The sequence below is a fragment of the Lissotriton helveticus genome, chromosome 3_1 (genome assembly GCF_964261635.1).
Source record: "Lissotriton helveticus chromosome 3_1, aLisHel1.1, whole genome shotgun sequence".
NCBI classification, from domain to species: domain Eukaryota; kingdom Metazoa; phylum Chordata; class Amphibia; order Caudata; family Salamandridae; genus Lissotriton; species Lissotriton helveticus.
The window spans coordinates 2,127,877,999-2,127,950,087 of record NC_136061.1 but is presented as its reverse complement, the minus strand read 5'-3'; the positions used below and the strand labels follow the sequence as shown (position 1 = coordinate 2,127,950,087).

General features: G+C 43.7%; 1 pseudogene; it reads left to right on the top strand.

The window, feature by feature from the left end:
• Positions 1-19,738: 19,738 nt before the first annotated feature.
• LOC144824363 (dead end protein homolog 1-like) lies at positions 19,739-62,342 on the top strand (annotated as a pseudogene).
• The last annotated feature ends 9,747 nt before the right edge of the window (positions 62,343-72,089 follow it).

Below are 72,089 nucleotides of genomic sequence, written 5' to 3'. Positions count from 1 at the left end.
CCTGAAAAAACTTCACAAAAATTACTACGATTAACTGTCCTCTTCCATCTACTATTTGTTTTTAAATCATAAATTACCTTGTTTAGTTTCCTAATTCTATTGATTATCAAAATAAATAACTTTCGCTTAATTTCAAAAGCCTGATCAATAATTTTCTCAACTTTTTTTTTCTCTTATAAAAAAACACTTTCTGTTGACTTTCTTAATATTTTTTAACAAATTACCAATTATCCTGTTGCGGAACATTCGTCTACGAATGTCCCTAAACTGATTTTTCCTTCTACTACCATGCACAGAGTTATCTCCTGCTCTACCAGTAACATTTTTGTTTGGCCTTTCCTTTCCGTTTAAATTGTCTCTCTTTTTCTGGACTAAAACTTGTTCTGTAGGTATACTTTTGTTTCTACAAATGTTTCTAAGGAATGATTTTGTTCTCTTACCCGGAGCTTTCTTGGTGACTTGACGAGATTTTATTGTAGAGGACTGCTGCAAGCATTTACTAATCTGCTGTCTTTGACGTTTTGTAACCTTTCGGATTCTATCCTTAGACGGCATTGTCTAATTTCGAAATGATCTGCAGTTGAATCTGTAGTAAAATATAATAAAAAATGTTATTAACCACTATTACCAAACAGTAAATCAATAACAGTCGTCAAAAAATTAACTTACTAGTTATAAATTCTACATACAATAATTTTTAGTGCATTATGAACATTAAAACTCACAAATAGTTGCAAAGAAATGGAATGCTTCTACATTTGACCTGTGATCTTTTATATGTGAATCTGACCTAATTTTATTAGTATATTTTACTATTTCATTAAAGACACTTCACACAATTTGTTTTTGAAGTTGTATTTAATTTTTAATAAAACGGTTTACATGGTTACTTTTCATTTCGAGTAACTTACATTTATTTTTAAAAGTCTTTATAGGTTAATAGGCTCAAGCAGGTCAGATGCCCACCCTATGTCATACAATTCTGACAAATCAGCATCCTCATCAACTACTTCATCATCCACAGGATATAAATCATCCAAGGGATCTACTTCCACTGACGTTTCAATGACAAGTTCAATGATAAGATCGAGATCAACAGATTGCTCATTATCACTCATGCTTGATGTTGTCGTTATCTTTAAAGAAAGAGAACAACAATAAGATGTTGCAGAGTAAGAGACAAATATCAGACACTATAATAGTAAAATTGTTTACCAAGAGTAACATTTTGCAGATATTATTTAACCATACCCAGCGATGCTGAGGAGGTGAGGCCTATGTCCAAGTTTTCAGTGAACAAGACTCATCTCTTCTTAACCTTGGATAACCTCACCAACACTGTGTCCCCTGCTAATACTTAAATTTAAAGGAGCAGATTTATGTTAAATGGCGCATCCCCAGGGATGCACCAGTTAACGTGCACCACTGCTCTGCCACCCATGATGTACCGCATTTACAACGCAGAGCACCATTGAGCAAAAACAGCACAGATGCATCACGCATCTGTTCCACAAAAACGGCGCATTGCAGGAATCACGTCATAAACGCGACATATCTACTGCAATTCACAGGGGCAAGCCACACATTGCATGGTGCATCTCTCCTTATGCCTGTTTCAAACAGGCGTAAAGATTTGATTCAGCAATGCCATAAAGGTGACTCAGTGAAATCTTCTTAATTTTACTGTGTTAGTTTTACAGGGCTTTCATGCAAATGACTGCCCACCCTGCAACAAAACGCCCACATGAAACCTAACGCACGTTTCATGTGGGGCAGGACTTTACAGCATGACACATCTTCCTTGATGCTTCAAGTTGTAAATATGTCACAACATAGCGCATCTTTTGCTCCGCCGCTGCGTCACAAAAGTTTGAGGTGAGGCCTACTCAGGGTTGCTGATGAAATTTAGGCTTGTTGAAGAATATAGAGGAGATAATACATGTGCAGGCCTACCAATGAAGTGAGGCCTATCTTGCAACATGGTACATCTTGTAAATCACTGCTGCATTATAAAAGTGACGGAACAGCAGCACAAAAGAGGCGCACGGCCATCATAAATCTGCACCTAACACTTTAAATGATTGATTCAAGATGACGATAAGGTGTGGACTATCTAGAGGTTTGTTTGAGGTGAGGCCTACTCAGGGTTGCAGATGAAATTTAGCTTCAGTTTAATACTTCTCAGTTCAATATTTATTTGAAGAAGCAGACACCAATATGACCTTCTCATAAATGTGATTTTCTGGTCTAAATTTGAATACACAACACAGGTCCTATGTAGAAGCACACCCTATCAGTACTTAAATTAGCCAAGCACACATGGGGGCGTATTTACAAGGACCTTGCACCACGGAGAAATGTCTAAAATTAAAATGGGAAAAATAACATCAAAGGGACTCAAAGACCTTGTAAATATGCCCCAAGCAACCTATGAAACTCTAGCAGTACATATCAAGAAACCTAATTGATTTTAAAAAACATTTTTAAATCTATCATGTAAAACAATTATATACCTACATTCATGGGGAAGTGACTTAAAATGCCCTAACACACAAGAAAGCGTTTTTTTTAGGCCCTTGCACCTTTTTTTCCATCACTTTTAACATGGCTATGTAACTCAAACAATCAAAATCTAAATTTGCCAAGCACACATGGGGGCGTATTTACAAGGACCTTGCACCACGGGGAAATGTCTTAAATTAAAATGGGAAAAATAACATCAAAGGGACTCGAGGGCCCGATGTAGGTAGGACTTATTTACCGATTTTTAATTACCGAATTTTACCGATTCGGTAATTAAGAATCGCTAAATAAGAAGGGGGGGTATGTAGGAACATTCAGATGTTCCATTTACCGAATCGGTAAATATCTGTATTTACCGATTCGGTAAATACCGACCGGTAATGCTCCATTCATTCCTATGGGCTTTGAAGCCCATAGGAATGAATGGGGCATTACCGGTCGGTATTTACCGAATCGGTAAATACAGATTTTGACAAGGGTGCAGGGGGTGTCACTTTGACACCCTCTAGCACCCCCAAAAAAGGTTTGGGTGCCATGTGGCAGGCATACCTGCCCTAAGGGCAGGTCTGCCTGTCATATGGCACAGGTGTGCATGCACACATGTGCATGCACACCTGGGGCCCGATGTAGGTAGGACTTATTTACCAATTTTTAATTACCGAATTTTACCGATTCGGTAATTAAGAATCGCTAAATAAGAAGGGGGGGTATGTAGGAACATCCAGATGTTCCATTTACCGAATCGGTAAATATCTGTATTTACCGATTCGGTAAATACCGACCGGTAATGCTCCATTCATTCCTATGGGCTTTGAAGCCTTATGGTCTTAAGTCATATGGCACAGGTGTGCATGCACACGTGTGCATGCACACCTGAATCGGTATTTTAACATCAAATTCAATTTGATGCTAAAATACCGAATCAATAAGGCTTGTGGGACTCAGAAGAGTCCCACCTACATACCAAATTTACCTAATCGGTAGAAATTCCGATTCGGTATTTTACAGAATCGGTAAATTTACCAATCGGTAAATAAACCGATTCTGTGAAATATGTGACCCTACATACCAAAGCTCAAATACCGGTCGGTAACGGCCGAAAATACCGATTTTCGGCCGTTACCGACCGACCTACATCGGGCCCTCATTTGCTTGTTAATATATCCCAAGCAACCTATGAAACTCTAGCAGTACATATTAAGAAACCTAATTGATTTCAAAAAACGTTTTTACACCCATCATTTAAAACAATTATTCAACCATATTCATGGAAAGTGACTTAAAATGCCCTAAGACACATGAAAGCATTTTTTTAAGGCCCTTGCACCATTTTTGCGTCACTTTTAACATGGCTATGTAACTCAAAGAATCAAAATCTATTTGTAAAACACTTGACACAAAGCAACATTTTAAATACACAACTTTCTTCTTAATTTTCTCCCTAAAGCATACTATTCTCTATTTAAATTAAATGAATCCTTACTCACCTTAGCAAATACTTTTTGAGTTTGAAAACATCTCAGACACACACCAATTTGTCTTCAGAAGAGCAAAGGGTATGCACTCCAGAGATTGCAACCAAAAATGGCACACAAATGCTGTAATTCATCACACATATCTCTAATGTCACCCAATCAAAACTCTTCCCTCACTTTTTTCAAATCAACACCCTTCCCCCTTCTGCCCTTTCTGCCTTTTTTCCATAGCAACCACCTCCTGAAAGACCTCTGGTGTTTGAAAGTTCACACAACAATGTTTCAATTGAACTCTGAACTCTCAGTGCACCTGCGTATCCAGTGCAATCTTTCATAAAATGATTTTTTCTTGACCATTCAAATTACATCTTTCAAAGAACTCATCCATGCTCCCTAACTTTCTGTTTTCAGCAATCAAAATCCACCAATCACTGCTACTGAATCATTAGCACAGAAACTCCACAGTTTTTTTCATTATAAACTCTTATTTTTTCAACTGCCATTTCATTCCCACACTTCATCTAACTGCAGCAGAACCTTCTCTCACCATGTTTTCTGTCTGGATTGTTGGACATAGTTACATCTACTGGGCTCAAAGGTTTGCTGATAACAGAAATTTACCTAACCTCAATTTACAAAATGTGGAAATCAAGTGGATTGGCCACAGAGGATTAAAATGTCACCATTTGATACCATTGGTGAAAACCTTTTTGCATTTGCCAAAACCTGACCTGTTAATTGTGCACTGTGGAGGAAATGACTTGGGCACTTTGACTGGGGTAGGTCTGGAAATGCTTTTAAAGGACACCTTTGACCAATTGATGGCACTTTTTCCTCAAACTGCCTTGGCATATTCAAATATATGCCAAAGACAGAAATGGAGGTGGTCGAACCAATTTTGTCCACAAATTGAGAAATCGAGGAAGCATGTAAATAAGTCTGTTTCAGCTTACATTAGAGACCATGGAATGGGCTGCATCTACAACAATAACTTGCGTTACTACATGCAAGATATCTACATAGGAGATGGAGTTCACTTCTCAGATGAGGGGAACAGAGTTTTCATCCTGAATTTAATACTATGTATTGGTACCTACTTATAAGTACCTAAATGTACCACAGACCCAAAAGCTCTTCTCAGAGCTACCCTAACTATGATCACTATAAACAAATTTTAAATGTAACTTTTTTTCACTAATTTTCACAATATACGCTTTCCGGATCACTACCCGGTACGCGCACCGGACGCAAACCGTGCGAAAATTTGAAAAAAATTGGGTTTTTTCACACATATGGGCCTCCTCAGCCACCCTCAGAAAACCTAGGGGGTCAGGATACGTCTACCATGCCCCCTTCTACCCATTCTGTACATTATTTGCCCTCCATCTTGTATCTCAATTCTACCGAAACACAAAATGCAGGACTCCCGTAACACTGCCGGTTCGCGTACCGGGGCGCGCAGTGAGAAGCAATCGCATAAAAAAGGTGGGAAAGTAATTTACAGAAAAACCACTGGAGACACTTTCACCAAATATAGATTAGCTCATACTACATACCAATCCCTACCATTTCACAAATTTGGTTGGAATTCCATTTAACCATTTAGCCTGCAGACCTCTCTAAATTCCCTGAGGTAAATTACTTCACAAAACACATCTGAAGTGTTGGAATTGACAACCAATTAAAATGTTACTTTCATTTTCTACTTTTTTTACCTGACATTTGAATGGTTATGTACCTGAATATATATAAAGAAAGAGAGAGAAACACAGCCATTTTGACTACTACTTCCTGAAGTACATTTCAATAGCATTTTTACCTCTCTGTAAAGTAAGTTGATAATTTGTAAGGAGCACTTTAAGTTAATTTGTAAAAACGTTTTTTGATAATTATTTACTGTCCCCCTGCTATAGTTATAGATACAGATCCGCCTCTTTTATATTTATAGATTGACTTAGGCTTCTCTGCTATAATTATGAATTTACTTACACTTCTTCACAGGCTTTTTTTTATATTTCTACCTCCTGCCTGTTACCATACACTACCCAAAGTTAACTTCACTGTTAAAAAATTAGAATTACTTGTCTGAACTTAAACCCAACAGTGCCCTAACTCTTCTGATATAGTTATTTTTTATGCTATTTACAGCAAAAAAATGGAAGGGGAGCGCGAAAATATCAATGTTTCCTTCGACATTACATCTAAGGAGATTTTAAATGAAGAATTTTTAGATGAAGATTTTATGGATCAGTCTTTGGATGAACAATTTATTGAATGCTTACAAGACATAGAAACATGCATGTTGGAGGAGATTCCAGATGATGTAATACTGGAAGTTTTATTGAACTATGAAAATTCTGACCAATAAATTTTTATTTAATAATTAAAAATTGTTTGAGACATTATTCATTTTTATATCTAATTCATTAAGTACAACCAAAATAAATAAACAAATTAAAAAAAACAAAAAAACCAACAAAACGAACAATCAATAAAAAAAACCGGGCGCACCCCACGCAAAAAAAACGTTTTTTTTTTTTTTTTTTTTGCCCCGCGGGGCCCTTTTAAAGTCTCCACATCAAACCTAGGGGGTCAGGGAGGATCTACTATGCCCCCTTATAGTCATTTCCCCCTTTGTTTTGGCCTCCTCTTGACTCTCGATCCTACCGAGAGACAAGATGGTGTCCGGAATTTTTATTTTTTATTTTTTTTCCCCGCGGGGCCCTTTTAAAGCCTCCACATCAAACCTAGGGGGTCAGGGAGGATCTACTATGCCCCCTTATGGTCATTTCGCCCTTTGTTTTGGCCTCCTCTTGTCTCTCAATCCTACCGAAAGACAAGATGGCGTCCGGAAATTATTATTATTTTTCTTTTTTTTTTTTTGCCCCGTGGGGCCCTTTTAAAGCCTCCACATCAAACCTAGGGGGTCAGGGAGGATCTACTATGCCCCCTTATGGTCATTTCCCCCTTCGTTTTGGCCTCCTCTTGTCTCTCGATCCTACCGAGAGACAAGATGGCGGCCGCTCCGGACTATTTAGAATGTTGACAGACACCGGAGAGCCAATCAGCTTCGGTTCGCGAAGTTCCGTTACGCGTCAAGTACGCGAACCGGAGCGCTACCCGGAGCGCTGTTACAGATATATATATTTTTTTGAACGTTAATTTATCAAAATCCACTGGAGCACATATATTGAGACCTAGCAAAGGCACATCGGGCTACCAGTCCCTACAATTTTGCCAAGTTTCGTGCAAATCCATTCAGTCGTTCGAGCTAAAAGTGAGGACAACCGCCCTATGGAAATTAACATGGGAAAAACGTGTTTTGGGACCCCCCTTTTTTCTCGGCCCCCCCTTGACGAAACACCGCCAAAATTTCAGGGGCTGCTCAATTCCGTCCACAAACGCCAAAGTTATTAGACATAGAATTTTCAAAAATCCCATAGAGAAAAAATCCTAACTATATATACCTACTGGCAACCGCCAGTAGGTAATATATATATATATATATATGTATATATATATATATATATTCACTGAAAAAACCATAGGTTATAGACCATATATAGTTAGGAATTAGCATTTAAAAAACCTTATTTTACTCACACAAAACCATTGAAATTCCATATATAGTTAGTTGCAGTAACTATATATCGCGCACCCGCAATCCACTGCTGATCATGTCACATATTACATCATTCATGACATGGTCAGTGACATCACTGATGACATCATCTAGTGTCTGTGTGTTTTTGTAAAGTTTAAATATGTTTTACATATTGAAGAATGAGTGGATGTATGGAAGACTGAGTGTGTGTGTGGCTGGCTGGGAGGTGTGTGACTGTGCATATCAATGTGTACTTGTATCAGTGATTGTATAAGAGAGTAAGTATGTGTTAGTTTATGTGTGAAAAGTATGGTGTTCTGTGTTTAACTGTATAGATGAGGAAATCGAAGTGTGATTGATTCTTCACAGGACTGACTAGGTGTATGAGTGCATATGATAGTGTTGTAATAATGAGTGACTGTATTTATGAGTGATTGTATGGGTGAATGAGTGAATGTGTGTGTAGACGTAGGAATCAGTGAGTGCGTATGTAGTAACTGGTATTGGTGTGTCATGATGTCATCACTGATGTCATTTGAGATGTCATCAGTGATGTCATCAGTGATGTCATTTGAGATGTCATCAGTGATGTCATCAGTGATGTCACTGACCATGTCATGAATGATGTAATATGTGACATGATCAGCAGTGGATTGCGGGTGCGCGATATATAGTTACTGCAACTAACTATATATGGAATTTCAATGGTTTTGTGTGAGTAAAATAAGGTTTTTTAAATGCTAATTCCTAACTATATATGGTCTATAACCTATGGTTTTTTCAGTGAATTTCATAGGTTTTTTAATAGCAAATCTTTATAAAAATAATACATTTTAAATCTAATTTTATATTTTATAATTTTTTTATTTTTTTTTAATATTATTTTTAGTGCGCTCCCGGGGCGCGGACAGGTGAACGCACGGGTAAGCGCAATCTGGCGGCGCGCCCCGAGGCGCGTACTAATGCGCGTCCCGGAAGCGCTATTGTCGAGAACGAAAACAACATCGTGACGTATCGCGTAGCCGCCACGCCTTGCGTCATAAGACACGTATCGCGTAGCCGCGAGATGCGTCTTATGACGCACCGCGTAAGCGCACCCGGAAGCGCATACGATCGCGCAACGTAAGCGCCCCGATGCGCTTACGATACACGCCCGGGACGCGCCCCGGGCGCGTAGCGTAAGCGCGTCAAACCATGTGACTTTAAAATAACACTTTTCATTGGTTCAGAACTTTTTTTTTCCAAATTGTGTGAAACCCACCCATTTCTCTCACTATTGCTTTGTACTTGGAGAGAGCAAGAGCTGTTGTGTCTACTCTATCTCCTACTTTTCTGATCTCCAGCAATGGCTGCAAGAGAGTCATCCAGCAGTGATTCAGAGGGATTTTTGGATGAGGACCCTCCTCAGCAAAAGAAAAAAACCCATTTCATTTGGAAATTTTACGACATCCCAGAAGGACAGAAAAAAGTGAACGCTCCCAAAGTAACATGCAAAATATGTGGGAGTAGTTTATCCAGAGGCAATCCTCTGAAAAAATATAGTTTTGGCAATGCCAATTTGATCCGGCATGTCAAAAGAAGACACCCTAACAACTTTGCCAGGGAGAGTGTCAGAGAGCTGGCACGGAATGTACCAACAGATGGCGGCAGCACCTCCACTGGTGGAGCAACACCTTCGGGACCACCCCGTGGAAGAATGATCCCTAACATTCAGCCGGTGTTTGCGGGCATCAAATTTTTGTGCGCAGAGTGTGACGAACTGCTCTGCTATGGGGAGCAGAGTGTTGAACTGATTGCTCTAAAGAAACAGCAACACCGCTGCTCTTCCAGTCCCTAAATTTTCAAATTTTTTTGCTCCTGTTGAGCAGTTTTGCAATCCTTGTTTTTGTTTTTCCCTTGAAAAAAATACAAAAAAAATATAAAATTGTTTTAAAAAGTCTAAAAAAATATAAAACAAAAAAAACAAAAAAAAAATATATATAAAACAACAAAATGAAAAAAAAAGTTCTTTTCAGAACTACCTCCAATTTTTAAAAAGAAGCTTTATTTTTTTTAAAGTCTGTCATTTTTAATCTCCATGGTACGCTCCCCCGTACGCTCCCCGGTGCGCGTACCGGGCGCTCACCCCCGCGAAAATCGATTTTTTTTTTATTTATTTTTTTCACCCGCGGGAGCCTTTTATGGCCCCCACATGAAACCTAGGGGGTCAGGGGGTGTGTACCCTGCTCCCTCTTGCTCATTTCCCCCTTTGATTTTTGCCACCTCTTGTGTCTCAATCCTACCGAGACACAAGATGGCGGCCGCTGCGGACTGTTTCGAATGTTTATAGACACCCGAGAACCAATCAGCTTGCCGTGCGCAAGTCGCGTGGCGCGCCTGGAGCGCTCTCCCGTACGCGTATCCGGGAGCGCTCCAGGCGCGGATCTAGATATATATCTTTTTTTGAACGTTAATTTCTCAAAATCCACTGGAGCACATACATTGAGACCTACAAAAGGCACATCGGGCTACCAGTCCCTACAAATTTGCCAAGTTTCGTGCAAATCCATTCAGCCGTTCGGGCTAAAAATGAGGCTAACCGCCCTATGGAAAACTCAATGTTAAAAACACGTTTTGGGACCCCCCTTTTTTCTCGGCCCCCCCTGGACCAACTCCCCCCAAATTTCCAGTGGCTGCTCAGAAACAAAATGTTCCATTTTGCTGAAAATTTCAGCCAATTCCGTCCACAAACGCCAAAGTTATTAGACATAGAATTTTCAAAAATCCCATAGGGAAAAAATCCTAACTATATATACCTACTGGCGACCGCCAGTAGGTAATATATATATATATATATATATATATATATATATATATATATATATATATATATATATATATATATATATATATATATATATCCTTCCCTGAAAGTTTCTGGGGGATTCGTGAAGCGGGGGCCGAGAAAAAAGGTGGGTCCCAAAACGTGTTTCCCCATGTTATTTTCCATAGGACCTTTAGACACAGCTACAGCCCGAACGGTTGAACGGAATTACACCAAAGTTGGCAAAATGGTAGAGTCTGGTACGCAGATCACGCTTTTGGTTAAATAATGTAAATCCCTCCAGTAGTGCCTGAGAAAATTAAAGATAAAATCAATTATATATCTATAAGCGCGCACCGTGCGCGCACAGATGCATGCACCCATGCGCGCACCTTCCCGTGCGCGAGCGGAATTCTGATTTTTTGTTTCACGTTTGTCAACATTCGATCGGCATGCAACGATTAATCGATGGGATTTTTAGGTATTCACAGGAAAATGGCATGCAAATAAATGAAGCTAAGACCAAAGTAATGGTCATCTCAAAAAATGTTCATTTCAAATCCAAACATAAGTGGTTATTAAATGGAAAAAAATTGGAGCAAGTAGCAGATTATAAATACTTGGGAGTTACTTTTAATGACAAAGGCAACTTTCAGACACAAAAAACGGACATTATAAGAAAGGCAAACACACTAGTAGGGGCATTTAAAATCATTCAGAAATCAACGGGAGATTTGTCTTATCACCCTTTATTAAAAATAATTGCCGCAAAATTATTTCCTGCTCTAACCTATGGTAGTGAGGCACTCAATGGTCAAGATGCTAAGATTATTAATATAGCTGTAGCTAAAACGTACAGATCCTTATTCTCTCTCCCGAAGAATGCCTCACAAGATCAGGTGAGACTTGAGTTTGGGCTAAACAATCAATGCTACGCAAGGAAAGGGCACATACTAAAAGTATGGAACAGAATAAAAAACGACAAGGATAATGAAATGTCCCGCTTATTGTGGCAGGAAGTGAACAACAAAACAAACACAAATGTCAGCTCCTGCTTAAACAGCGCTATTGCAGAATTTGGTATAACACCAATCTGGGAAACCACAATTACGTCGGAGAGCTTCAAAAAACAATAAACAAACTCACTAACTACCTCTCCATGATTATGGATAAAGATACTCTGGTCAAACGTAGCCACGCATGGTCAATTGTCTCTGGGTATAAGAAAATAAAGGTTCAAACCTATCTAGAAACTGCATGGTCTAAGAAAAATAAACACATTTTTATTAATGCCAGATTTGGCTTCTATCCAGGCACATGCCACTTACCATCATGGAAGAGATCACAAGGAAATAACATATGCAGGCTTTGTAACCTACGAGAAGAAAACATCTTACACCTATTGTGTCTTTCCCCGGATCTGGAAATTGAAAGAAAAACTACAATTAAAAGAATGTTTAACATGCGTAGTGTAAGGACATGTAGACAGGCACTGATCGCAAGTCTTAACCCAGAAGATTTGCCGATGAGTTCTGCGCTTGTTAAATTCCTTTGTGCGGTACAGAAGAAATTGGATGTTTTTGATTGACCAAACAACAGTCTACGTGAATATGCAGCTCTTTTTCCTTTTAATGTGTATAATATATATCTAACTTTTGAAAACTGATTGAAAATCCAATTGTTTTATCATTTTAAATTTGGTAAAGTTTTATCTGCCTTTTTGTAAGATTTTAATTAATCAAACAAATAAATAAATATGAATATGATTTGGAGGAAATCAGGAAGTATTGACCGCCATTTTGTCAGTGCGAGTCCACATATTGTAGATTACAAAGGGGCACAAAATGGAAAAGGGGCAGGGTGGAGACTCCCTGACCCCCTAGGTATTGTCAGGGGGTCCATCAAGGACCCCCAAGGCTCAAAAAAATCTTTTTTTTTTTTTAAAGTTGCGGGGTGCGCGCACCCGATCACGCACCCCGTCTCAAAATGGCGTTTCACTCGATTTAAATAAAAGTTTCAAAACATGAGAAGGAGGCTTGGTAGATTGTCCCTGACCCCCTAGGTATTGTCAGGGGGTCCATTAAAGACCCCTAAGGTCCAATTATTTTTTAATTTTTTTCTAAAAAGTTGCGAGGTGCGTGCACCCGGGCACGCACCTCGATTTACAAGACTATTAAAAACTATAGCGGAGATCATGGAAAGGGGGCAGGGTGGAGACTCCCTGACCCCCTAGGTTTCTCAGGGGGTCCATTAAAGACCCCAAAGCCAAAAAGAAACATTTTTTTTGTTTTTTTCTCGCCAAAAAGTTACGAGTGCGCGCACGATGCGCGCACGGCGACAAAAAAAATAAAAAAATGGAGTTAAATTATAAGTTTGAGTGTTTAGATGTTAGATGGCTCTAAAAAGAGCCATTGTGTTTATTGGGTGTTTTTGGTACTTACAAGTAAGTACCGATGCAGAGTCTTATGTTACAGAGGAAGACTCTATTCCCCTCATCGGTGAAATGTACACCATCTCTCCTATAGATGCCTTGCATGTTGTAACGCAAGTTGTTGTGGTATATACTACCCATTCCATAGTCTCTCATGTAAGCAGAAACAGATTTATTTACATGTTTCCTTGCTTTCTCAATATTTGTCCCTTACTGTCCGTCCATATAGACATCTTCACTTCCCTTCTGTGAGTCCTGCACCTTTACTTTCTTTTCCATACTGTTCTTCCCATAATTTTTTCTTTCCTTTAACTCACTAACCTTCCTTTAAACATCTTGGGGCACATTTACAAGCCCTTTACGCATCTTTTGCGCCACTGTTGCGTCACTTTTGTGACACAGCAGCGGTGCAAAAGATGCACCATGGTGCATGTTATTTACAACGTGACGCATCTGGGAGATGCGTCACGTTGTAAAGCCCTGTGCCTTAAGGAGGCGTTATGGTGCAGGGGGGGCGTTCCTGCGCAGGAACGCCTGTTAAAAGTGGCTAAGTGAAATCTACAAGATTTCACTCAATCACTTTTAGGCCAATGCTATGTCAAAACCCTGCGTCTGATTGAAGCATGCGTAAGGCTTGAAGCAGCATTGGTTGAATGGGCCCCCCAGGAGCATTGCTGGAGCTGCATCGCGCATGCGACGCAACTCTAGCAATGCGACATCTTTACGGTTCAGATGTGTCACGCATCTGTGCCGTTTTTGTCCCATGGTGTGCCACATTATAAATGTGGAACATCAGTGGTGGCGCTTGGGTGGTTTTGCTTGTTGTAGGTTACTTGGCACATCGCTGCTGATTTGCAGAGATGCACCATGTAACGTACATCTGCCTCATTGTTTCAGTCACTCTTTTACTTCACTTTCTTCAGTCACTATACTTCCTTTACCTCACTCATTTGCTCAGTCCCTTACTCCATTTTTGTCATTCATTTTAGCTAGCCATATATACACTACACATTCATTCAAAAGAAAGATGACACAGTGCATAAGAAATAGAGCTCTTTTTTGAAAAATGAGTTAGTTCTGAAAATAACTTTTTTTTTTGGTTTTGTTATTTTGTATTTTTTTTTAACAAAGTTTTATACTTTTTTTGGGTTTTTTGAAACGCAAACTGAAATCCTGAACTTCCAAAGTGTTCAACAGGAACAACAAAAAACTGAAATAAAAAAAAATTATCGCCTTCTTGTGCACACATGCTCCTTGATGCGCTTTTCAACAAGCACAAGGCTTTGTTCAGAGTATACAAGAATTTCGTTGCACTTGTTGCACCTCATGTGCACCTTCTTTAAATATGGCCTCAGGTCCAGTTCGGCAGTTGAAGGAGATGGAGGTGGTGCCGATGAAGTGCTGGCCACAGCTGGTGGCATTTGTGTGGCCAGGGCTCTAGTGGATACCTTCGCAAACTGCGCAGGGTGCACTTGCCTCACATGTCTGATCATTGTGTGAATTGAAAATGAATATTTTTTTGAAGGGTTACCACTAGAAAGGACAGTGTCACAAATGGTGCATGTGACTTTAGGTGCATTCACCTTCTTTCGTCCTTCAGGATATTTAAAAAATTGCCAAATAAAAGATTGCTTCACTCGCCGTTGAGGAGGTTGATACTGTCCATCCGAATCAGATGACGATGATTCCTGTCTGGCTACCATTTCAAATATTTCTCAGGGAAGCTGGAGAGGGTCCTTCTTCCACGAGAATGAAACAGATAAAGAGGGAAATGGGTGGGGTTTTTGAAGATTCTAGAACTGAAACTACTATGAACCAATGAAAAGTGTTGTTTTTGAGTCACATGACTTGACGTGCGCGCTCGGGTGCGTGCACGTGGTGCGCGCACCCGGTCGTGCACGTCGCTTTAAAATGGCGGTCTGCCCGATTTTCATAAAAGTTTCAAAAGGTAAAAAGGAGGCAAGGTAGAGACACCCTGACCTACTAGACCTTCTCAAGGGGTTCCAGAAGAATCTCAACGGGCCAAAAAAACTGGGTTTTTTTGTTGAAAAATAGCGGGGTGCGCGCACCCGGTCGCGCACCCAGTCTCAAAATGGCGTTCAACTCGATTTACATAAAAGTTTCAACATTTTTCATTGGTTAATATTAGTTACAGATCTAGAATCTTCAAAACCCCACCCATTTCCCTCACTATTTGCTTTATTCTCTTGGAAGAAGGACCCTTTTTGGAGCTGGAGACAGAAAAAAGAACAGGATGGCAGAAAGACAAGAAACATCATCTTCTTCTTCTGACTCCCACATGGAATATCGTCAGCCAGCTAAGAAAGGGAAATCTTCTTTTCTTTGGAAGTTTTTTACTTTTCCTGAGCATCAAAAAAAGGTAAATGCTCCTAAAGTAACGTGTATCCTTTGTGGTACTGTTCTTTCAAGGGGAAACCCTCTTAAAAATTACTCTTTTTCTATACATACCATGTTAAGACATGTGAAAAATGTGCACCCTGTGCAATATGCCCAAGCAGCTACAAGAGCTCTGGCCCAGGAGATTCCACCAGCTGTTGCCAGCACATCTACAGCTCCACCTCCATCGCCAGCAACAGCAGAAATGGACGTTAGGCCATATTTGGGACATGTGCAAATGCGGTGCATCAAATGTTTTGATTTTATTGTTCATGGAGAACAGAGCCTGAATATAATTGAACGAATGATTCAGAATCATAAATGGTCTGAAAGGAGATAATTTTTTTTCTATTTTTCATTTATTTTGTTCCGGTTGAACAGTTTCCTTATTGCAGTTCCTGAATTTTCTTTAAAAAAAAATCTCAAAAATATAAAAAAAGGAAAAAAAATATAAAACAACAAAAGAAAAAAAAACAGTTCTTTTCAGAACTCATTCAATTTTCTAAAAAGAGTTAAAATTCTTAAACACTGTGTCGTTCATTTTTTTGAATGAAAGTGTAGTGCATAAATGAGTGATTGAAATGACTGACGGAAGGAAGGGACTGAGTGAAAGAGTTAGAAAAGGGGAGTATGGTGAGTGACAAAAGAGGAGTTGAAGAGTAACTGAAAGAAGGGGACTAAGGGTAGGGGAGTAAGTTAAAGGGACTGAAAAACTAAATAAAGGGCAATAAAGAAAAGAGAGAAAGAACTATTTTCAGTGTTTTGATGTTGTATTTAAAATCATAATAAAATTTTTTTTTAACATATTTTATTTATGGATTAGCATTTAAAAAACCTTGCAAATTCACTAAAAAAACATAGGTTTTACACACGTTATAGTTAGGAATGAGCATTTAAAAAACCTTGGAAATTCACTGAAAAAACCATAGGTTTTACACACGTTATAGTTAGGAATTAGCATTTAAAAAACCTAGCAAATTCATTGAAAAAACCATAGGTTTTATAACAGTTATAGTTAGCTGGACAATTTACTCATAGAAAACCATTGAAATTCCCACATTATAGTTAGTTGTACTCACTATAACTGGCGCGCCCGCAAAGCACTGCTAATGACGTCACATATTACATCACTCATGACATAGTCAGTGACATCACTCATGACATCACTAATGACATCTCAAATGACATGATCAAGGTGACTGGTTCGCTGAAACGCGTTGGGCTGTTCCATGTATCTGTGTTTTGGAACCGATGTAAAATAAATATCAACTTTACGAGTACACCCGACTGTTCGAGTAATTGACGTGCTACCTGAGTGGAGTGCATCGGCACAGTTTTCACCGTGCTTTGTGAACTACAATATATATATATATATATATATATATATATATACATATATATATATATATATATATATATATATCTAAGCTCCAAAGTTCGCAATGAACCCCTACCACTCTCAGCGGCGAGTCCCAATTATTCCACCAGACTGTTTTCCAAGTAGCGAACAAAACAATGTCCAGGCCACTTTTGCAATAAATCGTGTTTTATTCAATTACGCTTCACTCTAAGAGTGAAGCGTAATTGAATGTTGTAAAGAACATGGGATCCACTTTAGGGGAGAAATGTCCTTCTCAAGCTTGGCAGAGAACTTAAAATTTGACAGACTTACTATGACAGTATTGGTGGTGGCTGCTGGATTAGCATTTAAAAAACCTTGCAAATTCACTAAAAAAACATAGGTTTTACACACGTTATAGTTAGGAATGAGCATTTAAAAAACCTTGGAAATTCACTGAAAAAACCATAGGTTTTACACACGTTATAGTTAGGAATTAGCATTTAAAAAACCTAGCAAATTCATTGAAAAAACCATAGGTTTTATAACAGTTATAGTTAGCTGGACAATTTACTCATAGAAAACCATTGAAATTCCCACATTATAGTTAGTTGTACTCACTATAACTGGCGCGCCCGCAAAGCACTGCTAATGACGTCACATATTACATCACTCATGACATAGTCAGTGACATCACTCATGACATCACTAATGACATCTCAAATGACATGATCAAGGTGACTGGTTCGCTGAAACGCGTTGGGCTGTTCCATGTATCTGTGTTTTGGAACCGATGTAAAATAAATATCAACTTTACGAGTACACCCGACTGTTCGAGTAATTGACGTGCTACCTGAGTGGAGTGCATCGGCACAGTTTTCACCGTGCTTTGTGAACTACAATATATATATATATATATATATATACATATATATATATATATATATATATATATATCTAAGCTCCAAAGTTCGCAATGAACCCCTACCACTCTCAGCGGCGAGTCCCAATTATTCCACCAGACTGTTTTCCAAGTAGCGAACAAAACAATGTCCAGGCCACTTTTGCAATAAATCGTGTTTTATTCAATTACGCTTCACTCTAAGAGTGAAGCGTAATTGAATGTTGTAAAGAACATGGGATCCACTTTAGGGGAGAAATGTCCTTCTCAAGCTTGGCAGAGAACTTAAAATTTGACAGACTTACTATGACAGTATTGGTGGTGGCTGCTTTGCATCAAAGAAAACAGAAGGAGATGATGGACGGAGCTCTAAACATTTCAGACAGTCACCCCCAGTCACAGATCTGGGTTTAATCCATCAATGTTCTTTAGTTCACTTCGCCACTCCAGTTCAGACCCAGCAATATGCAAATCAGTCTTGACCCTGTTCCTCATGGGAACAATCCAGCCCAAACAGTCAAGCCAGGTCTTCACTGCACCGCAAACAAGCATCCTGGGACCGGTTTCGGATTAACACCCCACATCATCCAGGATAGCTTGAATCGAGTTGCGAAGTGAGCAAGGGACCCACATCTGGGCATACCCTGCCAACTTAGGGAGAACAAGGCAAACACAATGAGATGATGAATGGAGCACTGAAACTTTTCAGATACTCACCCCCAGTCCCTGATCTGGGTAAAGTCCATCAGCATTCTTGAGCTCACTTTGCCACCCCAGTTCAGACCCAGCCAAAGTGGCAGCCAGTGAAATTTGAAACTAGTGTGGCTCAAATTGGTGATCTGAACTGAAGTAGCTGAGCATAATAAAAAGTCAAATTTTCCCCTGGGTGTTGCGTTGAAGTTCTTATCAAGAAAGTTTTGAAATAATTAGCCAAATTGTACTTTCTACAACACAGTTTACAAATACATTTGTAAAACAGCCACTGGTTTTCCACACAGCCCTCAAGGGTACTCATAAAAACATTTACGGGTGGGCTTTTACCAGTGCTTAATTTTTACATTGAAATGAAGTGACGTGTCCAAAACATTTCTAAGAAGGCCACTGAAAAATGTCCGACCTACAAACATCAAGATAATAGAAACCACTGTGTAATCGGGTACACCAATGGGCCAATTGGGATTAACTAAATCTACAATATCCAGAATGTTAATGATGTTAAATAAATGCTTAGTATGGTCAAACCATCTCACAGTGACATCATTTGGCAGGTGTTTCTTAACGACGCTCATTTTCTTCAAGTCAGACAGATGAAAGCGGAGTATCAGGATTTTAACTGCGACCTTAAATGTATACGCTGCTCTGTGCAGCAGGAGATAAAACATCTGAGCTACCCTGTCATATTGTTTATCATGACATTAAATCCACTAATGCACTACTGAACTACAAGTAGGATTGTTACCCTGCAGCCAATCTATAAGTACCAAGTGATCCAGGGGGTAAGTGACAGCAGGCAATCCTGATTTGTTCTTACAACAGCTGTTTACATTATAACATGTAATGTTGTTTTCCCCTCCACAGCATTGACTCCCAGTAGAGGAATGTACATTAAATTGGCATAAAAGACAGATGTGTCTGTGAGGGTCACACATCCAGCCTCTGAAACATAGAAATATTCTTACAGTTTGGTGATAAAAATAAATTAGTTTGTTCGTTCTTTAACACAAAATGGTCTACACATGTGAAAAATACCACTTTGTGCATCACAAACTGGCCTATAAAATCATCCACACAATAAACCTGTTTTCCTCAAAAGCGTGTAAATTATATCAGAATGCCCCTCAAATATGTCTGAGGTTGCACCCTTTTGGATAGCCCCACACATTTGTATGAGTATGTCCAACAAAATGCAAGAGTCCAAAATATACATCAGAATGTCTCCTGGTTATCTGTGGACATACTATAGATGCCACCATATGCAGTAAACTTCTCTTAAAAGTGTTCATGATACTGTACTCCATCGCTCAGACTGTCTCCCAACCATGCAGACCAATACTTACATATGCATCTACTATTGCCAAAAGATGTCCTACACAGCTTAGCAAATATGTAGTCTCCACAAATTTTATTTATCTAGTTTTTGCCTTACAAAGCAGGGTCCTGGACTGGCTGTTTAGGCATTTTGGCACTGCCAGATGATCCAACTTGAAAGGGCCTGTGTATAGGCTGTATGTTTCTGGTCCCGTCACAGCCTATGGAACTACAAAAATGACCCACACACTTGCCCTTTCAAGCTGGTCCATTGCCAAGCTGCCTCAAGACATCTACAAAGATAAATTGATCCCCCTCTTTCAGAGTGTTGGCAAACTGTATGAATTCCGCCTCATGGTGACCTTCAGCGGCCTGAACCGGGGCTTTGCCTACGCCAGGTACACCAGAGGGCCAAACGCCCAGTCTGCCATTGCTGCTCTGAATGGCTATGAAGTGCAAAAAGATCACCACATTGTTGTGTGTCGGAGCACCAAGAAGTGCGAACTGTGTGTTGACGGCTTTCCCTGCCGCCTGGAGCAGGGGCAGCTGGAAATTTCACTGCATCCGCTGACTACCAGAATTAGAGGACATCGCTTTGTGCCCAAGCCCCACCAAGAAACATGAACCTCTGGCTGTGGTCAAATATAACACTCACCAAGCTGCAGCAATGGCCAAAAAAGTCTTAGTGGAAGATAACTTCAGGTTTAATGGACAGAAGCTTAGCATGGACTGGCTGAAACTGGACTTAAAGCAAAAACTACAAATTGTTCCATAGAAAATCACTACCTCTCCTGGTGAGCCAAATTGGACAATTTCATCTGTTCCTGCCCAACAGTCTAAGAAGAAGAAACGGAGATCAGCTGAAATCCAGTGGCTGTATAGTGGCTTTCCTATGCATATTTTGCAGGTAGATGCAGCTGGACTTTCCAGTATTCTTGACCAACATCTTGGCTGTTAGCCCAGAGGGACTGATGCGCTTCTGGTATCAGGCTGTAATTCCAGGCTATCCAGTTCCATTCAGTGGGTACACCAGCGTCAGGCCTGACAAAATGGGTTTGTGAAATGAGCATGATCAGGCAAAGGAGCTTATTGCTCTACTAGTCCTAAAATCACTTGGTGAGTACAAAAATTAAGTCATTTGTTAGGAGGGTGAATGTTACAGCAAAATGTGTAAGAGTGTACATGGGATAACCTGCCATGTTTAATGTATGCCTGCAAGTAAGGTGAGATTCCCTCATTAAGGAATTTTTATTAAGGGAATAGACTTGACTTCCCTGTGAAAGGATAGGTACACTTTCCTTCATCTCTCCATTCTGTTTCCTTCCGCCCCCTCCTGCCGACAGCTCACCGAGGATCTGTTGATGACCGTTGCAATTCAGAGTACCCAACGCCTGATGGAGATGCCAGAGTGGCTATGGAGGGAATGGGCTAGGGATCAACCCTTCGGCTGTCTCCTGCCTTTCCCTGGTTTAACCACAGTGGCTTGACCCCGTGCTTTGCCTCCGGAATGGCGACTGGGATAAGCGAGTGCTGTTTCCCGCAGCATGGGTGCAGCTGAGAGTGTTCCGCAGCACTACGATCAAATTACACCCAAGCTCGTTTTTCACTTCTAGAGTTGGGGTAGGAGTACCCTCTTGGTCCCCGCTGCTGCCCCCTCCTTTTCTGGGACTGCTTCCCAGGTGCCCGAACTGATTTTGCGGCATACTGATTCGACGAGTCTGCTGTCCCTGCTGTCACATTCCATGTCATGCACTGTAGCTCCAACCCTCCCACCCTCTCCCATACCCCTTACAGCAATAGCAGCAGTATGTGATCTGACGTGTCTCTGCATTTGGGCCTAGGCAGCCCTCCAGTGTATAGAATAGGGTCCTGCAAAGTACAAACATGTAAAAAAAACATATAACATGAACTCCCAGCCCGCCACCACCCTCCGACATCGGATAATCACCCAATCTGTATCTGGTGTATCCCAACGCATCATAACTTAGAGAAAAAGAAAAGGAACATACGAGTTATCCTCATTAATACAGGCCCATCAATATTCTTGAACACGCAGTTTGAATTTACGTGTTGCGCTGCCCGTATAAACTTTTGTAACAAATGCAAATTATGCCATATACCACATGTGTGGATTGACAGTTGATAAAATGATTAACAGTGTATCTTTTCTTTGTATTAAATCCAAATTCAACTATCTTGGTAAAACCAAAAAGGCAGATGTTGCACTGTCCACATGCGTAAAGTCCCCTGCGTTATGTTAACCAGATTTGTGAATTGGGCATTTTAGGTAAAGTATAAGTGGGACAGAGTGTTTCCTTAATGTTTTTTTCTCTCCTATAGGTGATTGACGGCTTAATTGTCAACTCCCCAGGGACCTTTAAGTAGGGCCCAATATTGACTTAGCATTTTATAGACCTCATGATTCTGTTACGTCTAGTCCTATTTCAGTGGCCATGGTTTGTCATTACATGTTCCTCCAGGATTTGGATAAAGGTTGGTCCTACCTTCATTTCCCTGCTTGTTATTGCTTTTTGGATGGGTTCCTGGTTCCTGGTTGCTGATTGCTAGTTCTGTGTTTCCAGAATCTTTTTTGTTATTCCTCACGGGCTCGTGGGGATAACATTGCCTCTATTTGTGAGACCCTTTTGTTTTACTACTCTTGTCTGGTCCCGGTAGTTTTTTCCCTCCCTTCCTTTTGCTTTAGTTAGCTAGAATTCCCCGCCCAGTTTCCCACTGCCCTGGCGTTACTGCGGTGCTCATGTCAAGAAGCCGTGAGGTGAATGGGGGCTCCTGTTTACCTCCTGTAATTACCTTTTGCTCGTGTTGGGAGCGGTGATACTTTGGAGGAAGAGCGGTTCTGTTTGGGGCTTTTTTATCGTCTGCTTCGCGTTCCGCTTTTCCATCCGCTCCACATCGTTATGCGCGGTGATGACGTTTTTTGGGTCATTCCGCAAGTAGATTGCTTCTCGAGTACCGTGTTTGCCGGTCAGCTTTCCTATCCCCATTTCTCCTCTAGCTCGTTTTGTCGAGTATAAGGTTTTTTTTATCAAATGCCAAATGCTGGGCATGTTATATTTTTTCCCCTAAGAAACCCGTTTTTTCCTATGAGAGACATCATTCACTTGCTGTAGTCTTCCTGTATTGTCCAAGGGAGTTTGTCTTGGACTGGACTCCATCTGCTGCCCAATATCTTCACGAGGCGAAGCCTGCAACAGCTCCTGGTAAGCAAGTGGGATTGTGGTGGCAGGGCATGGTCACTGTGATTTGGGTACTTTCTGGATTGGCATTTATATTGTAAGGCGTGTCCTTTATTTTGTGTGCTTAGGTGCAGACGCGTGGAGGAGGGAGCAGTCCCCTTTATTTCCAACAGGGTGGAAGACGTGGTGTCTCCTCAAAATACCACCCTCCTTCCAGGTCCATCGGCACACTCATAGTTATTGGTCTGTGAGTGGCATATGGGCAGGGGGAGTGGATTGGTGCATGCTTCGTTCCTGCAGTGCATGGGCTGAGTGGGTGGAACCCAACAGATTCAATGTTGTGTACATAGTTATAAAGGACAGCCATTCTTTTTTCTTTCTCTGTTTGTTAACCAGGGTGTCCTTATGACTGATATTTTGTGCTCTTATCACAGCCTGTTGGAGATCTTGTGTTTTATAACCCCTCTTATTTAATCTGTCAGTTGTTTTTTTGGCATTGTGTTCAAAATTTGACTGCTCGCAACAGTTTCCATGAATCAGAACTAATTCCCCAAAGGGTGTGCAAGGTGGGTGAGCACTATCATGATGCAAAATTGCATTCACAGCAGTTCTTTCCTAAACAGGGTGCTCTGAACTGTATTGTTTGAAATAGAGAACTGCACATTCAGGAATTGTATCTGTGTTTACGACATATTAACTGTGAAGACAACATTTAAGGCAATATTGTAAATATTCCCTAATCTGTAATTCAGTTACTGTCCAGATGATGATGATATCATCTATATAGCGCCCCCAAAAACTGTGTATAGCCAGTCCATTCAGCAGCCGCCACGGACCAGGCATGTGTGTGTCCTACCCAATGTAGAGGTTGGCATATGAGGGTGCATATTTTGAGCCCATGGCTGACCCTTGCAACTGTTGGCACCGTTCGATATAAAAAAAAAAAATTATTGACAAAAATTAACTTCACCATTTCCAACACCATTTCACTGTGCTCTCACAGATTGACCCTTTGAGTTGACTAAAAGAAATCCACCGCCTTCTCTCCCATGTCCCTTTTTCATTCATGTACATCATGACTCCACCTGCAGTGTAACAAACCACACCATTTCATCTAATAACAAGTCGTCAAATGTATTTAGGACATCCATGGTGTCCTTTATAAATGGTGGAAGATTGTGCACCATAGGTTGCAGGATGGAATAAACAAATTGAGATAGATGTTCCGTCATGGAGCCAATTCAAGAAATAATAGGACATCCCAGGGGAAACCATCCCTTTTTGTGTATCTTGGGCTGATCACTAGGAATCTAAATTCAGCATCAAATAGAAGATCAATTTCTTTCCAATGTACCAATTTGTCATTAATGTGCAGGGTGGCCTGAGTGCAAGGATTATTCCGAAGAGTCCTGTAATGTGTTTAATTATTGAGTTGCCTATACACTTCTGCCTCATAGTCCCACCTGTTCATTATGACCACATTCCCACTCTTATCTGCTGCTCTTATTATTAAGGAGTTGTTATCCCTTAGATTACATAGGGCTGCCCTTACCTTAACTATTTTGATTCTGAAGGGTGTTGCCTCTCATTTTGTTGAATTATTTTATTTTTGTTTATGGCCATGTGGCAGCTGGTCATTTGAGGTGGGCAACACTGATATAAAGGAATGGAAATTAGGTGCCACTATTTCCTCAATATGCAAATCAGTCTTTACCCTGTTCCTCATGGGAACAGTCTAGCCCGAACTACCAAGCCAGGTCGTCCCTGGACCCGAAACAAGCATCCTGGGACTGGATTTGGGATGTAATTTGGTGTTAATCCGTTCAGTAGTTTCAGAGATGTTTAAGATAGATATGTAAATATACATATCTGGGAGCCCAAAATTACACTAAAATTTGATTGGCTGTCAACACTTTAACCAGGAAGTGTTGGCAGCCATTGTGGGACTCAGCTTTAAGCCGACTCCTACAAAAACTGTTTTAAAAAAAGAAAAGAGGGCAATATCACCACCTAGGCCTCTTGGGGGGACTCACAGGGACTCAGCAGGGCCAATAAAAATATTTTATTTTTAATATTTGGCGATATTTGCAGATCCCACCAAAAAGAAAAAAGAAAATGCGCTTATTTTCTAATTGCTCCGAGGTGGGCCAGGTCTAGATCCCAGGGGCATTGTAATAAAGAAGAGGGGGGCAAACAAAAAATGCGAGGGAGGTCAGTATGGCCTCCCCTGCTGCCCTGGGGACCTCCACCTTGCTGGGGCTTATTTATTTAACAATGGGGGGACCTCTTGGATCTCCGTAGCAGTGGGGACCACCACCCCCCCGGGCTTTAAGTTTAAAAAATGCAGGTGTGCGGTGTGCACCCCCACAACCCCAAGGCCACCCCTCTCAGGGCTTTTCTAAAATGTAATACGGGTGATCCCACAGCCCTTCTGCAGCCCTGGGGACCACCACCTCCCTGGGTAAATGTTAGAGGATAGGGGGCCAAGGGCCCCTCTTCTAAAGCCCCAAATGGCCTTGGGGACCGCCACCCCTCAAGGTCAGCTCCGGCTATGCCCTAGGATGTCCACCCCCGGGATATAGTTCTTTGCTATGGCTTGGAGGGAGCTTTCCCCCTTCTTCCAAGCCTCACTAAACTGGGCTCTGCTTTGAGCATGTGAGAACATTTTGCTCTTGCTTGCTCAAAAGTTGAGTACAATTGCTTTGGCATAGAGGGTGCTGCATTTTAGCAGCTCCCTCTGTGTCAGAGCAGTGTCGGCTCCCACAGGAGGTGGGGAGTTGGCAGGGACTGTGAGGGCCTTCAGGCTCCCCCTGCTTTTCTAGTGGAGTGGGTGCCCTGGAGGCGCACACTTCCAATTGCCAAGCCACAGGTTTGTGCTCCCCGATGCCAAATTTGGCCTGGAGAGGGGGGCAGCACAGCCCCCCCTCTCCCATCTGTACTAACCCAGTGTGGTAAATTCCGTTCCGCTCACAGAATTTGCGGAATTTTGACAATTTCGCATGCTTTGGAATTGCCCAAAATTCCGCGATCTGCGACGTAGTGGAATTTTTCCCTTGTTCGCGCTTTGAAAATGTGTGTTCACGTGCGCGGTAGCGCCTTACCAGGATCCCTGCATTTGCCGAAGAGTTTTCCTATCCGCTCGCGTGCACTTTTAGAGTATGCAATTGCAAACACGTCATTTGGACGTGCCACCGGACATCCGCGTTCATGAACAGGAAACACGCAACACGAGCGGGCGGGACAAGTGAAACAAGATGGCCGTACCAATTGGCGTCCGGATGGGTAAGTTTGTGAGATATTTCCACCCGAGCACACCAACAGCATCCCCGAACAGGAAAAACACATCGCGAACAAGCAATTCTACATGCTCGCGGGATTCTGCAAAGCTTGCAGAGATTTTTTACTGTTTCACGGAACTTTGCATAATGCGACTACGCAAATTCAAGCCACCCTTAATCTGTACATAGTTTGGTCACCTCTCCTAAAAGAAATAAAAGCAGGGCCCCAGGAGATTGGGTCCCCAGGGCCAAATTGAGCCCAGAAAAGGGGGCACACAGCCTCCTACCCTAAATAAAAAATAAATAAAAAAGGCTGGGTCCCGGGAGTTGGGGCCATTTGGGCTGAAATCAGCCCGGGACTGGGACTGCACATCCGTTCTTCCCTATTCAAGAAATGTCTGGCACCAAGTGATAGGGTCCGAGGGGCAAAATTGGCCCAGAGAAGGAGTGCCACACAGAGTAAATACATTGGTTTTTTTATTTTTAAAAAAGGCCTGCCAGCAAGTTTCTAGAGGCCCTGCCTCTTTTCTCCACCACTCTGAAAATGCGCCCCCTGCCACACTGCTGGTTGGGAGATGAAGTCCACTTAGGTACGGAGGGTCTTGGGGCCAACGTGCCCTCCTGTTACCTTCAATATGTCCCACACAGTGGGATTGCTGAGAGGTCTTCTGAGGTCAGACCTCCTTTCTCGACATCTCTGCTAAAATCACCTCCAGGCACACTGCTGGTTCGGGGGTGAAGTTGCCTTGGATAATGAGGGTCCTTGGGGGCCGCCAAGCCTTAGTGTTACCTCCAGTAAGTCCCACACAGCCTGATTGCTAAGAGGATGTCAGAGGCCATGCCCTCTTTCACCACCAGTCTGTAAATGCTACTCCTGGTGCACTGCGGGTTGGGGTATAAAGTCCCCCTAGGTCCAGAGGGCCCTTGGGTGCCAACAAGCCCTCCTGTTACCTCCAGTAAATCCCACACATTGGGATTGCAGAAAGGTCTTTGGAGGCCACACCCTCTTTCTTCAGCACTCTGCAAATGTACCTCCTAGCACACTGCTGGTGGGAACATGAAGTCCCCTTGGATAATGAGGGTTCTTGGGGGCCAACAAGCCCCATGGTACCTCCAGTAAGGCCTGCACATTGTTGAGAGGACTTTGGAGGCACCCCCCCTTTCTTCACCACTGTGCATATGCGCCTTCTGGTGCACTGCTGGTTGGGGGTTGAAGTCCCCTTGGTTCAGAGGGTCCTTAGAGGCCAATTGCCACTGCTGTTACCTCTGCTAAGTTCCACAGAGTGCGACTGGTGTGAGGACTTCGTACTTCATCCCTCAACCAGTAGTGTGTCAGGAGGTGAATTTGCAGAGTGGTGGAGAAAGGGGCAGGGCCTCCAACGATCTCTCAGCATTCCTGCTGTGTGGGACTTACTGGAGGTATCAAGAGGGATCCTTGGCCCCCAAGGACCCTCAGCATCCAAGGGGACCTAATCCCCCAACCAGTAGTACACCAGGGGCACACTTGGTTGACAAAGGAGACAGGGCCTCTAATGAGCTGCATCAGGATAAACAGTTCCACAAGGGATAAGGGTCATGCTGATAACCGTGTGGATCCGCTGATTCCCGTGCATTGTGAAAAAACATTATAAGGCCATTTATTGCCCTTTATGAGTACCTCTGGGACCCCTCTACCACTCCCATGAGGTCAGGGTACCTCTACCCTGACCCCTTTCTTCACTTTACAAACAATCTTTTTAGCCCCAGGGACTGTTTCCTGACAGCCAAAATATTGGCCACAACCTTTCTGGGAAGGTGTGGTCATCTATTCAGGGCCTTGCTGTGATGGTTGGAGCCGCGGAGCAACCGCTGAGCCACCGCGGGTAAATCCAGTGAGGGTCTCTGCCCCCAAATTTGGTTTTCTTTTAATATCCTGAAAACTACTGAACGTATTTGCTCCAGACTACCCAATGGCACTACTCTGGGTTAAGATCCAGCTACTTGTCAAAATTGGTGTAATTCCGTTCAGTAGTTCGGGCTGTCTTCAAAGACCCTATGGGAATTAATATAGGGTAAATGTGTTTTGGGACCCCCCTTTTTGTCCACCCCCCACTTCACGGATCACCCCGATACTTTCCAGACAGCAGCTGAAGTGAGCGTTGAATTTGTTTGGGAAAATATCTTGAAGATTCGTCAACCAGCGCCAAAGAAATAACCTACTGGCAATATATATATATATATATATATATATATATATATATATATATATATATATATATATTATCTACTGGCGCTCGCCTGTAGGTAGTTATAGTTAGGACCAAGTTTCCATAGGAATAGCATTTTTTGTTTTCGCTATACCTTTGGCGTAGTTTGATGAATATTCATGAATTTGTTTCCCAAACTAATTCTTTGTTCATAACAGCTCCTATGTTAAAAGTTTGGGGGTGATTCGTCAAGAAGGGGCTGAGAACAAAAGGGTGGTCCCAAAACATGTTTTCCCCATGCAATTTCCATAGGAAACTGAAGACAAGGCTACAGGTCAAACGGGTGAACGGAATTACCCCAAATTTGGCAGGGATAAGCGTCTTGGTCTAGAAAGCACGTTTTTCTTTATTTGGTGTAAATCCGTTCAGTAGTTTGGAGAAATATCCAAATTTACATATATCTGTATTTGGGAATTCTGCTATCTGATTGGCTGAGGCGTTACGAGCACGAGCTTTCTGCTTATTGGTTGTGAGCGTTGCGAGCGGTTGCAACTAGGAAGTGTTGGCCGCCATTTTGTGATTTCGTTGAAATGAGTAAGGGAAAAAAAAGGTGAAAAGAGTAGGAAAGAGGAGGATAGGAGCACTGTAACCTCTGTGGGGGAGTGCGAAGCGAAGTAGTCACTCCTACCGGTCTGATAGTGCATGTTGCTCAGAGTAACATGATGCTGAGATGAGATGCTGCAACACTCGGGTATGAAAACAAGAGCCTAAACCGTGAGCTCATTGCTGTACAGAGATGTGCTCTGGTCTTTGTAGTATACATGTGCAAGTAGTGCTAGTAGGCGTTTACACCATACAGGGATTGGGGAGCGAACTACTGACTGCAACCGTGCGTTGTGCTGAAGACCCGTTTTCTTCGTGAAGCAGTTTTTACTCATCCCAGGGTCGTCAGCTCATTGAACTACGTCATCCGACAAGATTTATATTTTAGATTTTGGGCTTCCCCTGCCTCTTCAGTACACTCTGGTCACTATACTACATGTGTGCAAGTAGTGTTAGTATGTGTTCATACTAATTCTATAGTTATCCAGTAACCAATGCATCATGGTCCTAGGGAGCGCAACCTCCGAGGCGCAGCTCGTACAATGTCCCGGGGTGTTCATCTGCAGGATATTTATGTTTGCTATTAGAGGGTGGGTGCATGGCTTTCACCCTGTGATAGCAAATCCTTGTTTGCCTTGTTGATGCGAGAGAAGGAAAACCTCGTGTCGCTTTGATAGAGTGTATCCGGATGGTAAAAATGGGAAGAAAAAAAAAAAGTATGGTCTCACCCATTCATTTAAATGATCCCCTTGGTGGGTAATGTTCTGGGAGAACAAGATAGGAGTATAGAGGGAAAAGAAAACTAGGACGCCCTCCACTCAGTAAATCGCCAAAATACAAATGTCCTAGTGTTCAAGGCAGTTCTCGTCTAATGATCTACAGACATCACTAGTTGTACATGAATTACAACAAACCTCTCTTCTTACAAAGATTTAGAGTAGGGGATGTCTCAGTCTACTGCCGTTATTAAAAAAAGGAAGCCCAACTCTGATCAACAAACTTAGACAAATACACAACCCACATTCACCTAAAATGACAACAGAAAAAGGTGAGAAAGGCGAGATGGCACCTCACGGGCACACCACCAATGGGACCCCTGGCTGGTACTCACCAGGATGGCCCTGTTATCATCATTGGTGCCATCAAGCCGTAACGGACTGTGTCTTAAACCCAAAGAAAAGACAGTGAGTGGTGCAGTGAACACAAATTATATGTAACAAAACGTACAACACTTTAACACTTAACATATAATCCACTGTGCAACCAGGACAAAAACTTTACTAGTGTTCCTTTCTTGTTGCATACAGTACACATATAAACAATAAAAAGAAGGATGTGAATACTACCAATCGATTCACACCCTACTTACAGCCGACATGTCTCATTGCCTTGGTTTCTATCAGGCAATTTCCTCAGGGCAAACCAATTTAAATGCCACTGCAAAGGACACTGGGCTTTGCGTGCTGTAATAAAACATAAAACATGCATAGTCGAGGTTACCTACTATCCACCCTTGTTCAATTCCCAATGCTATTTTGCGCAGTCAAACAAGCATGATGCTGTATATAATGCAATAGTTAGTGCTGAGAAGATGCCGGACAGTTATTCTCCACCGGTAATCTTTGCATGGGGTTGCAGCGTGTAACCTTGATAAGCAAGCTTCTAATCACAGGTATAAGGATATTCTTTTAAAGCATAACCCCGGTTTTTGTTGTTGTTTGGTTTAGCAACAGAAACGAAGGGAGACTGGACCCAGCTCACCTATGGGGGCTGTACTCCTTTTATATTCCTCTTGGCTGGTATGAGAGGCAAGGCTAACTGAGGGGTAACTATTGCATTATATACAGCATGATGCTTGTTTGACTGCGCAAAATAGCATTGGGAATTGAACAAGGGTGGATAGTAGGTAACCTTGACTATGCATGTTTTATGTTTTATTGCAGCACGTAAAGCCCAGTGTCCTTTGCAGTGGCATTTAAATTGGTTTGCCCTGAGGAAATTGCCTGATAGAAACTAAGGCAATGAAACATGTCGGCTGTAAGTAGGGTGTGAATCGATTGGTAGTATTCACATCCTTCTTTTTATTGTTTATATGTGTACTGTATGCAACAAGAAAGGAACACTAGTAAAGTTTTTGTCCTGGTTGCACAGTGGATTATATGTTAAGTGTTAAAGTGTTGTACGTTTTGTTACATATCATTTGTGTTCACTGCACCACTCACTGTCTTTTCTTTGGGTTTAGGACACGGTTCCGTTACGGCTTGATGGCACCAATGATGATAACAGGGCCATCCTGGTGAGTACCAGCCAGGGGTCCCATTGGTGGTGTGCCCGTGAGGTGCCATCTCGCCTTTCTCACCTTTTTCTGTTGTCATTTTAGGTGAATGTGGGTTGTGTATTTGTCTAAGTTTGTTGATCAGAGTTGGGCTTCCTTTTTTTAATAACGGCAGTAGACTGAGACATCCCCTACTCTAAATCTTTGTAAGAAGAGAGGTTTGTTGTAATTCATGTACAACTAGTGATGTCTGTAGATCATTAGACGAGAACTGCCTTGAACACTAGGACATTTGTATTTTGGCGGGTAATGTTCTGGGGCCAATCTTATTATTATATTGCAGGCTCTCTGCAGCACTGGGGACCGTAATCTCACATGTATATTAGGCACGGGAGGGCACAGAGACGTTTCGCAGCCTAGAGGATCGCCACATATTGTTTACTAATTGTTCGGGGGGCTTCGAGGCCTACCCAAGTCCAGGGATCGCCACCCTCCGGGGCTTTACTTTAATATGCAGGGTGGGCTTTGCCAGTCCATGAAGCCTCGGTGGCCCTAGGCAGTGCCTTATTGGTTCTGTAATAACACGGGAAGTACTCATGGTGTTATAAAGTGATACACTCATAAAACCCTTGCAGTTGTAGAATTAAGCAGGTTTCATTTATGTAATAGTCTGTTGGTTTATATTTGGTAGGTGCACCGCAAAATTACAAATGTTTTCCCTCATAACCTCTTATAAACAGCCTATTTTCACAATAAGCTACAGACCAGTGTTGTCAGAAATAGAAGACCCACATACTCATTTATTGGTAAAAAAAAAAACCTTTATTAAAACAACACAAATAAATGGAAACGCAACTTTATTCGAACAAACAACAGTATAACATGAAATAAGTGGGTGGGACTCCTCCGGAAGTAGCGTACAAAACCTGCAAGACAAAAAAGAAACATAAGTATGTGTGCCATGTCCAAGAGAAAAAGAAAGGTAGTCAGAATGAAAGGAAGATAGTGAGAATGGGACAGAGAGGGAGTGGGTGGAAGGGAGAAGGGGGGGGAGAGTCAAAAGAACAGAGGGAGGAGGAGACAGAGCATTGGCCTACTGCACCCAGCGCTCACTGTTTACCTCCCGTCACCCGCGTGTCTAGGACGCTGGGGTACGCGAGAAAGAGTGCGGTCCAGCAAGTCCTTAAAATGAAACAGATATGAATGAGGCCAGAGATTACATTATTATCTATGGCAATATTGCTTGCCTGTACCTGTGCACCTGCTGCACCCCAGCCCCTTCCCTTGCACTGTGTTCAATTGCAGTTCCTGGGCACCGAAGCTTCACTGCTCACCTGCCACCACCGGTGTGTCCAACGACTTGCCGGTGCAAGCTCTGACTCTGGGGTGCCTCTGTCAGGGTGGCACAGCAGGTCAGGGATGGTGTCTTGATACCACAATGGAAGGCATCAGAATGCCCAGGGCATCGTCACGGGGTGAGCAACCGCTCAGCCCATTTTGGCACAAGCAACTCAGTGTCTGAAAAGGGAGAAATAATATAATGCTGGAAACATCTTGAAGGTTTATTTCAAGCTTAATAGAGAACACCAGTTGAGTGCATCCTTCCTTCTTGAAGTACGATCTACCAGCTGTTAGTGGTAATCGTGGTTCAAAGAGGAGTTGAAGTGCACGAGAATAGACAAGGTAAAATATTAAAATGTTATGCCAATGTTTACATACAAAGAAACAGAGTGCATACTAGAAGCATAATGTGCGCCTGTACACTTAATAATTCGCTCACTACAGTGTTCCAAAAGCCAACGCCATGTGACTGTAATGCAGCGGTGCCTGCTGGCTCAGGCCTACAGTACAGTCCAGCAGGTCCTTAAAATGCGACAGAGATGTGACTGAATGAGGTCAGAGATCACATCAGTATGCACGGCAACATCACTTGTTCGCAACTGCGCACCCAGGCTGATGCACCCCACCCCTCCCGCAGCAACGTGCTCAATTGCAGTCCCATGCACCCAGACCCCACTGCTCACCTGCTGTCATTGTTGTGTGTCCAAACACGACAGGCAGCAGTGTTCACAATTCATATGCAGTGTTTATTGGCAGGATGGTGTACACCTAATGGATCCCTTTCCAAACACGACGGCCAGTAGGGTTCACAATTAATATCCAGTGTTCAATGCCAGGTTGGTGTACATCTCATGGTTCCCTTTTTTCTATTGCGCATTGTGATATGCGAGGTGGATGTGGCCATAGCACCTGAGGCAGTGTGGAAGAACTAGGACATGTGTCTGCGTCATTATCCTATTTATACGTATGCAAAGTGGGCTGGACTTGCCAATGCTAGGCCAGCGTAGGGTTGTGAATAAATATTCCAGGGACCTGGGTGTTGTTCAGTTCCTGCCTGGCCAGGAAGTGCACTTATGTGTGTTTCTGTTGCAGTTTTGACGTCGAAGAATGCACAATTTATGTTAATGTAGCTTGTACTGGGAGGACGGCAACTATCGCTAATGAGATGATGTTCGAAAACATTGAATGGACAACATCACATGTCATTGTCAAGGTTGTGGATATGCGCAGACACGCATGTCAATGGTGTGCGGTATTATTGAAAGTGTTGCTATCGTGAAGCGCACACATGTGAATGTGCTCGGATGGAGGGAGGATCAGCAGTAAGGCTATGTCATACATAGTGATGACGCTCATTAAGTAAGTCAAACGTGAATCTGAAAGTCTCACATATGACACACTACTATACTGGTAAAGCCTGTCAACAGAGCATACTGCAACACAAACCTACACATTACTCTTTACTGTTTGTCACATGTGATCTAGGATGTGCACTCTGCCCTTCGAGCCACCAATACCCAGGCCAAAAGGCAGCACAATAATGCACACACACACCAGGGAACTCGTGTAACACACATTTGTTTTTTGATGTAATGTTTCAGATGCATTGCCATCACACGTGGAAGGCGAATGAACAGACCATGAATATTGATCAAGATGATCGTTGCATGTTGTGTGTAGTATAAGATATGTGTACACAGCAAAAAAACTTTCCAAAAAAGCTCTCTAAGCAGAAGGAGTGTGTCTCATCAAACGCTGTAGAGAGAATGACTAAAATGGGTGGGGTCCTCCAACTGTTACAATGGGAAATGTTATGAACTAATAAAAATTTTTTTTTTAAAGGTCACCGGGCAATCGCGCATCGAGCGTGCAAGAAGGCCACACCCAACGCGATTTTGAGAAAATATATTTATCATAAATTAAGTTTATTACAGTTAGAAATATATAAATGTTTAAAATATTTTAGATTATCGCTTGCTCTCATATACACTTTAAAGTTATTTAGATATAGTTTTGAGACATAAAAAAAAATTAGGGAATGGCATACCCGGCGCGACACTATACGTCTATGGAGTAACACAGGGCCTGACAGCGTGCACTCATCGCATACACAACGCACAGCGGGCCGGACCCCATACGTTCATGACGTAATGCGTGGCTTGGTACTGCGTACCCGTCGTATACCAAAGTAGCAGCTGGCGTGACCTCATATGTATATAATGTTACACAGGACGCTGTGCCACAAACCCGTTGGATATGAAATGCGCATCATTTACGAGTTCAGCAATAAGGCAGATAGGATTCGCGTGGTGATGGAGCTTGGTACACTACTGGTATGGGACTGCAGTTCTCTCATTAAAAAAAAGATATACATATTTTTTGGGGAAGATATAAAACCTTACATAATTTTTAAAGTAAATAAAAAGTATAATAGAGTTCCGAAATATTACAAAAAAATATAAGTTTTATAAATATTAGAATATGAAATTAACATTTAAAAAACCTTCGAAATTCACTGAAAAAAACCATAGCTTTTAGGTTATACAGACATTATGGATAGGAATTAGCATTTAAAAAAAACCTTTGAAATTCACCATAGGTTTCAGGGATGTTATAGTTATTTGGACATTTGACTCATATAAAACCAAAGAAATTTGCCTGTTACAGTTAGTTGAGCTAACTATAACTCGTGCGCCCGCAATGCACTGCTGATGATGTCACATATTACATCGTTCATGACATGGTCAGTGAAATCACTGATGACATCTCAAATTACATCACTGATGACATCACTGTTAACATCATCCACATGATAATCTGATGCACGTACTGATGCCCTAATATAAACTTTGATACACCCATTCTAAAATGCAGACTGTAATTTTTGAAACCATACACAAAACAATGCCATATACTACATGCCACTCACTATTTCCTAGGTCTACACACACATCCAGTCTCTTATACATGTAGTTACTCATCAATACAGAACTATAATATGCACTCATACATCTATACATGCAGTCACACTCCGTCACTCATCCATAGAGTTACTCACACACCTAGTCAGTAATGCAAAGAATCAATCACATACCCATTTACTCATGTATACAGTTAAACACACCACATCACTTATTTATACAGATACTAACACATATTTACTGTCTTATACAATCACTGATGGAAGCAGACACTTATTTATACACCAACTCTTCAAATAACTTACTCTCACATATAGTTATTTATATACTCCAACACTCACATATAGTGCCTCAAAACATATGTAGTTAGTCACAGATATACCACTGAGATATTCATTTACTCACCAACACACCCATACACACACTAACTCACCCATACAGCCCTTCCCAGACGCACTTTTGAATCTACACAACCAGTGAATCACCCACTTAGACATCTATGCACAGTCATACACCACCCCACCCACCCACACAGACACTCAGGGACCTATACAGATACTCAGACAACAAATCAATAACCCATATAGACATTCATGTAGCTATTCAGCAATCCATGCAGTTGCTTACACACCAACTGAGAGACTAATGCAGACTTCACACAGTTTAGTAACTATCCCATGCATTCAGTAAGACACATTCAATCATTCACTTATACAATCAGTGACGCACCTACTAAATAATTCCTGCAGGCACTTGTAAATTCACGCATTCAATACACCTTGGCATAGATATATATGAAAAATACTTAAACCTTACAGAAGCACACATTCACTGGATGATGTCATCACTGATGTCATCACTGATGTCATCACTGATGTCATTTGAGATGTCATCAGTGATGTCACTGACCATGTCATGAATGATGTAATATGTGACATCATCAGCAGTGCATTGCGGGTGCGCAAGTTATAGTTAGCTCAACTAACTATAACAGGCGAATTTCTCTGGTTTTATAGGAGTGAAATGTCCAACTAGCTATAACATCCTTGAAATCTATGTTTTTTTAGTGAAAAAAAAAAAATATATATATATATATATTCACTGAAAAAAACATAGGTTATAGACCATATATAGTTAGGAATTAGCATTTACAAAACCTTATTTTACTCACACAAAACCATTGAAATTCCATATATAGTTAGTTGCACTAACTATATATCGAGCACCCGCAATCCACTGCTGATGATGTCACATATTACATCATTCATGACATGGTCAGTGACATCACTGATGACATCTCAAATGACATCACTGATGACATCACTGATGACATCTCAAATGACATCACTGATGACATCACTGATGACATCTCATTTGACATTACTGATCACATCACTGATGACATCATTCATGTGATAATACGATGAACTTCTTCAGACTCTAATATAACCTTAGATACACTCAGTGTAAACAGACACTCACAGACTGTCACTCATCCATGAAGTTACACACACACCTAGTCAGTCATGCAAAGAATCAATCACACCTCCATTTTCTCAACTATACAGTTATACACACCTTACTTATTCAAACACATACTAACACATATTTACTCTCTTATACAATCCCGGATACAAGTTCACAATGATCCATACAGCCACTCACACATTCACTGGCTCTTATGCACAGTTATTTATATATGACAACTCTCACATGTACTGTGTTTTACATATGTACTTACTTTGACATGTAGCACTGAGATATCCATTCACTCACCAATACACTCATGCACACAGTCAACCGCCCATACAGCTGTTTCCACATGCACTTTTAAACCCATACATCTAGTGAATCAACTGCTCACACATCTATGCACAGAGTCATACACCTCCCAGACACCCACACACACACTCAGTCTCCCATACAAATACATGGGCAACCAATCAATAACCCATATAGTTATTCATATAGCTACTGATCAACACATGCAGCAGTTTACAGAACAAAAGATATAATGATGCACAAATTAAGACAGTTTAGTCACTAACCCATGCACTCAGTGAGACACATTTAATCACTCACTCATACAGTCAGTCATGCACCTACTAAATCCTTCATCCAGACACTTATAAATCCACTCATTCTTCAATATGCAAGACATATTTTAACTTTACAGAAACATACAGTCACTGGATGTTGTTATCAGTGATGTCATCTGTGATGTCATTTGAGATGTCATCAGTGATGTCATTTGAGATGTCATCAGTGATGTCATCAGTGATGTCACTGACCATGTCATGAATGATGTGACATCATCAGCTTTGGATTGCGGGTGCGCGATATATAGTTAGTGCAACTAACTATATATGGAATTTCAATGGTTTTGTGTGAGTAAAATAAGGTTTTGTAAATGCTAATTCCTAACTATATATGGTCTATAACCTATGGTTTTTTCAGTGAATTTTCAAGGTTTTGTAAATGCTAATTCCTAACTATATATGGTCTATAACCTATGGTTTTTTCAGTGAATTTCAATGGTTTTTTAAAAGCTAATATCTATATCTGTAAAATATATTCTTTATTACGTGACGTATCACGTAGCCACGTGAGACGCCTCATGACGCGTCGCATAACCGTGACGTATCGGCTCTGCAGCGCAAACAAAACCCGTAACGTAAGCGCGCCGGAGCACGCTTACAGATATATATATTTTTTTAACCTTAATTAAACAAAATCCACACGTGCACATATCTTGAGGCCTTGCAAAGGCACATCAAACAAACAGTCCCTACAATTTTTCAAAGTTTTCTTGATAATCTATTCCATTATTTATTTTTTTACTGTTTCTCTTGTCACGCTTACCGGGACGCTACCCGGTACGCGAACCGGACGTTCCAAAAACACAAGATGGCGGACTCCTGTTACGCTGCCAGTTAGCTGCCCGGTTCGCGTACCGGGACGCGCCTCTATGGAGAAAAATCGCAAAAAAAATGTTTTGCCCCGCGGGGCACTTTAATATCACCCTCATCAATCCTAGGGGGTCAGGAGGGGTCTACCTTGCCCCCTTTCCTTCATTTCCCCCTTCGATTTTCACCGCATCTTGTCTCTCGATCCTACCGAGAGACAAGATGGCGGCCGCTCCGGACTGTTTAGAATGTTGACAGACACCAGAGAGCCAATCAGCTTCGCTTCGCGAAGTTCCGTTAAGCGTCAGGTACGCGAACCGGGGCGCTGCCCGGAGCGCGCTTACAGATATATATATTTTTTTGAACATTAATTTCTCAAAATCCACTGGAACACATATATTGAGACCTAGCAAAGGCACATCGGGCTACCAGTCCCTAACCTTAATTAGACAAAATCCACACGTGCACATATCTTGAGGCCTTGCAAAGGCACATCAAACAAACAGTCCCTACAATTTTTCATAGTTTTCTTGATAATCCATTCCATTAATTTTTTTTTTTACTGTTTCTCTTGTTACGCTTACCGGGACGCTACCCGGTACGCGAACCGGACGCTCCAAAAACACAAGATGGCGGACTCCCGTTACGCTGCCAGTTAGCTGCCCGGTTCGCGTACCGGGACGTGCCTCTATGGCGAAAAATCGCAAAAAAAATGTTTTGCCCCGCGGGGCACTTTAATATCCCCCTCATCAATCCTAGGGGGTCAGGAGGGGTCTACCTTGCCCCCTTTCCTTCATTTCCCCCTTCGTTTTTCACCGCATCTTGTCTCTCGATCCTACCGAGAGACAAGATGGCGGCCGCTCCGGACTGTTTAGAATGTTGACAGACACCAGAGAGCCAATCAGCTTCGCTTCGCGAAGTTCCGTTACGCGTCAGGTACGCGAACCGGGGCGCTGCCCGGAGCGCGCTTACAGATATATATATTTTTTTGAACGTTAATTTCTCAAAATCCACTGGAACACATATATTGAGACCTAGCAAAGGCACATCGGGCTACCAGTCCCTACAATTTTGCCAAGTTTCGTGGAAATCCATTCAGCCGTTCGAGCTAAAAGTGAGGCCAACCGCCCTATGGAAAATTGCATGGGAAAAATACGTTTTGGGACCCCCTTTTTTCTCGGCCCCCCCTTGACGAAACCCCCCCAAATTTTCAGGGGCTGCTCAGAAACAAAATGTGCCATTTTCCTGAAAATTTCAGCCAATTCCGTCCTCAAACGCCAAAGTTATTCGACATAGAATTTTCAAAAATCCCATAGAGAAAAAATCCTAACTATATATACCTACTGGCGACCGCCAGTAGGTAATATATATATATATATATATATATATATATATATATATATATATATATATATATATATATATATATATATATATATTACCTACTGGCGGTCGCCAGTAGGTAGTTATAGTTAGGATTGATTTCCATAGGGAAATCGCAACATTCTATTTGGAATAACTTTGGCGCCAGTTGAGGAATCAGCCTGAATTTTTCAGCAACTTTGCCTCGCGTCTCTCCGCTCCTTCCCTTAAAGTTTGGGGGGGATTCGTCAAGCGGGGGCCGAGACAAAAGGGGGTCCCAAAACGTGTTTTCCCCATGTTAATTTCCATAGGGCGGTCTGTCGCACTTTTAGCTCGAACGGCTGAATGGATTTTCACCAAACTTGGCAAAATTGTAGGGACTGGTAGCCCGATGTGCCTTTGCTATGTCTCAAGATATGTGCTCCAGAGGATTTTGAGTAATTTAGGTTAAAAAAAATGTATATATCTATAGCCGCGCCCCGGTACGCGCACCGGGGAGCGCTCCGGGCGTGCCACGCGACTTGCGCACGGGAAGCTGATTGGCCCTCGGGTGTCTGTAAACATTCGAAACAGTCCGGAGCGGCCGCCATCTTATGTCTCGGTAGGACCGAGACACAAGAGGTGGCTAAAAACAAAAGGGGGAAATGACCAAAAGGGGGCAGGGTACACCCCCTCTGACCCCTTAGGTTTGATGTGGGGGCCATAAAAGGGTCCCGCGGGACAACATTTTTTTAAAAATTTTTTCGATTTTTGCGGGGGAGCGCCCGGTACACGCACTGGGGAGCGTACCGGGGAGCGTACTTTAGTGAAAAATAGTGAAAATAATAGTGTAAAATAATCATTTTGAGTGATTACAGAGAGGGTAGCTCTGAAAAGAGCTTTTGGGTTCTGTGGCTGTTTTAGGTACCTACAAGTACGTCCCACACACACCCACACGCACACAACCCCACACCCCCACACCCACACACTCCCCACACACACCTCACACACGCACACCTCCACCCACACCCAAACACTTTCTAAATAGAGTGTTATGATTTTTAACATCTTCATTTGTATCTTTGAATTTAAAATACATATTTTACTAATTATAACTTATTTTTTCTTCTCTCTTTCACAGATACAAAGTGTTGTAAAAAAAAAATAAAGTTACATTTATTATATGGTAAGTATGACTTATAAAAGTGACGTAGTGATATCTACAGCGTCACCTCTACGACCCTTTCTTGCGTCAATACGTCCCTTTATACGTAGGTATAATGTGGCGCAGGGGTTTACAAAATGATGCATCTACCTAGATGCGTCACTTTGTAAATATGACTGAATAAGGTCGATTTTTAACAGCACTGGTGCGACACAAAAAGTGATGCACCAGTGGCGTAAAAGTGACGTATGGCCTCATAAATGAGGCCTTCAGTCTTCTAGTCATGTGTCATATTAAATATATGACATATTATTTCGCAAGTACTTACAGAAACGTCAGTATTTCAGACGTATCTGTAAGTGCAAAAGTGATGCATTGTTGGAGTCTGTCACAAAAATGATGCAACTCCAGCAATGCATCCTTTCACATGGGGCCAGGCCGCATGTGAAAGGGCCTGCATCAGTCTTACACCTGCTGTGAAACAGGTGCAAGATTTGGACGCAACAGCGTCATAAAAGTGACGTAGTGATATCTCACAGATTTTACTGCGTCACCTCTACGACCCTTTCCTGCGTCAATACGTCCATTTTGCATACATTACACATGACATAGGTTTAATGTGGTGCAGGGGTTTACAAAGTGACGCATCTACCTAGATGCATCACTTTGTAAATATGACTGAATAAGGTGCATTTTTAACAGCACTGGTGCGTCACAAAAATTGACGCACCGGTGGCGTAAAAGTGACGCATGGCCTCATAAATGAGGCCTTCAATCTTCTACTCATGCGTCATATTAAATATATGACGTATTATGTCGCAAGTACTTTTAGATACGTTAGTATTTCAGACGTATCTGTAAGCGCAAAAGTGATGCATTGCTGGAGAGTGTCACACAAATGATGCAACTCCAGCAATGCATCTTTTCTTACCCTTCCACACCCCCGTTCCTTTTCTACATTTTGTTTGAATAACCACATTTCCCATGTTCACTCTCCTTCTCCTTACTTTCGTTCCCAACACTCACCTTCTTTCAGTCCCCCTACTTCACTTCCTTTCTCCTCTCAAACTTTTCTGTTCTTTCTTACTCATTTTCCTTTCATTTATCAATGCACTCCACTTCACTTACTCTTTTTTATTTTTTTAAGAATATAGCTCTTTGATGAGAATTGGAGGTAGTTCTGAAAAGAACTTTTTTTTTCTTCTTTTTTCTTTTTTTAGAACTACAACAAAAACAGGGAATGGAAACTGCTCAACAGGAGCAAAAAAAAAGAATTAGGGCTGGTAACGGCAGTGATGGTTCTCCAATGCTCGAACCATGAGCAGAACACTTTGCTCCCCACAGGAAAGTAGCTGATCACAGTATCTGCATTTAAGGGCGCCTTTGTTAAATGCAGGCTGAATGTTCGGAACCTGCTCCTGTGATCTCCCCCTCACCGATGGTGTTCGTCCTCCGGTTGATGTAGAGGCCCCATCACTGGGAACCTTTTGTGCCAGAGCCCTGAGACTTTCTCGGGCAAAATTCTGGGGGTGCCTTCTCTCCACATGGCGAATCATTGTGGAGTTCCCAAAAGAATATTTTTTATTGGGGTTACCCCGTAACAGGACTGTGTGACAGATCTTGCACTCCACTTTTGGAGCATTTACCTTTTTTTGACCAGCAGGTATGGAAAAAAAATTCCAGATGAAATGTTCTTTTATTTTTGGCTGAGGAGGCTCTTCATTGATGAATTCTTCGGAGTCATCTTCACTGCTGGATGGTCTAGCAGCCATGATAATTGAAGATATCTAACAAAGAACCAAGAGCAAAACAGGCTGGTCTTTCAGTCACAAAAGTGAAAGAACAAGTGAAGGAAATGGGTGGGGATTTCATTCTTTATAAAAAAAACTGTTAGCAACCAATCAAAAGTGTTATTTTAGGTCACATGACCCGACGCGCTTACGCTATGCGCCCCGGGGTGCGCCCGTAGTCACGTTCCGGGGCGCTCCCGCGGGCGCGTAGCGTAAGCGCGCCAGGACGTTTCGCGATCGTATGCGCTCGCATGCTTTCGGTTGCGCTTACGCTGTACGTCATATGACGCATCACGCGTGTACGCGATATGTCACGATGTTGTTTTTGTTCGCGGCAATAGCGCTCCCGGGACGCTCCCCGGTACGCGCCCCAGGGCGCGCCATAATATTGCGCATACCCGTGCGTTCACCGGTACGCGCCCCGGTAGCGCCCCCGGGTTAAAAATAAATATTTTTTTTTTTTTTACATATTTATACTATATAAGATTCGTTACCTACAATTTTTCATAGTTTTCTTGATAATCCATTCCATGAATTTTTTTTTTTACTGTTTCTCTTGTTACGCTTACCGGGACGCTACCCGGTACGCGAACCGGACGCTCCAAAAACACAAGATGGCGGACTCCCGTTACGCTGCCAGTTAGCTGCCCGGTTCGCGTACCGGGACGTGCCTCTATGGCGAAAAATCGCAAAAAAAATGTTTTGCCCCGCGGGGCACTTTAATATCCCCCTCATCAATCCTAGGGGGTCAGGAGGGGTCTACCTTGCCCCCTTTCCTTCATTTCCCCCTTCGTTTTTCACCGCATCTTGTCTCTCGATCCTACCGAGAGACAAGATGGCGGCCGCTCCGGACTGTTTAGAATGTTGACAGACACCAGAGAGCCAATCAGCTTCGCTTCGCGAAGTTCCGTTACGCGTCAGGTACGCGAACCGGGGCGCTGCCCGGAGCGCGCTTACAGATATATATATTTTTTTGAACGTTAATTTCTCAAAATCCACTGGAACACATATATTGAGACCTAGCAAAGGCACATCGGGCTACCAGTCCCTACAATTTTGCCAAGTTTCGTGGAAATCCATTCAGCCGTTCGAGCTAAAAGTGAGGCCAACCGCCCTATGGAAAATTGCATGGGAAAAATACGTTTTGGGACCCCCTTTTTTCTCGGCCCCCCCTTGACGAAACCCCCCCAAATTTTCAGGGGCTGCTCAGAAACAAAATGTGCCATTTTCCTGAAAATTTCAGCCAATTCCGTCCTCAAACGCCAAAGTTATTCGACATAGAATTTTCAAAAATCCCATAGAGAAAAAATCCTAACTATATATACCTACTGGCGACCGCCAGTAGGTAATATATATATATATATATATATATATATATATATATATATATATATATATATATATATATTACCTACTTGCGGTCGCCAGTAGGTAGTTATAGTTAGGATTGATTTCCATAGGGAAATCGCAACATTCTATTTGGAATAACTTTGGCGCCAGTTGAGGAATCAGCCTGAATTTTTCAGCAACTTTGCCTCGCGTCTCTCCGCTCCTTCCCTTAAAGTTTGGGGGGGATTCGTCAAGCGGGGGCCGAGACAAAAGGGGGTCCCAAAACGTGTTTTCCCCATGTTAATTTCCATAGGGCGGTCTGTCGCACTTTTAGCTCGAACGGCTGAATGGATTTTCACCAAACTTGGCAAAATTGTAGGGACTGGTAGCCCGATGTGCCTTTGCTATGTCTCAAGATATGTGCTCCAGAGGATTTTGAGTAATTTAGGTTAAAAAAAATGTATATATCTATAGCCGCGCCCCGGTACGCGCACCGGGGAGCGCTCCGGGCGTGCCACGCGACTTGCGCACGGGAAGCTGATTGGCCCTCGGGTGTCTGTAAACATTCGAAACAGTCCGGAGCGGCCGCCATCTTATGTCTCGGTAGGACCGAGACACAAGAGGTGGCTAAAAACAAAAGGGGGAAATGACCAAAAGGGGGCAGGGTACACCCCCTCTGACCCCTTAGGTTTGATGTGGGGGCCATAAAAGGGTCCCGCGGGACAACATTTTTTTTAAAATTTTTTCGATTTTTGCGGGGGAGCGCCCGGTACACGCACTGGGGAGCGTACCGGGGAGCGTACTTTAGTGAAAAATAGTGAAAATAATAGTGTAAAATAATCATTTTGAGTGATTACAGAGAGGGTAGCTCTGAAAAGAGCTTTTGGGTTCTGTGGCTGTTTTAGGTACCTACAAGTACGTCCCACACACACCCACACGCACACAACCCCACACCCCCACACCCACACACTCCCCACACACACCTCACACACGCACACCTCCACCCACACCCAAACACTTTCTAAATAGAGTGTTATGATTTTTAACATCTTCATTTGTATCTTTGAATTTAAAATACATATTTTACTAATTATAACTTATTTTTTCTTCTCTCTTTCACAGATACAAAGTGTTGTAAAAAAAAAATAAAGTTACATTTATTATATGGTAAGTATGACTTATAAAAGTGACGTAGTGATATCTACAGCGTCACCTCTACGACCCTTTCTTGCGCCAATACGTCCCTTTATACGTAGGTATAATGTGGCGCAGGGGTTTACAAAATGATGCATCTACCTAGATGCGTCACTTTGTAAATATGACTGAATAAGGTCGATTTTTAACAGCACTGGTGCGACACAAAAAGTGATGCACCAGTGGCGTAAAAGTGACGTATGGCCTCATAAATGAGGCCTTCAGTCTTCTAGTCATGTGTCATATTAAATATATGACATATTATTTCGCAAGTACTTACAGAAACGTCAGTATTTCAGACGTATCTGTAAGTGCAAAAGTGATGCATTGTTGGAGTCTGTCACAAAAATGATGCAACTCCAGCAATGCATCCTTTCACATGGGGCCAGGCCGCATGTGAAAGGGCCTGCATCAGTCTTACACCTGCTGTGAAACAGGTGCAAGATTTGGACGCAACAGCGTCATAAAAGTGACGTAGTGATATCTCACAGATTTTACTGCGTCACCTCTACGACCCTTTCCTGCGTCAATACGTCCATTTTGCATACATTACACATGACATAGGTTTAATGTGGTGCAGGGGTTTACAAAGTGACGCATCTACCTAGATGCATCACTTTGTAAATATGACTGAATAAGGTGCATTTTTAACAGCACTGGTGCGTCACAAAAATTGACGCACCGGTGGCGTAAAAGTGACGCATGGCCTCATAAATGAGGCCTTCAATCTTCTACTCATGCGTCATATTAAATATATGACGTATTATGTCGCAAGTACTTTTAGATACGTTAGTATTTCAGACGTATCTGTAAGCGCAAAAGTGATGCATTGCTGGAGAGTGTCACACAAATGATGCAACTCCAGCAATGCATCTTTTCTTACCCTTCCACACCCCCGTTCCTTTTCTACATTTTGTTTGAATAACCACATTTCCCATGTTCACTCTCCTTCTCCTTACTTTCGTTCCCAACACTCACCTTCTTTCAGTCCCCCTACTTCACTTCCTTTCTCCTCTCAAACTTTTCTGTTCTTTCTTACTCATTTTCCTTTCATTTATCAATGCACTCCACTTCACTTACTCTTTTTTATTTTTTTAAGAATATAGCTCTTTGATGAGAATTGGAGGTAGTTCTGAAAAGAACTTTTTTTTTCTTCTTTTTTCTTTTTTTAGAACTACAACAAAAACAGGGAATGGAAACTGCTCAACAGGAGCAAAAAAAAAGAATTAGGGCTGGTAACGGCAGTGATGGTTCTCCAATGCTCGAACCATGAGCAGAACACTTTGCTCCCCACAGGAAAGTAGCTGATCACAGTATCTGCATTTAAGGGCGCCTTTGTTAAATGCAGGCTGAATGTTCGGAACCTGCTCCTGTGATCTCCCCCTCACCGATGGTGTTCGTCCTCCGGTTGATGTAGAGGCCCCATCACTGGGAACCTTTTGTGCCAGAGCCCTGAGACTTTCTCGGGCAAAATTCTGGGGGTGCCTTCTCTCCACATGGCGAATCATTGTGGAGTTCCCAAAAGAATATTTTTTATTGGGGTTACCCCGTAACAGGACTGTGTGACAGATCTTGCACTCCACTTTTGGAGCATTTACCTTTTTTTGACCAGCAGGTATGGAAAAAAAATTCCAGATGAAATGTTCTTTTATTTTTGGCTGAGGAGGCTCTTCATTGATGAATTCTTCGGAGTCATCTTCACTGCTGGATGGTCTAGCAGCCATGATAATTGAAGATATCTAACAAAGAACCAAGAGCAAAACAGGCTGGTCTTTCAGTCACAAAAGTGAAAGAACAAGTGAAGGAAATGGGTGGGGATTTCATTCTTTATAAAAAAAACTGTTAGCAACCAATCAAAAGTGTTATTTTAGGTCACATGACCCGACGCGCTTACGCTACGCGCCCCGGGGTGCGCCCGTAGTCACGTTCCGGGGCGCTCCCGCGGGCGCGTAGCGTAAGCGCGCCAGGACGTTTCGCGATCGTATGCGCTCGCATGCTTTCGGTTGCGCTTACGCTGTACGTCATATGACGCATCACGCGTGTACGCGATATGTCACGATGTTGTTTTTGTTCGCGGCAATAGCGCTCCCGGGACGCTCCCCGGTACGCGCCCCAGGGCGCGCCATAATATTGCGCATACCCGTGCGTTCACCGGTACGCGCCCCGGTAGCGCCCCCGGGTTAAAAATAAATAATTATTTTTTTTTTACATATTTATACTATATAAGATTCGTTTTAAAAGTTTTCACTTTCTATACCTATAAAGATTTGCTATTAAAAAACCATTGAAATTCACTGAAAAAACCAAAGGTTTCACACCAGTTATAGTTAGGAATTAGCATTTAAAAAACCTATTAAATTCATTGAAAAAACCATAGGTTTCACACCAGTTATAGTTAGCTGAAAGTTTTACTCGCATAAAACCATTGAAATTCCCACGTTATAGTTAGTTGGACTCACTATAACTTGCGCGTGCAATGCACTGCTGATGACGTCACATATTACATCACTCATGACATGGTCAGTGACATCACTCATGACATCACTGATAACACCATCCAGTGAATGTGTGTCTTTCTGAAAAATAAATATATGTTATATATGTATATGTTATTGAATATATTAGTGAATACATATATTTGGTGAATTTACAAGTACATTCCTGCTCAGCACAGCACATATGGGAAGCCTGAACAGGTCGAGTTCCCGCTATATTAAACATTAAAAAAAAAGAAAATCCTGATAAATGTGACCTAGTGTAACTTTTGCAATCAAGATGAACAGATCAGCAGTTGCCTCAAAAAAAGAACGGCTCAGGTAAGTTTGAAGAAAAAAAGTAAAAATCTGTTCCTTTTCTTGTCTTTTTATGTTCCTTTTTAATTGCTGTCTCCTCTGCAGTACTAATGGGTCAGTGCAAAACATTTTACTGAGACAACAGAATGTGGTTGTTTTTTCTCCATTGCAGATTATATGTTTGGAGAAAAAAAGTTACAATCTGTTCCTTTTCTTGTCTTGTTATGTTCCTTTTAAATTGATGTCTCCTTTGCAGTACTAATGGGGTCAGTGCAAAACATTTTACTGAGACAACTGAATGTGGTTGATTTTTCTCCATTGCAGATTATACGTGCTTAATGTGACACTAGGGGCCCGATGTAGGTCGGTCGGTAACGGCCGAAAATCGGTATTTTCGGCCGTTACCGACCGGTATTACAGAAATGGGATGTAGGGGCATGTGTAACTGATTCGGTAAAATTACCGATCGGTAAATTCTCTTCTGAGTCCCACAAGCCTTACAGAATCGGTATTTTAACATCAAATTCAATTTGATGTTAAAATACCGATTCCGGTGTTCATGCACATGTGTGCATGCACACCTATGCCATATGACAGGCAGACCTGCCCTTAGGGCAGGTATGCCTGCCACATGGCACCCAAGCCTCTTTTGGGGGTGCCAGAGGGTGTCAAAGTGACACCCCCTGCACCCTTGTGTAATTCGGTATTTACCGATTCGGTAAATACCGAATCGGTAATGCCCATTCATACCTATGGGCTTCAAAGCCCATAGGAATGAATGGGCATTACCGGTCGGTATTTACCGAATCGGTAAATACAGATTTTTACCGATTCGGTAAAAGAAACATCTGGATGCTCCTACATGTCCCCCCTTCTTATTTACCGATTCTTTATTACCGAATCGGTAAAATTCGGTAATTAAGAATCGGTAAATAAGTCCTACCTACATCGGGCCCTAGATGTAATCTGCAAGGAGAATAAAACAAGTGGTAACAAGGTGCAACTTTTTTATTAATTAAATTGCTGGTTACTCATTGAGTGATGTTTGGTGTGTTTGTGTGAATGGGTGAGGCATTGAGTGTGGGGATTGACTGTGTAAATAGGTAGATGTAATGGTTATAAGATTTGGATGAATGACAGTGGGAATCTTGATGCTTGATGGGTGAATATGAGTGGGTAGGGGAATGATGTAAGTGGGAGAAAGTGAAATAATTGTTGAATGTGGTAGGTAGGGGAATGATCTTGAATGAGTTGTTGAGTGAGTAACTGCATCTATGACTGTGGGAATGATAAGGTGAGTAGACGAACGTTTGTTAAAACGCAATGAATTGAATGAATACAACCTGCTGCCTCCAATAACAAATTTTAATAACTGGAAATATAACAGTGAACAGGTAAGGCAATGTGAACAGCAGAATGGGTGAGGTTGTGGATGGGAGTATATAATTTAGTAGGGAAATGAGTGTGTGTGTATGGATGGAAATATGTGAGTTGATGAGAAATTGTGATGGACATACACTGGAAATATTGGTGAAGGTTTAAAGAGATTCTGGTCAGTTTCAGGCCTCTTAACTGGGTCTGAAGGCTCTTTGGACTATTGCATCCACTAAGCCTTCCAACAAAGCTGATGGATGATCTGTATATGACCCCACAATTTGAACTCCGGTGCTTAATTCAGCCTTTGATCCTCTCAAGGTGAATTCAAAAGAAAACAATTGGGTTGTGTAAAAATGAACACCTGTGTACACCCTCTCTTCCCAGCCCGACTCTCCATGAAAATCAGGCATCGGGTTTGCTTGCTATGCTCAATTGAGTGGGGCAATGCTGTGTATGGACTTCGGCCGCACCACTTTTTCTAAATCACTAGCCGCCACTGGCCAGTTTTGATTCAGTTAATTCCAGACGTGCTCAGGTCTATGCACTGTTGCCTATTGATGTTGCACGTTGTGTTGGTGTGTTGTTTGCTACTGTGTAATCAAATATGTGTATGTAAGTGTCATTAGTAATTGATAGATCACTGTGGTGTTTTAAATCTTTGCATGGACTTTGTTGTGTTTTACTCGATTGATTGTTGTTTATTTTTGTACTCACATTGGTATTTGGCGATGTACATCTTTGCAAGATGCAGTTGATTATGGACTTTGTTTCATTACTTTGATTTATTGGTCTATTGATCTCACTATACCTCATCAGTTACATAAAGCATATATTTGAAAATTTCGCTGCAAGTGATAAAAAACCATATTGAAAAAGTGGAAAATCATATATTAGGTCAAATTACTTGTGAACTCAGGCAAACATAATGTGAAACTGCGATATGCCTGCAAATATTTTATATAACGTTTAAAAATATACACTATGTTTAGTGTGGTAAGACAGAACAAAATGTAGAAAATGTGTTAATTTCTTTAAACATTACAAAATAACAAAGGGGCATATTACCAAGGGCCATTATCGCCCCTTTAGCGGGACTTTTTCCCGCTAAAGGGGCGATAATTTTATCGCCCTATTACCAAGCTGTCGCTAACACCAGTTAGCGACAGCTTGTAGGCGATAGCGGGTATTTAGTGGCCCACTTTGCATGTCCGCGATAATTATCGCTAATGATATGCAAAGTGGGCGTGCCCAGATGTTAGCGACTGAAAACAGTCGCTAACATCGCTATCTCCTATTACCTACAAAGGCGTAATTTTGGAAATATTCACGCTAAGCGCGAATATCTCCAAAAGCTAACACCTGCCCAGAGAAGTTCTTAGCCATGTTATCCAATGGGAGGTGGATAACATGGCTAAGAGCATTATCACGATAATGTGTGAATATCGCTGTATTTCCAGCGATGTTCACGCAATTCGAATGATTTTTATCGTTTCTGAGATAAACCTTGATGATAACAAGGTATCTCACCGATAAAAATCGTCGTAGTGCGGCGATAAAATTATTCCCGCTAACCCTGCTTAGCGATAAATATCGCTATTGCTAGGTAATATGCGCCAATGTTTCCTATCTTATCAGAACGCATAACCTGACTATTATGGTTTTATGTGCACCATGCTTTTTTGCTGTGAACATTAAAAAGGAGTTGATAAAGTATCGTTTAATTTTTTGGTTTTAGACTCATCCATCAATACTTGCCAATCGAATTAAGAGCTGATGAAGCAAAAATGGGAACATGAAACAATACAGAAAAGGGTTAGAAAATGGAAAGACAGAGACTTGGAGATTAGAATACATTAGCGATCCTCAGGCCGTGTTATTTTTCCATGACTGTTCTTTAGAAAAGAAGACACACATGCAAATGTGAACAGACAAAGAGTTTCACCATAGGGATTGATCCCTGCTGTGCTGCAGCAAATCAATCACTAAACGTATTTGTTCCTTATAAGCAGTTAACAGGAGAAAGACATCCTTAGAAGACACAAAGCATATTCAGCGCACTATTTTACTTGGAATTGTGGCGAAGTTAATGATTAGGTCTATACTTGGTAAGCAAAGTGCCACTACGCATTTTGTATTTTTTACTAGAGTAGGTTGTAACTGGTAGAGAAAAGGGGTTTCCCTAAGCAATCCTTGCATACTAGTAGGCAGTCTTTTTTTGAGGAAACTCGCCCACACAGTCACAGCCCCTCTCCAACTCAACGCTTCCATGAAAACAACACTTCACGGACCAAACTTCCTGCAAATTAATTGGCCTGTAAGACAAAACAATCACACTGAGCATGCTAACCAATGTAAGAGAGTAATTCTAATTCTCGGCAATGTGGTAACACGGACAGCAGTCAACTTGTAAAAACGTTATTGTCAGTAAATTAAAAACCTTTACAATATAAAAGCACTAGCATCAGTTTCTAAAATGGATACATTTGTAAAAATTGTTAAAAACGATAATTAACTTTTTAGTCAAAAATCTACTTGGCTTATTAGCTGCTGTAAAAAGTCTTGCGGACCAAATTCGAATCAGCAATTTGTTTATGACCGACAAGCCGTTGATATGTCCAATGATGGAGTTTCTCACTGCAATAATGGGACAGGGTTGGCAGTCCTGATAACTTCCAACTGGCTTAGTGCTTTGATAACAAATTTCGTTAACCCAATATTCGGCTTTGTGTTGTCAGGGTTAAAGGCTGCTATTATGGCTTTGCGGCAAGATCGGATTCCAAGTCTTATCCATTCTTCTCGCAATAATAAACATCTGAAACTGAGCATTGTTGGGCTATGTGTTCCAACCCCTCGGTGTGGTAGCCGCACAACCTGCATTGGGGGTCACTGTCTTTCTGGCGCCATTCTGGAAGATTTTTCAAAAAAGGCATTCACCCAGCCTCAGCGCCAGGACTTTCGTTTCAAATAAAGTGCTGAGGTGCTTGATAAATGAAGGGATTCAACTCCTGGATTAAAGTTAGTGATGGCTGCCCAGGCGTGTTTTCTTTTTGACATTTTTGCCCTGTCGGAGGGAAAGGACCACAATCTCGCACTCTTCTTGATAGCTAGCTTTAATGCCGCCTGGGGGGGTTTGTTCCCCAAAATTCCTTAACCACTACCATGCTCATGACGGGCTGAGCTCGTCATGAGCCACGGTTCTCGTGTGCTCATGACGAGCTGAGCTCATCGTGACCATTAGAACGCTCGCACGCTGGACAAATTCCCCTGCTGTGCGAGCGTTCTATTGAAACGGGTGTGGTCGTGACGAGCTCAGCTCGTCATGAGCACACGAGAACCGTGGCTCATGACGAGCTGAGCTCGTAATGAGCACCGGGGCGCTGTGTGAGCCCCCTCACCCCACAGCACGGCAGGGGAATGACCCCAGCAGCCAAGGGGTTAATACCAAGTAATTGTAGACTAGGATCCAGGTGGAGCCGATATTTGTGACTGGCGTGACTTTTCTTAATTTTTTGGCAAAGTCTGGCCTCCAGTGAGTCTTCTCAGGCTTGACGCAGTCTGTTGCATAACTTTATAAATGCCAGCAGTCTGTAGTAAAGCAGGATACGAATACATTAACATTATTAATGGCTTCTGAACCACAGATCATGGCTTATGCCTCTTACAAATATTTTGGGGGTCAAAATATTGTTGCAAAATCATCGAGAGCCAAATTATGATGCAGGGTTGAGTAAATTATGCTGCAAGACAAGGCAAATTATCAATCAATCAATCAATACACTTGTAGAGCGCGCTACTCCCCGGTGAGGGTCTCAAGGCGCTGGGGGGGAGGAGGAGGGATTGCCGCTACTGCTCGAACAGCCAGGTCTTGAGGTGTTTCCTGAATGTGAGGTGGTCCTGGGTCAGTCGTAGGCGGGTGGGGAGGGAGTTCCACGTCTTGGCCGCCAGGTAGGAGAATGATCTTCCTCCGGCAGTGGTTCTGCAGATCCGTGGCACGGTGGCGAGGGTGAGGCTGGTGGAGCGGAGTTTGCGTGTTGGAGTGTAGAACGTGAGGCGGTTGTTGAGGTATTCGGGACCTATGTCGGGGAGCACTTTGTGTGCGTGGGTGAGGAGCCTGAACGTGATCCTTTTGTTGACGGGGAACCAGTGCAGGTCTCTCAGGTGGGCTGATATGTGGCTGTTCCGGGGGATGTCAAGGATGAGTCATGCGGATGCGTTGCGTATGCGTTGGAGTTTTTTCTGAAGTTTGACTGTAGTTCCTGTGTAGAGGGCGTTCCCGTAGTCTAGTCGGCTGGTGACGAGGGCCTGGGTGACCGTCTTTCTAGGTCTGGTAGGGATCCACCGGAAGATCTTGCAAAGCATGCGCAGGTTGTTGAAGCATGAAGATGAGATGGCATTGACTTGCTTGGTCATCGTGAGAGAGGAGTCCAGGATGAATCCCAGGTTTCGTGCATGGTCAGTGGGTGTCGGTGAGGTGCCCAGTTCTGTGGGCCACTAGGAGTCATCCCAGGCAGATGGGGATGGTCCGAGGACGAGGACCTCCGTCTTGTCTGAGTTCAGTTTTAGACAGCTGAGTTTCATCCATTCAGCAATGTTTTTCATTCTTTACTGGAGGTTGAGTTTGGCGGTGGCTGGGTCTTTGGTGAGGGAGAGTATCAGCTGGGTGTTGTCGGCGTATGAGATAATGTTGAAGTTGTGTTTGCGTGCGATGGTGGTGAGGGGGCTCATGTAGATATTGAAGAGGGTTGGGCTGAGCGATGAGCCTTGGGGTACGCCGCAGATGATCTCGGTGGCCGCGTAGCGGAAGGGAGGGAGGCGGACTCTCTGGGTTCTGTCGGAGAGGAACGAGGTGATCTAGTCCAGGGCTTTACCTTGGATCCCGGCATTGTTGAGGCGGGTTATTAGGGTGCAATGGCAGACTGTATCAAAGGCGGCTGAGAGGTCTAGGAGGATGGATGAGGGTGGTGGTTTCCCCGTTGTCGAGTAGGGTCCTGATGTCTTCAGTGGCTGCGATGAGGGCAGTCTCAGGTGTTGTGGTTGGCTCAAAATCCGGACTGGGATGGGTCGAGGGATCCATTGGCCTCGAGGAATGCGGTCAGCTGTTTATTGACGGTCTTTTTGATCACTTTCTCTGGGAAGGGAAGAAGAGAGATGGGGCGAAAGTTTTTGAGATCTTTAGGGTCCGCTGTGGGTTTCTTCAGTAGGGCTTTGATCTCTGCGTGCTTCCAGCTCTCTGGGAAGGTGGCGGACACGAGGGAGTTGTTTATGATGCTCCGTAGGTGGGGAGCAATGATGGTGTCGGCTTTGTTGAAGATGTGGTGAGGGCAAGGGTCAGAAGGAGCACCGGAGTGGATGGTGTTCATAGAGTGTGCGGTGTCTTCGGTGCTCATGGGAGTCCAAGCGCTGAGGGTGGCTGTAGGGGGCGTTGGTTCGGTGGCTGGGGGTGGAGTCTGGGCACCAAAGCTGTTGTGGATATTGGCGATCTTGCGGTGAAAGAACGTGGCGAGGGAGTTGCAGAGGTCTTGCGACGGTGTGATGTTGTTGCAGTTGACATTGGGATTGGAGAGCTCTTTTACGATACTGAAGAGTTCCTTGCTGTTGTGTGTGTTGTTGTCCAGCCGTTCTTTGAACAATGTCTTATTGGTGGTTCGGATCAACTTGTGGTGTTTGCGGGTGGCGTTCTTGAGGGCTGTCATGTTTTCTGTCGTCTGTTCGCGGCGCCAGGTTTTCTCGAGGGTTCGGCAGGATTTCTTCGATTCTTTGAGGTCGTTGGTGAACCTTGTTGTTTTCCTGTTGCAGGGCTTGCCTGGAGGGTTCTACAGTGGTGCAAGGGCATCGGCGCAGTTGACAATACACTGTGTGAGGTTGCGGGCTGCGTTGTTGGTCAGTGGTGGTGATAGGTGGGTTCTGGCTCAGTGATGTGGTTAGCTGGTCTGCGGTGACTTTGCTCCAGCATCTACGGATGATTTGTTGTGGGCAGTGGTGGGATGTGGTCTTCTTAAAGCTGAAGTGGATGCAGCTGTGGTTGGTCCAGTGTAGTCCGGTGGAGTGACTGAAGGCAACGTGGCTGCTGGCAGAGAAGATGGGGTCGAGCGTGTGGCCGGCATAGTGGGTGGGGGTGTTCACCAGTTGCTTGAGTCCGAGGTTGTCGAGGTTATCGAGCAGGGTGGTGGTGCTGTTGTCATTGTTGTTCTCCAGGTGGAAGTTCAGGTCCCCTAGGAGGATGTAGCCTGATGAGGCGAGGGCATGTGGGCTGATGAAGTCGGCGATGGCTTCACTGAATTGTGTACGTGGGCCCGGGGGTCTGTAGACGAGGGTTCCTCTGAGGGTGGTCTTGGGGTTGGTGTAGATCTGGAAGTGCAGGTGTTCGGCAGTGGTGAGGGCATCCTTGGAGTTGGTCATGACGTCGATGGTGTTCCTGTAAATGATGGCAATTCCTCCTCCGGTTTGGTTGACGCGGTCCTTTCGGGTGATCTTGTAGCCATCCGGGATGGCTATGGCAATGTCTGGGGCTAAGGAGGCGTTCATCTAGGTTTCAGTTAGGAAGGCGACGTCTGGTGCTGTTGTATCGAGGAGGTCCCAGAGTTCGACGGCGTGCTTGTGGACGGAGCGGGTGTTGAGCAGGATGCACTTGAGTTGGTTGTTGTTGTTTCCTGGTCTGGGTGGTGGGATGTAGGTTCGGACGCAGGTGAATTGGCAGATTTGGCAGGAGAACGGTCCATAGGTGCGCTTCGGAGTGGCTGGTAGCAGGCGGCTGGTCGGCCGGTGTTGAGTGCGTGGAGGGTTGTGGTGTCGTATCTCAGTCAGGTTTCTTGGTTTCGGCGGGGGCCAGGGGTTCTGGCGCTGGGCGCGGTCCAGGCGTGGGCGGGCGCAGATGGGCTTGCCTTTGGCGCGCCAGCGGCGCTGCGCGCGGCCTCCATAAGAAGGGCTATGGCAGGAGCAGTTGGGAGGCGGGAGCGGGGCGGCGAATGGGGCACCAGTGGGGCAGGCAGCAGGGAGGCAGCGGTGGGAAGCTCGAGGGAGGGGAGCGGGTGGGGGGGAGGAGGGAGGGCATGGGCACTAGGGGCGACGAGCAAAAAGAATGAGGAGAGCAGTAAAAGTGATCAAAGGAAAGGCAGTACAATGGCACAGAAAAGAAAAAAAAGGAAAAAAACATTATGCAAAATGCGCCACATTTTGTAATAGCACTACTTCTGTATTTCATCATTTTTAAACATGGCAACACTCTCTGGGAATTGGTTGCACCTCATTAGTACCAGTTTAACATCCACATATCGCAATAAGCAACGGAAAGGTGTGCAGTCCAGCTTTACAAAGGTCCTTCCACTGCGAGGCAACACGTGTCATTGCATTTTTTGTAATTTATGAATCATCTGAGCTTGAAAGAAATTCTTTTTTTGTAAAAATCTGTAGATTATGCGGCAGATGATGGATCATGTGGCAAGTGCAGCAAATGTATAATTATGTGAGAATCGCTGCGACCACACAATCACATATTTCAAGTGGCTCTGGGTATAGATTTACTGTTCTTATTTCCACATCTATGTACCTTGAATATATATATATTTTATCAAGAGACATATATGTGCAGTTCAGTATGGTAAATCTCCATTTACCTATATAAACGTACCTTCATAATATTTTGGTTTTCAATATTTCTGCCATGATATTTTGGCCCAATGATATCCTGAAGTCAATATTCTGGGGGAATACTGTCCCAGAAATGTCTTACAAAAGGTCAAATAATGGAATGTAGCCACAAAGATATGAGTAAATACATAATCCAAATTTGTGAAAGAGCGTTTATAGAAGGAAGCTATTTTGTAATAAGGAGTCAAGGACACATTAACAGTGAGAAAGTGGCAATTCGACATGGTACATACTAAGCTAACAATATATACCTATTTACAATTTTGTTCAGTGGGTATGAATCGTTTTTTGTTCCAACCTCATGAGATTGCATGTCAGAGTCATTTTGAGTTCATCGAGTCGGAGCAGCCACAGATATCAAGGGGTGGCATGCTCTTTTGATTGGTCCCTTATATATTGAGGGTTCAAAATCTTATTGCTGCACAAGGTGAGTTAGGTGTGACCAACAGGTTCCTGTTAATGGACCGTTGTTAGAAATTGGCTTTCTGGTTGGTAGAGGTAAGCACCCTTTCACACTAGGAACTACAGTCTTAGTCAGGGTAAGTCAGAAACACACTTTAAATGAACCGGTGCGCACCCTCTGGTAGCTTTGCAAAGAGCAGGTAGGCTTAACTGAAGAGTAAATGCGCAAAGTATTTGTGCAACACAACACACAGTAACACAATAAATACACCACAAAAAGACACCCCACTAGGTCAGACAAATAGACTTTTATAAATAAAGAAGACCAAAATGACAAAAATCCAATAAGCAGAAGTCGAGATATGAATTTTAAAAGCAATAAAAGTGTCACGAGCGTTTATAAGCAATAAATGCCTATTGGCGTTATCTGGTGTGCTGGACCAGGGCAACATCAAGAGTTCAGGCCGACTGCGCCAGAGGCCATATACAGGAGTCACCCAGGCCCGCTGGACAAAATACCTTGATCCTTGTCCCAACAGCGAGATGGGCGGTGCAGCCGAGCAATGCCTCAGTGTCGACCATGCAGTCAAGGTGATGTGCCGATTTTCTTCACGTAGTGGTGGGAATGCATCGGTTCCAAAGACGCTACATTGAGCTAGGAGGTGTTGGTTCCATAGAAGATGAGCCAGGCTTCTCCAGGCAGTCTAGTGAATGTGTCGATCTTCCCACAATACAGTGGCAGCAATGCATTGGTTCCGATGCATCGGTTCTTTAAGGCAATGTGCTAGTTCCGAATGCTGCTCCCACAGCAGCAACAATCCATTAGTTCTGCAACAGGAAGTCTGAAGATACTTCGCTTCAACTGGAGCAAGCACCTGGGCCCACTTCCAACAGACCAGGAGCAGGTGGTGAGACTTTGATATCCCTGAGTCTCAGAAACAGAAGGCAAGCCAACAAGCCCTTGGAGATCACTCCAGGTTCAAACAGAGTCCTGTTCTTCCTCATCAGGGCATAGAGTAGCAGGCAGCTGGACAGCACAGCAGAAAAGCAGTTCCTCCAGAGCAGCAGTACAGCAGAGTGACAGATCTTGTAGCAGCACAACAGTCCTTCTTCCTGACAAATTTCTTTATAGGTTTAGAAGTGTCTGATTTGGTGGGGTCAGAGACCCAGTACTTATGCCCAGTTATTACTTTGAAGTGGAGGTGACTTCAATCAAGGCTTTGAAGTGTACAAAGGTCCTCCCTTCCCAGCCCTGGCTCCAGACTCGCTACAGGGGGTTAATCAACCCTTTATGTGGGGATGGAACACTGCCCATTCAGGTGTTTCAGGTGTGTCAGCTCCTCACCCCCATCCCCATTCTGCGCATGCTGAGCCATCAAGATGCGGCTGACCACTTGTTCACACCCACCCGTCTTTTGTGTGTGGCTGTCTAGAGAGAATGCACAAAGTCCAACTGTCACCCACCCCAGAAGTGTATTGGAGACAGGCTGCAGGCACACAGAGCTTTTAAGAGCAGATAAATGCCATCTTTCTAACAGTGCAAAAAACACAGTTGATGGACAGAATGTAGAACAATGTCATACATTCACCCCAGTTCAAGGATCTGGGCCTAAATCCGTCGTTTTTTTGCACTCCACGCCACCCTGGGTTAGACACTGGCTATATGCAAATCAGCTCTGACCCTGTGCCTCATGGGAACAGTCCAGTCCGAACTACCAAGCCATGTCTTTCACAGACCGGAATCAAGCATCCAAGGACCGGTTTCTGGCTATCAGCCTTCATTCAGCCTGGATAGCTTGACTCCAGTGGTGTGGAGAGCCTGGGACTCACGTCTGAGCATACCCAGCCCACTCTGAGTGAAAATTGCAAAAAACACAGTTGATGGACAGAATGTAGAACAATGTCATACATTCACCCCAGTACAAGGATCTGGGCCTAAATCCATCGTTTTTTTGCACTCTACACCACCCTGGGTTAGACACTGGCTATATGCAAATCAGCTCTGACCCTGTGCCTCATGGGAACAGTCCAGTACGAACTACCAAGCCATGTCTTTCCCAGACCGGAATCAAGCATCCAAGGACCGGTTTCTGGCTATCAGCCTTCATTCAGCCTGGATAGCTTGACTCCAGTGGTGTGGAGAGCCTGGGACTCACGTCTGAGCATACCCAGCCCACTCTGAGTGAAAATTGCAAAAAACACAGTTGATGGACAGAATGTAGAACAATGTCATACATTCACCCCAGTACAAGGATCTGGGCCTAAATCCATCGTCTTTTTGCACTCTACACCACCCTGGGTTAGACACTGGCTATATGCAAATCAGCTCTGACCCTGTGCCTCATGGGAACAGTCCAGTACGAACTACCAAGCCATGTCTTTCCCAGACCGGAATCAAGCATCCAAGGACCGGTTTCTGGCTATCAGCCTTCATTCAGCCTGGATAGCTTGACTCCAGTGGTGTGGAGAGCCTGGGACTCACGTCTGAGCATACCCAGCCCACTCGGGGTGAAAATTGCAAAAAACACAGTTGATGGACAGAATGTAGAACAATGTCATACATTCACCCCAGTACAAGGATCTGGGCCTAAATCCATCGTTTTTTTGCACTCCACACCACCCTGGGTTAGACACTGGCTATATACAAATCAGCTCTGACCCTGTGCCTCATGGGAACAGTCCAGTCCGAACTACCAAGCCATGTCTTTCCCAGACCGGAATCAAGCATCCAAGGACCGGTTTCTGGCTATCAGCCTTCATTCAGCCTGGATAGCTTGACTCCAGTGGTGTGGAGAGCCTGGGACTCACGCTTCAGCATACCCAGCTCACTCGGGGTGAAAATTGCAAAAAACACAGTTGATGGACAGAATGTAGAATAATGTCATACATTCACCCCAGTACAAGAATCTGGGCCTAAATCCATCGTTTTTTTGCACTCCACACCACCCTGGGTTAGACGATGGATTTAGGCCCAGATCCTTGTACTGGGGTGAATGTATGACATTGTTCTACATTCTGTCCATCAACTGTGTTTTTTGCATCTTTCCAACAGTGGCATTTCTAAAATAGGTAGATTAAATCCAACTTTGCAAGCAATTATGTTTTATCATTACTATGCCAATGATATGAAGTATCTCCTTCTCAATCAGAAATTACAGCTTAAAAGTGTTTTAAGGAATTTCCAATGTTGTCCTATGAAAGGGGTAGACCTCACAGCAGTGAAACATGAATTTAGGTGTTTTTCACAACCAGGACATGCAAAAGGTAAAAGTACATGCCCTACCTTTTAGTAACACCGCCCCAGCCTAATGGGCTTCCTGGGCCTACCGTCCAAGTGAAATATGTAATAAAGGGGAGGTTAAGGCTAGGAAAGGGGTTTTATATGCCAAGTTGACATGGCAGTGTAAACTGCACACACAGGCCCTGCAGTGACAGCCATGAGACTAGCTTTAAGGGGCTAGTTGAGTGGGTGGCAAAATCCGTGCAGGAGGTCAACTAGTAGCATTTATGTACAGGTACTGGGCACAGATAGTGCACTCTACTGTGGACTTACAGATCAATTAAATATACTAATTGTGGATATGTCAATGAAACCATGTTTAGGGGAGAAGCACATGCACTTAGTAAAGGCCAACAAAAAGAATATAGAAACAATTGGAGGTAAGCAGGCAAAAGGTTTTGGGAAGATCCCCCTAAGGCTGTCAAGTCTAATATTCGTACATTCTTGAAGGTATTTAGGGAATCAGTATATGGGCAAGTGTTATATTTGCCCCAACAACAGAGCTGAGAGCTTTCTGGAGGCCCTGCGTAGTCCAAAGAGGAAGGAGGGATGCTCACATTGTCAAGCAGTATGGTCTGCGATGCCACGCTCAGCACTTGGCTGAGTGTTTGCAATGCCAGACCCTGGTGGTTCTACCCTTGTGGCCACATTGAGGGGTGCTCAGAGAGCTCATGAAGTACCGGGTATGTATGGTAGTGGCAGGATAGTAGTATTCAGCGTGGGTTAAAAGATATCAAACTTGTGTTTCTTCCTCATTTACCATGTGAACATAATGATTTTCAGAAAAGTGGCTCAGACAAACCTTATAACATACCCACTCCAAAATGGTTGCTTCCCAACGGGATGTTAATAGAACTACCCGGACCAAGTTGAGGCAGAATCCTTTCCTGTGATGTTAGTTCATGTTAGTGCCATGTATAGGTAGACATTTGCAAATGAAGGGTATTGCATGCATTAGTTTCCTTATATTTTGTTGCTTTCATTGCCCCTTTTCTAACATTGTCATCTCCCTACTATTGGAACTTCCTTGTGGGTTCTAATTCTAGATACCAATGCCTGACTCTTGTCACCATCCTGATATCAGGAGTAGTCTGATACCTTGCCAATTTATTCAGACACTCGTTACTCATGTCCCACAATATAGTAAAGAAAGTGTTCTACCCTCTGAAGTGTTATTTCTCTAAATGACACCCTCTTAAGGAGACACTTGTCAACTTTCATGTATACTAATCGGTACATGGTGGCACACTGGCTACTGGGTGGAGTTGTCTTTTCTTTGAGTAATCAAGAAGGGGAATCAAAAACCTTTTCTGCACCCTGTCATTGTCCGAAAGATATTTTGGCTGGTAACATGGACTATTTTATCTTTGATTGTCTGCCATTTGTAGAAGGCTTCTGCTTCTAGCTTCTTCCTTCCTCCTCCAATCTTTGCTGAATTGGTGTTTGTTATCCTCAGGATCAGCTTAAAGACTTTTGCAAAGAGATGGGGCTTCCTGTCAAAAGTGTTTCCAAGAAGTGGAATTACAAAAGGCGCTGAGGGCCTGGGTAGAAGCCCACTCCAAGGAGGAGCCTGAGAATGACTCTGAAATGAGTGTGAAATCCCTGAATTTGAGCTCCCTGTGAAAGCAGGAAGCCATGTCTCTTCCAGTGGCCTATCCTTGGAGAAACTGATGGAGAGAAGGGAGGAGAGAGAATTCACGCTGCAGATGACCAAATTGAAAATGGAGGCCAAAGAGAAAAAGGCTGAAAGGGAGGCAAAGAAGGCTGAGGCAGAGAGAGTCTTGGCAGAGAAGAAACCTTTACTGGCTCATGAATGAGTTAGATATCAGGCCTGATCGTAAAATTCCGCTCACGAAGTTTGCAGTATTTTTTCTTTCGTGGCTCAGCAACATTAAGTAGGCACGTGTGAGTGAGGAAAATCATAGGCTAGACCACCTCCCGGTGAGATTTCTCAATGCAGGCGGTGCGGCAGGTTACTACTGCTTGCATTGAGAAACCTGCTGCTCTCATTGAAGAAGCTGCTGCTCGAGTAGAGCATCTACTCGAGTGGCAAAAAGAAGCAGCGCCCTTTTGTGCTGCACGTGGTGCTGCTTGTGCTAATTTCACAGCGCAGGACAAACTCCTGGTGCTAAAAATCAGTGCAAGCAGCACGACTTACCTCACTCAACCACTTGCGGATCTCTGCGAAGTGAGATGGAGTTTGTATAGCACTTTGCAAAGTTCCACTTAGCGGAACTCCACAAACTCCAGCTAGTCCTACTGGATATCAAGGCCAGGCAGGCAGATTCCAGCAGTGATGGCGGCAGCATACATGCAGTACTGGAAGAAGAAAAAAAACATTTGCATACCGAAGGATTTCCTGCCCAGTTATATGGTGGGGATGACATTGATAAATTGTTCTCTGCTGATGAAGTTGCACTGAAGGTCAACAGGGTTCCTGAGGAGCACTGGGGGTGGTCTGTGGAAACACAAGCCTACTGTGGGGAGGTGCACACTTCTTACACTAGAGGTTGGGCACCAAACCATGTATTCTCGTATGATGCCAATTTTAATTGTCAAATTTGGGCTGACCACTGAGAAGTATCACCAAAGATTCATGGACAGTCAGAAGATCCCCTACCAATCCTGGGTAGATTCTGTAGACTACTCTAGTAAGCCCCAGAATGGTTAGTGTAGGTTAGCAAAGTTAATGATTATGCTGGGATGTACAATGTATTTGTGAAATGTAATCATCATTAGACACCAGATGCTCAGGATCTGTTTCAAGGGATGTTGTGCTAGCACGAGTAATAGTAAGCTGACTGACCACAGGAAGCTTGCTGGTTAGGTGGACCTCTGAGATAGCACCAGGGTGTACAAGAAGGTGCCTGAGATCGAGCGCAAGATGGCTGGTTCAGGTACCCCCAAACAGAGAGAGGGGGAAGTTATAAGTGACCTACACAGATACCAGAGTGGGGAGGAAATGTTTCCCATGCCCTATCTGAGAAACAGAGGGGTGGTTCTGATGGCTGGTGGTGGGGGCATCCCATTTCCAACCTCGCTGCTTTGAGTGCTCCCAGCGAGGACCCAAGCAGGGGGACTCTGTCTGTGCCAAGAAGGGGCGCAATGTGGCCTTAAGAGTAACGAGTTTCCAGAGGCCGGTCATAGAGCAGGCCATGATCCCCCATAGTTGCGAGAAATACCCAGAGGGGGATCTGATGACCTCAGAGGGTAAGTCATCACTTCCACCAGGTGAAAGTGAATGGAGTCTCGGTCACTGCTCGGAGGGACACTGGGGCTAGCCAGACCATGGGAGTGGAAAGTACAGTTTCCCTTCCACCAGGTGAAATTGAATGAAATCTCCGTCACTGCTCTGAGGGACACTGGGGCTAGCCAGACCATGGTAGTGGCAAGTACAGTTAACCCAGAGCAGTACACTTCCAGGTCTGTAGGGTAACTCATGCCCATGGGCAGGAGTTTTTTCGCCCTATATCCCTGGTATCCTGGAGTGGGGTGCAAGGTGACCCAAAGGAGAGTCATAGTTAGTCCCTAGATACCCACAGACCGCATTCTGGGGAATGAGTTGGCTCCAGTGATTCACAAACTGAGCAGGGCAGCTGTGACAATTCCATTTCTAGGTCTACCACTCCCAACTGGAGGGTACAAGAGCCCAGATGAAGGGGCAGGGTGAGGAAAGACTCACGTGTGCCCTCTATTCAGCCTCAGGGTACAGACACTTGGTTGAGTAGCCAGTGTGAGGATTTCAACCCTGAGTTGGTGGGAGGTAGAGTGGAAGTAGGGTGCCAAGCACCTAGGGTTACTAACCCCCACTCAGAGACACCTCAGAGGTCAGGGGAACCTCAGGAGCCCACAGGGAACTCCATGCCAGGCCCAAAGCTGGAAGAGAGGCCTACCCAATGGTCTCACATAGGACCGTCACCTGGCAGTGGATGATTACCGAATCAAGGCATCCTTGAAAGCATGCTGGATGTTTGAAAAGAACTTTGTTATCAGAACGGGTTGCGGGTAATTATGATGGATACTGAGGGAAGTTGTCCCAAAAAATACCAATTAAAAAGTGGCTGTGCCAGAGCTGCATCCTGGCCCTGCTGCTTTTGTCTCTGTTTATAGCAGCTTTGCCAGCAGTTCTGGCTGCGTAAGAGGGTTAATCTCTAAAATCAGTGGAACGGGAACGCATGTTTACAAAATACCACCATCGTGTCATTATTGATATGACGGGTATTTGACCTACAGAAGAAATTTGATTTTTTTATCGAATATTGTAATGAGAAAAAATAAATTGTATCTAGGTACAAGAAAACTAGAAATAGCTAAGAAATACAAATACCTGCAAGTACGGTTTGAAAAGAAGCTATTGTGGCCTTAGTCAGTGGTCTAAATTTTTTTTAATAAAGATGACGTTCGTTTGGCTTTAAGATCTGGGCTAAATTCATATACTACTATGGTTCGCCCACAAGTAGAAAGCAAATTGGGAGTACAAAAAGTGTAGATTTTTAAAAAAACTTGTTTTTATTACCCAAGACAACAATGATACAGGCTATAAGGATCAAAATGGGTGTTTCCTCTTGGAGCCACTTAGCTGATGCAGAGGTGCTGAAATTGTTGCTTTTTCTAACAACAGGTGAAAAAGAAAAGGTAGCAACACACTGTAAAAAGAGATCACATACAGTTAACTGAATTGGGCCAAAAGAGTTATAGAAAATTTGGGAGACATATGGAGGAGACTAGGACTGGATATAGATAGACAAGATCTGGTAATCAAGACTAAAAAGAGGGACTTTGCACTTTAACAATAAATGTAACCAGAGAATAACACTACATGTAACCAGAGAACAAGATATGGTGTATTTAACGGGTAAGATATTGACCCAATTGTTATATGACTCATGGCAAAATGAAGAATGGTTCCAGTATATAGAGGCACTACCTAACCCCAATTTTAGATATGAGTTAATAAGGTTAAGAACTGGCCTAAAGCCCTGCTATATAAGCAATAAGGTAAAAATGGCAAGGACAGATGCACAGGGAAATTGTACTTGTGGGCTATCAACTAAATGGGATTGCCTGCATATCCTTTTGGGCTTGGTAAAGGTGATGTCAATAAGAAAAAATGTTTCATAGCTACTCTTTTAAAGTATGACATTCGGGATCGCACAAGAGCAGCTGTTTTTCTGCCTGAAATGGGATTCCGGGCTGTGACTGGTGCCTTGCTGTGAGGGAATTTGTATCCCAGTTTTAGGATATATATTAAGTTATTCAGGGAAAACATTTATTGGCATGCATGATATTTGTGACACATTCTTTTTTTTTTTTTTTTTGGTTGAAAACTTTTATTGAGCAATCAAACAAAAATTACAAAGATGGGCCTACAACCACACGGGCTGGCCGCTAATGGCAACGCACAACATAAGAAGCAAACGATCACTTTCGTGGCCAGGCACAAAGCAGATACCAAGTATTGCTCAAAACATAGGACAGGACATAGCAATTTTCTGTATTAAACATAAAAACAACAACGAACGCTAAACAAGGCGAATACACATTAATCAAGGTCAGCCCAGAAGGCGGAGGGGAAAGCCACTAATCAGGAAGACGAAAACACAATCAATGGGACTCGGCAAGGCTGGGGGGGGGACAGCGGGGAGGACAGGAAAATCCTAGAACAGCATGAAAAATTTCGGGAACGCAAGCCTAGGGAGATAGGGTAACATCGGGAGTGTCAACCAAGGGAGGGGTACAAATGTCTCCACGATATTCGTTCCACTGACCCCAAATCTTTGTCCACGCCCCGGGCCTGCCCCTAGCTACATAGACGGTCTTCTCTCGGAACATGGACCAGTCCATGTTATCCTCCCACACCGAGACGTCGGGAGGTCTGGACGCGCCCCAGAGCTGCGCAATGTCCCGTTTCGCGACCATGTATCCCAAGGTCGCCCATCTGGTCTGTGCCACAGAATAGTCGGTGGGTTCCCACACATTCAACAGGCATCGTCGGGCCTCAGGCCGCAGGGTAATACCAGTCACAACAGTCATCACCGCAAGCACATCAATCCAGTAGGCTGCCACCACCGGGCACTCCCAAAGAATATGCAGAAATGTAGCACTCATCCCACAACCACGTTTGCATAAGCCATCCGGGGAAAAACCCACTACTACCAGACGCGGACCAGTTACATATACCCGGTGGAGGATCTTAAGTTGAACCAAACGAAGACGGGCGGGGATGGCGACCTCTTTCGGAGAAGAGAGTGCCGACTGCCAATCCTCGTCATCCAAGTCCAACCCGTCACCGACCCAAACCTCCCTAAGTCTGAGCAGTAAGTCAGCGCGATTGTTAATCAGTTTCTTATAAATCAGGGAGATAGTGCTATCGGGCAGGTGTCCATCCAGTATACGATCCTCAAGGGGGGAGGACTCGGGTAGGGTCACATCAGGAGTCAGAACTGAGGCCAGAGCATGCCGGACCTGCAGATATCGAAAAAACTCTCAATCACTCAAGTCATATTCAGCCTTAAGGGCCTGGAAAGACTTCACTCTACCCTTCACACAGACATCACCCACTTTACATATCCCAATCATATCCCAGCGGTCAAAGCCCTTAGTAGACCAGATGTTTGTTAAAAACAAGGGAACCCCATACAGTAGAACCTGGGGTAACGAGATGCTTTGGAAGAACAATGGTTCAGGGTAGGCCTTAAGAGGTCCTTAGCGAGGAATAGAACAGAGAGCGAGTGCTTAATAAGTCGCTGGGGAGCAGAGGTAGTAGGTATTGGTAGGAGTTTTTTATTTTACTCTCTTTTCTTAAGGGTATACATAAATAATTATACTGTATTGCAGGTGCTCAAGTGAATAGTACGGTGCAGGACGTGACATAAGTGATCAAAGTGAACGAACTGTCACACAACAACAACAAGGATAAAAACACAACAATTATATACAAATAGAACGGGTGAAATTCCTTGGGTGGGTCGACGGCGTTTCGATCTATATTAATTAAGGATGATTAGTTGGCAATACAGTAGATGTTGCTGTACTCAATTTGAATTGTTTACTTAGTGAAAGCATGGATCTTCCACTGAAGGGAACAAGTAGCTCACCTATCGCGAAGAGATACCTGGACTCCCTTCTACTGCCACGACGTGACGCCCGATTAATTACAGGCGCCAAGACTGCTGCACTGCAAAAGCGACCTTGCTAAGCGAACCCCTTCTACTAACTTCGGGTTCTCACAGTTAAACCCCTCAAATTCAAGTAGGACCCTCGGCAAAGTAGATGTGACCGAGCGCTACTTGTTCCCTTCAGTGGAAGATCCATGCTTTCACTAAGTAAACAATTCAAATTGAGTACAGCAACATCTACTGTATTGCCAACTAATCATCCTTGCCTTAAAGAGCACCGGCAAGTTTCAGGAGGCTCATCTGTCCTGATGATGATCTAGATTAATATAGATCGAAACGCCGTCGACCCACCCAAGGAATTTCACCCGTTCTATTTGTATATAATTGTTGTGTTTTTATCCTTGTTGTTGTTGTGTGACAGTTCGTTCACTTTGATCACTTATGTCACGTCCTGCACCGTACTATTCACTTGAGCACCTGCAATACAGTATAATTATTTATGTATACCCTTAAGAAAAGAGAGTAAAATAAAAAACTCCTACCAATACCTACTACCTCTGCTCCCCAGCGACTTATTAAGCACTCGCTCTCTGTTCTATTCCTCGCTAAGGACCTCTTAAGGCCTACCCTGAACCATTGTTCTTCCAAAAGCGCTTAGTAGACCAGAGACATCCCAAACGTTCGGAAGCATAAAGCGGAGTCGCCATTGTCAGTCGGCCCTCCGATCCCAAACTCACATTCGCGGCGCGCCACACATTGACTGCGGTCCTGGAAGGGCCCGTAAGATGGCGCCCAGCCGATCTGGAATAAAGCGCTCTATTAAAATCCCCTCCCGGCAGCTGGAGTCTATCCATCTCAAAGGCCGGATCTCGACCCGGGGAATACATTGCGTGGTTAATGGCAGACAGCTGGGTAGCCCAATAATATCTCTTGATATCGGGGAGCGCCATGCCCCCGTCGTACCAAGGGATAGTAAGTTTCGCAAGGGCGATACGTGGACGCCCGTCCCAGATCAGTTGCCTTTGAAGACTCTCGATCTCTCGGAAATAGGTAGCGGGAACGTCGTCAAAAGAATTTTGAAGTGCGTATAGGAATCGTGGCAAAGACATCATTTTAAAAAGGGCAGCCCTGCCCAGAGGAGACAGGGGTAGTTTACGCCAGCGGGCCACGTCCAGTCGCAGTCTAAGAAGTGGGGGGAGGAGATTACGCTCGAACCGGAGTGAAGAGTCCAGCGTAATAAAGATCCCCAAATACTTGAAGCCAGACTGGACAACCTGGATAGGAAATCTGTCCGGTAATGGGGGCAAAACACCCGAGAGAACATACACACAGGACTTAGCCCAATTAATAACCAGACCTGAGTTAGCACCAAACGAAGTAAGAACGTCAAATAAGACGTTTAAAGATTTACGCGGGGAAGTAAGATACAAAAGAATGTCATCCGCGTAAAGCGAGACGCGGTCTTCAAAATCCGGTGACCAACGGATCCCTTTGAGTGAAGGTTCCCATCGAAGCCACGCAGCCAACGGCTCCAGGACAAGCGCGAAAAGCAACGGAGACAAGGAGCATCCCTGACGGGTCCCTCTACCAAGGCAGAAGGGGACAGAAACCCGACCGTTTACCACTACCTGTGCCAAGGGTTCGGCGTATAACAATTTCACCCAACCAATAAACTCAGGTCCGAAACCAAATTTCTCAAGAGCTGCCCAAAGATAGGGCCACTCTACCGTATCAAAGGCCATCGAGGCGTCTAGCGAAGCCAAAATGGCCGGCTCCGTCAGAAGCCCCGCCCTCGCAACAGCTCCGTGGAGACGACGTAGGTTAAGAGCCGTGTTGCGATGGGGGATAAATCCGGATTGATCCGGATGAACCAAGCCACCGATGACTGTCAAGAGGCGGGTAGCCAGAAGCTTAGCCAGAACCTTGGGTTCAACATTCAACAGGGAAATGGGCCTATAAGACGAACAAAGGTCCCGAGGTTTACCTTCTTTGGGAATAACAACAATCGTAGCCAGACGCTGATCATATGGGAGAATACCCCGCTCCCGGGATTCCAAAAACATGGTGCGAAGATAGGGCGCCACCTTATCAGGACGTAGCTTGTACAATTCAATTGGCAATCCATTCGGGCCCAAAGCTTTGCCCGAACGGAGTGAGCGAATGGCCGTCGCTATCTCGTCCGTAGTGAAAGGGGACTCCAAAGAGACTCGGTCTAAATCGGAAACAATGGGCAGAGCTATATCACGCAACAAAAGGCGAGAGTCATCAACATCCCGTTCAGACACAGGGGAATAAACCACACGAAAATAGTCCGCAAAACATTCAACTATTCCAACCGGGTCGGTCACTCTCACACCATTCAAAGTCTGAATCACAGGTACCACACGATTTGCCCTCTCCTTCTTATCCAACCATGCCAGCAATTTACCCGCTTTGTCCCCCACATCATACAAGCGACCCTGTTGCTTCCGAAACATCAGTTTAGCCGCATCTGTAACCAAAGACCTATAAGCAAATTGTTTCAGACCCAGGGCGTGGAGTTTACCAGGCGTAACATCCGACTCCAGGTCAGCCTCTATCTCAGCAATCTCCCTCTCAAGGTCCACCACCTCCCGATTCCTCGCCTTTTTAGATTCAGCAATAAGGGAAAGGGCCTGCCCGCGAATCACTGTCTTAAAGGCCTCCCACAGGGATATCGCAGAGGAGACGGACCCCTCGTTGTCTAGAAAATAGTTGTCCAAAGACTTAATCAAGAGACTGCGGGTCTCGGGGGAGGTGAGGTACCATGGGTTGATAGGAGCCACCCGGCCCGCCGCCTCCACCCCCACCTCAAAACAAAGCCAGAGCGGTGAATGATCAGAGATGCCCCGAGGGAGGTGTCTAATCTCGCGAACTGCCGGCGACTGCGCCGCAGGCATCAGGAAATAATCCAGTCTAGACAAACTCCCATGGGCCCCAGAATGGAAAGTGTATTGAAGCTGAGTAGGATGCATAAGCCTCCAGCAATCCACCAAGCCAAACGTATCCAGAAACCCGCCCAGCCACTGTTGGGCCGAAGGAGTGTCCCTAGGGGGGTGACGATCGCGTAGACCGGAGAACACAGAATTAAAGTCCCCTGCTATGAAAAGAGTACTATCAGGGAGGTTCAACAACACCCGGCCCAAATCGGAAAAGGTAGAGGTCTGTAAACCGGGGGGCACATAAACTGCAAACAAGGAAAGGGTCCGACCCTCATAGCGTCCCACGAGGACGGCGTAACGCCCCCGATCATCAAGGATCACATCATCAATAGCCAGGGGGAGGGAAGCCCGAACAAGGATACCCACCCCCCTGGAACCCGTGGTGAACCCCGAATGTGCGGCGAGGCGATAGCCCCACCTATTCATTGCACGACATGTATTGCCCACCAAATGAGTCTCCTGTAGAAAAACAATATCCGGAGACAAACGTCGTAGACATCGCAACACCACACCCCGCTTAATACGATCCCCCAGACCATTGACATTCCACGAAATAAACCTCAACCCGCTACCCCCCACCCCACACAGCAACGCCGAAACCCCCCCCAATGAGCATGACATCAAAAACATCATTAGCAAGATAGAATCGCCTTGATAAAACAAAACACAAACATCAAACTTCCCATCCACCCACCCCCCAACAATCAAGGAAACACCCCCCACCCTGCACCCCTGCAAGAAGCTAAAAAGCCACCCCAACATGCAGTGTGCCTGTCGCCCAAGAACCCCCATTCTACAAAAAGACCCCGGAGGAGGAAAGGCCCTGGCCCACCCGCCACCCCGATCAAGACAAATAACGAGGAGAACACACAGACAGTAGAGGTACTTAGGCATAAAATCTCAGAAGAAGTTACTCTACACGAAGACCCTGGCATAGACAAGTAGTTCAGCTCTCTACACCACCCTCAGCACCACCCGGGTGGTCGGCGGGCTCAGTCGCAGGAGGTCGGTCCGGCAGAGAGTCCAGCCAGTCATTCACTGAATCAGGCCGATCAGAGAAAAAGGTTCGGTCATTGTACTCAACTCGCAGCCTGGTCGGAAAAAGCATAGCATAGCGCAATCCCATGTCCCGGAGACGCTTCTTGACTCCACGGAAGCCCATACGCTGTTTCTGCACCTGTTGAGAAAAGTCCGGGTAAAAGTTCACCGTGGCATTCTCAAAGGCCACCGGGCCCTTCACGCGCGATGCCTGCAGGATAGCGTCCCGATCCCTATAGTGGAAGAGTTTCGCAACAATAGGCCTCGGCGGGGCGCCCGGCTTACCCTGGCCTCCCGGAACACGATGGGCACGTTCCACTGCGAAGAATTTACTCAACCCAGACGGAGAGAGGTAGTTCTGGATCAGGTCCTCGACCAGGAGATCAACAGAGTGCGGGTCTGGATTCTCCGGAACGCCAACCACACGCACATTACAGCGACGTGCCCT